Here is a 72,089-nt window from a genome sequence, read left to right on the forward strand (position 1 = left end):
ACACTTAACTTTGTAGAGGAGAGGAGAACCAGATGGGCATGCACACATACTCCAGGAAGAAATATAAGCCGCCCAGAAAAGCCTTCTGGGGAAGAATTTAAAGGGAAGCAATTAGTCCAACACATGACAGCTGAGAGAGGCTAAGGAGAGGAGGAGCTGAATACCACAACACAGAAACTCAAAGAGGAGGTTCTGAAAGGCCTCTGTCAGAGCTTCTCAGCTGTCTGGTTGTGACACCACCAATGACATTAAAACTGGGGAGGGAGGGGGGTCTTCCCCTGCTGCCTGGCAGCCCCTGATCTCTTACAGGGGGCTATGATACGCACAATTAACCCCTCAGGTGCGGCACCTGAGGGGTTAATTGTGCGGATCACAGCCCCCTGTAAGAGAACGGGTGCTGCCAGGCAGCAGGGGGCAGTCATGTACACAGTTCTTAGTATATTCTAACTTGAAGCGTCCCCATCACCATGAGAACGCCTCTGTGTTAGAATATACTGTCGGATCTGAGTTTTCACGATGTAACTCAAATCCGATGGTATATTCTAACATAGAGGCGTTCCCATGGTGATGGGGACGCTTCAAGTTAAAATATACCATCGGATTGGAGAAAACTCCGATCCGATGGTATAATAGGGACTCCTGACTTTACATTGAAAGTCAATGGGGGACGGATCCGTTTGCAATTGCACCATATTGTGTCAACGTCAAACGGATCCGTCCCCATTGACTTGCATTGTAAGTCAGGACGGATCCGTTTGGCTCCGCATGGCCAGGCGGACACCAAAACGACTTTTTCCTTCATGTCCGTGGATCCTCCAAAAATCAAGGAAGACCCACGGAAGAAAAAACTGGACACGGATCACATAACTACGGCTACATGCACACGGCCGTATTTTGTTTCAGTGTCTGATCCATTTTTTTGCGGATAGGATGCGGACCCATTTATTTCAATGGGTCCGCAAAAAACACGGACAGCACACCGTGTGCTGTCCGCATCAGTATGTCCGTTCCCTTGCTCCGCTAAAAAAATAGTGCATGTCCTATTTTTTTCTAGTTTGCGGACAAGGATAGGCATTATTACAATGGATCCGCATTATTACAATGGATACGGTCGTGTGCATGTAGCCTAAGGCCTCATGCACACGACAGTATTTTTTCACGGTCCGCAAAAACGGGGTCCGTAGGTCCGTGATCCGTGACTGTTTTTTCGTCCGTGTGTCTTCCTTGATTTTTGGAGGATCCACGGACATGAAAAAAAAGTCGTTTTGGTGTCCGCCTGGCCGTGCGGAGCCAAACGGATCCGTCCTGAATTACAATGCAAGTCAATGGGGACGGATCCGTTTGACGTTGACACAATATGGTGCAATTGCAAACGGATCCGTCTCCCATTGACTTTGAATGTAAAGTCTGGAGTCCCTTTTATACCATCGGATCTGAGTTTTCTCCAATCCGATGGTATATTTTAACTTGAAGTGTCCCCATCACCATGGGAACGTCTCTATGTTAGAATATACTGTCGGATATGAGTTAGATCGTGAAACTCAGATCCGACAGTATATTCTAACACAGAGGCGTTCCCATGGTGATGGGGACGCTTCAGGTTAGAATATACTAAAAAACTGTGTACATGACTGCCCCCTGCTGCCTGGCAGGTGCTGCCAGGCAGCAGGGGGCAGACCCCCCCCTGTTTTTAACTCATTGGTGGCCAGTGCGGCCGGCCCCCCTCCCTCCCCTGTAGTTAACTCATTGGTGGCCAGTGGGCCCCCCTCCCTCCCCTGTAGTTAACTCTTTGTTGTCCAGTGCGGCCGGCACCCCCCCTCCCTCCCCTGTAGTTAACTCGTTGGTGGCCAGTGGGCCCTCACCCCTCCCTCCCCCTCCTAATTAAAATCTCCCCCCTATCATTGGTGGCAGTGGAGAGTACCGATCGGAGTCCTACTGGTAAGTGACAGATCATTAGGCAATGCACCGCACAGACCTGTCACTTACCAGTAGGAGGAGCTCCCGGCCAGGTCACAGACATCGCAGCTCGCAGGTAAGTATAATGCTTCTACAAATTGCTAAGTAACCATGGCAACCGGGACTGCAGTAGCGTCCTGGTTGCCATGGTTACCGATCGGAGCCCCAGCGATTAAACTGGGACTCCGATCGGTACTCTCCACTGCCACCAATGATAGGGGGGGAGATTTTAATTAGGAGGGGGAGGGAGGGGAGAGGACCCACTGGCCACCAACGAGTTAACTACAGGGGAGGGAGGGGGGGCCCACTGGCTACCAACGAGTTAACTACAGGGGAGGGAGGGGGGGGGGGCCCACTGGCTACCAACGAATTAACTACAGGAGAGGGAGGGGGGGGGGCCCACTGGCTACCAATGAGTTAACTACAGGGGAGGGGGGGGGGGCAGTCATGTACACAGTTCTTTTAGTATATTCTAACCTGAAGCGTCCCCATCACTATGGGAACGCCTCTGTGTTAGAATATACTGTCGGATCTGAGTTTTCACAAAGTGAAAACTCAGCTCTGAAAAAGCTTTTATGCAGACGGATCTTCGGATCCGTCTGTATGAAAGTAACCTACGGCCACGGATCACGGACACGGATGCCAATCTTGTGTGCATCCGTGTTCTTTCACGGACCCATTGACTTGAATGGGTCCGTGAACCATTGTCCGTCAAAAAAATAGGACAGGTCATATTTTTTTGACGGACAGGATACACGGATCACGGTCTTGGCTGCAAAACGGTGCATTTTCCGATTTTTCCACGGACCCATTGAAAGTCAATGGGTCCGCGGAAAAAAAAAGGGAAAACGGCACAACGGCCACGGATGCACACAACGGTCGTGTGCATGAGGCCATATGCATAGCTTGCTGGAGATGGCTTGTTTAAGGCCTATTGCACACGACCGTATGACTTTTTCAGTGTTTTTCGGTCCGTTTTTCACTGATCCGTTGTTCCGTTTTTTGTCTCCGTTTCTGTTCCGTTATACCGTTCCGTTTTTCCGTATGGCATATACAGTCTACAGTAATTACATAGATAAAATTGGGCTGGGCATAACATTTTCAATAGATGGTTCAGCAAAAAAACTGAACGGAAACGGAAGACATACGGAGGCATTTTCGTATGTGTTCCGTTTTTTTGCGGACCCATTGACTTGAATGGTGATTTGCGGGCAATAATAGGACATGTTCTATGTTTAAACATAACGGAAATACGGAAACGTAATGCATATGGAGTACATTCCGTTTTTTTGCGGAACCATTGAAATGAATGGTTCCGTATACGGAACGCAAAAAGCGGCCAGTAAACGGGGGAAAAAAACGGTCGTGTGCAGGAGGCCTAAGGCTAAGTTCACATGAGCGTGTGTGATCCGTGGCCGTATTGCGGGCCGCAATACACGGCCACAGTTCTGTGTGCATTCCGCTTTACGGATGCGGACCCATTCACTTCAATGGGTCCGCCAATCCTGAATTGCGGAACGGCCGCACGGAACGGGACCCCTCGGAAGCACTACGGAGTGCTTCCGTGGGGTAGCGTCCCGTACTTCCGTTCCGCAAAAAGATAGAACATGTCCTATCTTTTTGCGGAATGGGCGGATCACGGACCTATTAAAGTGAATGGGTCCGCTATCCGATGCAGCTGACCTACGGCCGGCGATCGTGCATTGCGGCCCGCAGCGCGGGCATGGGTCACATACGTTTGTGTGAACTCTGCCTAAGGCCGAATGCACACGGCTGTGAGCGGTCCGTGGAACCACGGGCTAGATTCCTGCTAAGAGCAGGCGCGCACAGCGTCATTGGTTGCTATGACGCCGTGCGCTTCCTGCTGCCGCAGCAATACTGTAATGCACTGGTATGATCTATACCAGTGTCACACTGTATTGCGGCGGCAGCAGGAAGCGCGCAGCGTCATAGCAACCAATGACGCTGTGCGCGCCTGCTCTTAGCAGGAATCCAGCCCGTGGTTCCACGGACCGCTCACAGCCGTGTGCATTCGGCCTTATTAGTTCTATGGTCTGGATTTCTTTGGACTGGGAGAGAGGTTGGTAATGAGAGTCTCCCAGTCCACACCCCTCGTCCACTACAGGTGTTCACCTTGCCTGAGGTGAGGCCAGCTGGGATTAATCACTGAGGGATAAAGCAACCATCAGTGTTTTGGGTGGGAATTGACTCTGAGAGGAGCTGCATTTGGAGAGAAGGAAGCCTGAGAGGTGCAATGCTCTGCCGGTCACAGACGGGGGGCTGTTGGGCCATATTGCTGTGTGAGAAGAGTGATCCCTGCAGTTGGTGGAGGATGCTGGCACTCGGGATATTGGGGTCCTTATCTTCCTCTTCTGGCATTCCCTACAGACTGTTTCCCAGGACATTGTTCACCATTTGCACAAGCTCCAGGAGAGTCTTCCCATAATAGTAGAAGGTGTCTGGACACTGGTCGGTCGTCTCTTCACATTTCTTCCTCAGAAGGCTGCTGGCTTCCTGGAAGGTGCTGACGGTGGAGCAAGATGTCTTTCATGGCCAGGTCTCTGCTACTCGCTGCTATGAGCCTCTTGGCTTCTGGAACCACATCAGCCCCATCAACTTGTTCCACAGAAACGACTTCCATCTTCTTTGCTTCGGCTGGCACCGCAGCGTCACAGTTTCCAGACCCATTCAGGCTCTGGCTTGGACTTCTTGCCATCTTTCAGAGGACTGTCCTCCTATTGACTCCTCTGAAGCTTTCTCCAACTGTTCTGTGAGGACCGTTGGTGTCCTCTCTAGCGTATCTGTGTGTGACATGAGAGAAGGTGTCCTCATGTTTGAGGCTGTACTGATCTGCCAGGCCCAGCTGGTAGTGCGTCACAGCCAGCGATGGTTCGTGCTCTTCTAGATCTTCAGACATGCCAAGAAGTCTTCTACTGCCTGGGTATAGTTCTTGTACTCTATGCTGACATCTCCCAGCTTGATCAGGCTCATGTCCTGAACCCGCTCACTCTCCTTCATGTGCCTGGTTCACAGTCTATGTCACGTCACCTTTGTCAACACTGCACATGGGCTCACAAAGCATAGAACACTGTGGAGACTGCTTCTCTGCATCTGGTATTGTGGTGACCATGAATAACGAGGATGCCTGGGACTGTGGGGGGGCGGGAGGTAGCCCTGAGAAACCATACAGCGGTCGGCAGGAGTTTGTCTCCTCGGAGAACAGGGAAGTTGGTTGCGCTCAATGAGGGGTTTTTCGGGGCTCACATTGTGAAATGTGGTTAAATAAAGCCGTGGCCTCCCCACAATTTGCACAAAAAAAGTGTGATGGTTTTATTGACCAGTTTTGGTTGAGCCTATATGGTTAATTCTAGGGATGAGCGAATCGACTTCGGCTGAAACTTCGTTCTAATACTGTACGGAGCAGAAGCATGTACAATATTAGGACTCATTCCCATGGCCGTTGCCGTATTGCGGCCCTGCAATACACTGGGCACCGTCTGTGTGCATTCCGCATCACGTATGAAGACCCGTTAACTTGAATGGGTCCGGAGATAACGGAAGCACTACAGAATGCTTCCATGGGGTTCTGTGCCTCCGCACCGCAAAAAGATAGCACTTGCTCTCTTTTTGTGGAACGGACAGATCGCGGACTTCATTCAAGTGAATGGGTACGCGATCCTCATGCGGCTGGCCCACGGTCGATACCCGTGTATTGCGGTCCACAGCACGCGCATGGAGCCATTACATTCGTGTGAACAAGGCCTTAGAATGTATTGGCTCCGATGAGCTGACTGGTATTGCTTCACGAAGGCTCGCGAGCCTTCTCTCAACAACTTCATAAATTATTTGTACTGTAAAAAACCATTTCCCGAACTCGGGTTCTGTTCGTAGGAACCACTTGGAACTGAACCTGAGTTCGGGAAATGGTTTTTTTTTACAGTACAAGTTAATATATGAAGTTATTGCGCGAAGTCTCGCGAGACTCATCGGAGCCAATACATTCTAATACTGTACGGAGTTCCTGCTCCGTACAGTGTTAGAACGAAGTTTTATGCGAATCTACTTTGGATGTTTCATCCCTAGTTAATTCTAAGGCCTCTTGCAAATTGCAGGATCTGCACAAAACATAGATGCTGCCCGTGTGCCTTCTGCAATTTACGGAACGGAACAGCCGGCCCATTATAGAAATGCCTATTGTCCGCAAAAACGGACGAGAATACGACATGATCTATCATTTTTGCAGGGCATCGGATATGGACAGCACACGGAGTGCTGTCCGCATCTTTTGCAGCCCCATTGAAGTGAATGGGTCCTGCACCCGAGCCGCAAAAAATGCGGCTCTGATGCGGAACCAAACCACGGTTGTGTGCAAGAGGCCTAAGGTGGTGGGCCACGCTTCCGGACCATTTACCTCAGTTGGTTCCCTCAGCTTTGTGCTCCCAACGTTATCAATCAGCATTTCCAAATCACATACATTTATCATAACCTGTCAAGGAAAGGGGGCGTCATCATCACCACATACTTCACATGACCCCACATTTTCACTAGGCATTTCAGTTAGCTTGACATGTTCACTCTGCACCATTGTTTTCAATGGTTGCCTCCCTTACACCTTCATTTAAAGGGAGAGGTACAGGTTCTGCAGGAGTTTCGTCACTTACTGCAGAAGTGTCTTCTCTTCCCCACAACTCCCAGAACAAGGGGAAATCACAGTCCAACATTACGTCATGATGTGAAGTGGATCGAGTCCTGGAAGGACTGGGAATCATCGATGGCCGCACATAGTGAGATTGAGAATGTGTCCTAGGCTGTTCACGGCCTTAAGTCTGCTCCTGGTGAGGCACCTGAACATAAGGCCGACTCCCATCGAGAAGCGGTACACGGTCACAGGAGTCGGTATGTTTGGCCATTGAGGGGGCGGTGGAATCCATATAATACTGCTTGTGGGGTACAAAACTGATTTTTGTGACAAATCGAGCAAAAGTGTGACACTGGCCACATCTTCTGGGGGACACGGTGCAATGTGGTCAAGTGCTTGGTGTGTGTGTGTGTGTGTGGGGGGGGGGGGGTGTATCTCATCCAGTTTAGTTGGGTGAGGAAACGGAAATCCAGAGATGTTTTTGCTTCAGTACGGCACAGCTTGCTGGAGATGGTTTGTTTAAGTCCTATGGTCTGGATTTCTGTGGACTGGAAGCAGGGGCGTAGCTAGAAATGCATGGGCCCCATAGCAAAAATAATTTTATCCCCCCCCCCAGTGCCATCCACAGATCCCCCTCCCCTAAATAGTGGCATCAACAGATCCCCCTCCCCTAAATAGTGCCATCCACAGATCCCCCTCCCCTAAATAGTGCCATCCACCACAGATCCCCCTCCCCTAAATAGAGCCATCCACCACAGATCCCCCTCCCCTAAATAGAGCCATCCACAGATCCCCCTCCCCTAAATAGTGCCATCTACAGATCCCCCTACCCTAAATAGTGGCATCAACAGATCCCCCTCCCCTAAATAGTGCCATCCACAGATCCCCCTCCCCTAAATAGTGCCATCCACAGATCCCCCTCCCCTAAATAGTGGCATCAACAGATCCCCCCTCCCCTAAATAGTGCCATCCACCACAGATCCCCCTCCTCACAGGAGTTCATTTATAAACTAATCAGTAACTTTAATAATGTAATCATTGACATCGCTGATGATGATCTCTTTACTTGGATTGGATTTGGATATCTTACTCTGTCTTAGCTCCGGCAACGGTAACAGCAGGCAGTGCGGGCGGCGCTCACTCACTGACGTCACGCGCCTGCGCCGCCTAGTGGGAGGAGCAAGTGCAACACGCCAGACCTGCAGGGTATGACGAAGTGAGGTCACAGTTATGGGCAATCGAGGGTACTCACTATATTTGCAGAACCCTGGGCAGGCGCGTGGCAGTGAAGGAGAGGTAGACACAGTTCCTCTGGGGCACGCTCTGTAGATAGGGACCAGGCCTGATGGTAGTTGAGGTGCCCTGGATGTTACAGGTATTTTGTGTGCCTGGGGCAAGGTCCCTGTGGTATTCGTGACGCCAGTGCCTTTGGCCGGTGGCACGCCGGTTGGTGGTTGGAATGATGAAGGTACACAAGTATATAGTGAACCAAAACGTAAACTTTACTGGACAATCCAACTTTGTACAGCAGGTGTAGCACAGTCTTTAGATTATTACAGTTCCACAAAAAGGGGTTTATTCACAATATGGCAGGCAATAGTCATGCAAGTTACACTGAGGGTAAATTCGACAAGCACTCAGCAGCAGGTTGTAGTTTTACACTGTCCTTTCTAGAACTCCTACTCTGGCTTGATAACTTCCCAAGGCCCGGATGCCTAAAAGGGTGGCTTATATCCTTGGTTACCTCCTTCCTCAGGTAATATACTACTTGCTATGGTTCCTAAGTTCCTCTGCCCATCAGGGTCACTTTGCTTACCCTGGGACGCCTCCTCCTATCAGGTGGGTAACTGTTGGTTTCTCCCAGGAGGTTGAATCCTACAACTGGGGTATCTCTTCAGAGCTAACTTAGGCTCTCTTGTTCTTCAGGCAAGCTGGAGCTTCTCAACAGCCTCCTGGACATCACTAGCAGCCAGGGCTATCCAGCTGCATGTCAGGAGCAGGCTTCTTAACCTGTGTCTTCTCAGACTCCTGGCTCTGCACTCCCTCCCCCTGTCTGGGCCTGGACATTTATACTAGGGGCTCCCTATCTCCCTCTAGTGTCTGGGATGTCTAACTACACCCAACTAGGCCTGCTGCTGCATTAGACAGGGGTACATTGCATATAACAACACATTAAAACATACATTAAATGCAGAATTAAATATGACATTTCTGTTCCTTGTGAGTAAGAGTAACGCGCACACCAATTGACCCTTGTGTAGTGCCCACCCATACCTAGTGGGACACTACATACCCCCACGCTATAACGTTGCCCGTCCTCGGCGCAACATGGAGGGTCCCTGCACAGCTGGATACTGCACCTGTAATGAGGACAATAAAGCAAAGCAGGAAAACACATCTACATTTGCAAAATATACATTATATGTATACATATATTAGGCAGTTCCACTGGAATAGGAGCAAGTAATGGTGAAAAGGGGCGTCGTTCTCTTCTCTCAGAATAAAACAATGGGAACAGGGGCGCTGACCTGGCACAGCGTAACAATAAATACCAGGGTAGTCCATATAATACTTTTTAAGTGTAAATTGTCCATGTTAGAACAGTTGTAGTCCATGGAAAATGTAAAAAAATTAAATAACAATTCTTGGAGGCTCAAAGCATATAAAATGAGTCCGTACCCAGGTTTTTTTCTTTTTGTATAATCCACAGTTAAGCAAGGATATGGAACCTTTAGACAGTATAGCAAGAATCACAGAGGCTCGCACGAGGTGGAGTCCATCTCTGGGCACAATACTTTAAAATAGTAGCAAAATCTCAGAGGCTCATGTGCATTTGAGTCTATCCCTGGGCCCAATTCTTGAAATTCCAGTTGCATAATAAAATAGCAGCACATAAAATAGTCCACATTATTCAAATGGCATAAATATAGAAATAAGTGCTGTAATACCCTTAATCAACCTGAAAAGGGGGTTAAAGGGTTAAGAGTGCAACTTATGAAAACAGGCACAACTGGGTTTTCACTCTGAGAAAGCAGGCAGGAGGTCCTGTAAAACAAGGTGGTCTTGCTGCACGTGGTATTTCAGTGGCTCACCGCCTCCACTGAGCCGTGGGTAACTGGCAGCAGCAACAGAGGGCCAAAACAAACGAAGGACTCCTGTCCTGAAAGGGTTAAATCTTCTTTAGGATCCCTTGGTAAACAAAGCAAAACATCAAGGGCCTAGCAGGCCAAATCACAGGGGCATATCATATTCACTTTGCATCTCAGTGGTGCTCCCTGGCTCCATTTGTATATTGGGCCTGTATTGCGATTCAACAGATGGATGTGCCCACAACACAGTATTGGGGGGCAACTGTAACATAAACGGACCCCTAATAGGTATAGGCCCCATAGGCCTAGGGGTAATCAAAGTCGCTGACCTCACCGGAGCAGGCATAACAAACGTGGGCTGCTGCACTGGCCTGGGTACCGCTGCTGCAAGCGGTCCGGTGGGTTCTGGAACAACTGGCTCTGTGCGCCGGTGCACAGCGTAAGAAGGCCTCACCGCAGGTGCCGATACAAAGGAGGGACGGCTGGAAGGTACAGGTACTCTCACCTTAGACCCGGAGACGTCCTAGTCCTTACGTCCTCTTTCTTGTAGGTCAGGTGGAGTCCGGATCCTGGCGGAGGCAGTCTGGCGTAGCTCCCGAAGTTTCAGCTCCAGCCGCACGATCTGGTCGTCCAGGCTTTCGGAGTCGGGATCGCTGGTCTCCGCTGTCACCGTCGGCACTTGGAAGGTGGGTGATTCGTCCTGCGCAGCCGCTGCAGGCTCAGGCGAGGCGTCCGCTTTCCTCCCTCTGCGGATATTCTCCAGGGCAGCTCTGAATCTCTCTGCATCCTGAAGTTCACGTACGGTTTTCTCCCTGCGAGGCAACTCAGGTGAGGGCCATGGGCTAACCCTCTTCTCTACCACTGTCGGCTGCCAGAACACATTTGGGCCAATGAAAGAGCCCCGTTCTTGGAAGGCGTGATGGGCCGGTCCTGGAGAGCATTCAGACTCACGCTCACAGCCAGAGTAGTCCTCATCAAAGTCCCAGTCCTCCGATTTCTTTTTCGGACGGGACACGGCAGTGGCGTAGGGGCCTCGCAGGCCCTCAGCAGGGGTAAATTCAACCTCCTCTCCCTCGCGGAGGTTGTGTAGACGTTCTGGGAGGTAACTCCGCTTGACGGACCTCCTGTTGACATATAAGTCTCGTCCAGTCAGGTAGTCTTTTATAAAACCGAAGCCTCGGTCCTTGTCAAAGGCCACAACCAACCCCCTTCTCCTTTCCAGGCGGGGTTGTGTGTCAGTGTGGCACTCGTGAACGGTCTTTGCCAGTTCTTCGTAGTAAATTTTGGTTTTAGTCGTTTTCTTAATTGCGGCCTCCCGGATCTCTGCCATCAATGCGGACCACTTGAACGAGGGCTGGAAGAAGTCTCTCCAGGAGCCATAATAGGTCTCCGGTTGCGTCCTCGGTGGCGGGCAGGCGGGTCTCTCCGGTCCCGGAGAGTAGGCCGGTGGAGCATCCTCTTGCTCTACACCAGTCACATTCATGTTTAATAAATCAGGCGCGGACATATCAGCAGGAAAGTCCTCACTCCTCAACATGCTCGATCCTTCTCTGGAGAGCGACAGGGTGGCGCCAACAAGTTCAGACAGATCCTCCCATTGCACTGGGAGGCCGCCCCCCAGGTACTCCAGTATAGGGGAGGCGGAGTCCATCACAGCAGACATGCAAATGTCCAGACAAGGCGGTGGCGCCAGCATACAGCCTTCCCGCACTTTTAGCAGAAGGCGCCAATTTTTACCGCCAATTTAAGATGAAGATGACGCAGCAAACAATTTCAATCAAGCTCAGCGGCCATCTTTGAGCAAAATAGCTGTCTATTCATTGACAGCAAGCGGTGGCTTAAATAAGTAGAAAACAGTCCACACAATGCTATTTTCACACCGCAATCAGTACAGTTCACTTTGGCCCAGCAATTTTCAATAAAACAATTGGGGCATGTCACTTTAAGACAATTTTCAGCACACAGTTTTTAAATCCGCAATGGCGCAGGAATATTCGTATCCTGTTCGTGACGCCAATTTATGCAACACGCCAGACCTGCAGGGTATGACGAAGTGAGGTCACAGTTATGGGCAATCGAGGGTACTCACTATATTTGAAGAACCCTGGGCAGGCGCGTGGCAGTGAAGGAGAGGTAGACACGGTTCCTCTGGGGCACGCTCTGTAGATAGGGACCAGGCCTGATGGTAGTTGAGGTGCCCTGGATGTTACAGGTATTTTGTGTGCCTGGGGCAAGGTCCCTGTGGTATTCGTGACGCCAGTGCCTTTGGCCGGTGGCACGCCGGTTGGTGGTTGGAATGATGAAGGTACACAAGTATATAGTGAACCAAAACGTAAACTTTACTGGACAATCCAACTTTGTACAGCAGGTAGTAGTACAGTCTTTAGATTATTACAGTTCCACAAAAAGGGGTTTATTCACAAGTATGGCAGGCAATAGTCATGCAAGTTACACTGAGGGTAAATTCGACAAGCACTCAGCAGCAGGTTGTAGTTTTACACTGTCCTTTCTAGAACTCCTACTCTGGCTTGATATCTCCCAAGGCCCGGATGCCTAAAAGGGTGGCTTATATCCTTGGTTACCTCCTTCCTCAGGTAATATACTACTTGCTATGGTTCCTAAGTTCCTCTGCCCATCAGGGTCACTTTGCTTACCCTGGGACGCCTCCTCCTATCAGGTGGGTAACTGTTGGTTTCTCCCAGGAGGTTGAATCCTACAACTGGGGTATCTCTTCAGAGCTAACTTAGGCTCTCTTGTTCTTCAGGCAAGCTGGAGCTTCTCAACAGCCTCCTGGACATCACTAGCAGCCAGGGCTATCCAGCTGCATGTCAGGAGCAGGCTTCTTAACCTGTGTCTTCTCAGACTCCTGACTCTGCACTCCCTCTCCCTGTCTGGGCCTGGACATTTATACTAGGGGCTCCCTATCTCCCTCTAGTGTCTGGGATGTCTAACTACACCCAACTAGGCCTGCTGCTGCATTAGACAGGGGTACATTGCATATAACAACACATTAAAACATACATTAAATGCAGAATTAAATATGACATTTCTGTTCCTTGTGAGTAAGAGTAACGCGCACACCAATTGACCCTTGTGTAGTGCCCACCCATACCTAGTGGGACACTACACAAGCGCGTGACGTCAGTGAGTGAGCGCCGCCCGCACTGCCTGCTGTTACCGTTGCCGGAGCTAAGACAGAGTAAGGTATCTAAATCCAATCCAAGTAAAGAGATCATCAATGTCAATGATTAAATTGAAGTTACTGATTAGTTTATAAATGTGCCCCTGTGAGCGGCGTGGCCCTGTATATTCTAACCCCCAGGCAAGCGTCCCTGTCACCATGGGAATGCCAGGGGGTTAGAATATACCATCGGATTTGAGTTTTCACGCTCTGAGAGCGTGAAAACTCAGATCCGATGGTATATTCTAACCCCCAGGCAAGCGTCCCCGTCACTCAGTGGCCTGGCTGGAGCCTCCCCAGCCTCTGTGTTGGCCCGGCCCTGCGTGCGCCCTGCTCCAGTCCTGACTCCTTCTCCCCGAGCTAGTGTAGTGGGCGGTCCGCGGCTCGGGCCTGGCTGCCTGTGTGTGTGTGTAAATAAAAAATAAATAGTGGCGTAGGGCCCCATAGCCACTGCTATGGTTGCTATGGCGATCCCTACGCCACTGACTGGGAGGCAGGTTGGTAGTGGGGGCCTCTCGGTCCACTACAGGTTCCCTGGCCCCAGGTGAGGCCAGCTGGGAATAATCCCTGAGGGACAAAGCAACCATCAGGGTGTCTGTTCTGGGGAGAAGGAAGCCTGACAGGCTTGGTGTGGTCACGGCCAGGAGTCTGTACGAAGCTGGATCTCTCCCCTGGTGTGAACAGTGACGTAGAGGTGAGTCAGGAACCGCCTATTGTATTAGAGCCCAGACGGGCGGCTTTGTAGCTTCACCTCATCAAGTGATGCCAAAGTGACCAAATAATGTGTTCAGTGGTGGAGTACCGCACACTAGGTCGTCCCGGGCCAGCAAAGACTGGACAGTGATGAGTAGTAGGAACATGCGGCACTCAGGATAGTCTTTTGCAATTTAAGGTAATTTACTAATTATTTTCACACCAAAGGATCAGGATCCAGTTACAGAAAATAAATGAATAAACGACTACTTGTCATGTTTAAAAAAAACGTTTCGGGCAACACGGACCTTCCTCCGTGGCTTTACATTCTGTGGTCTCACATGCGGGCAAGATGGAGGCTGGATCCTGTGTGACCAAATAAAGCACGGTTTGGACATTAACCCCCGCTGTCTGTGGAAATCTGTCATTGCTGAGCCCCTTGTAAGAGAGCGATCCCTACAGTAACACTTCTGTCCTGTGTGTATATATATATATATATATATATATATATATATACTCTGCACAGTACCACTTCTCCTATATACTGGGTGTAATCCTCAGTATCTGCACACATATATATATATATATATATATATATATACACTGCACAGTACCGCTACTTCTGTCCTGTATACTGGGTGTAATCATCAGTATCTGCTCTTATTCTGTATATATATATACACACTGCACAGTGCCCCTTCTCTATCTGTGTACTAACAGTTCCGTCGGTCTTGTTGTCAGGTGACCAGCTGTTGTAGAACTCTTCTGGTCACATGATCCGGATCACATGACCTCCCCCCTGACTGCAGTGAGCTGGAGGCTGGTTCTTCCTCCTCTGCTGGATGTCATGGAGTTCCTGCCCAGCGGTATGAGCTGTGAAATATTATATAGCGTGTAATGTGTCTGGTGTTTCATGCTTATAGTATCTATTCTTCTTCATCATGGGATATGTCTCCATGTATATCAGTTACCATCTCCTGCACTGTTACATAGGACTGCAGGTATCATCTACTACATTATCTGCACTCACAGAAATATCACTGTGTTATCTGTGGTGTTACATAGGACTGCAGGTGACATCTACTACATTATCTGCACTCACAGAAATATCACTGTGTTATCTGTGGTGTTACATAGGACTGCTGATTGTATATTTACATATTCCCTGTAGAGCACCAGCACATCCGGTACAATCCCCTCCATGATGACTGGGTTCTGGTTTCTGCACATCGTATGGGGCGTCCATGGCAGGGTCAGGTGGAGAAATCTCCGCAGAAAGATATTCCAAGACATGATGCAAATAATCCGCTGTGTCCCGGAGCCCGTAGAGCCAGCGGGCAGGTAACGTGTGTAAACAGGGACTGGTGGGTGCAGGCAGGGAACGTGTGTGTGAACAGGGACTGGCGGGTGCAGGTGGGCATGTAACGTGTATGAACAGGGACTGGTGGGTGCAGGAGGGCATGTAACATGTGTGAACAGGGACTGGTGGGTGCGGGCGGGCAGGTAACGTGTATGAACAGGGACTGATGGGTGCGGGCAGGCAGGTAACATGTGTGAACAGGGACTGGTGGGGCGAGCAGGTAACATGTGTGAACAGGGATCGGTGGGTGCGGGCGCATGTAACGTGTATGAAGAGGGACTGGTGGGTGCAGGAGGGCATGTAACGTGTGTGAACAGTTACTGATGGGTGCGGGCAGGCAGGTAACATGTGTGAACAGGGACTGGTGGGGCGAGCAGGTAACATGTGTGAACAGGGATCGGTGGGTGCGGGCGCATGTAACGTGTATGAAGAGGGACTGGTGGGTGCGGGCAGGCAGGTTAACGCGTGTAAACAGTGTCTGATGGTTGCGGGCATGTAACATGTATGAACAGGGACCTGTGGGTGTGGGCGGGCGGGCATGTAACATGTATGAACAGGGAGTGGTGGGTGCGGGCGGGCATGTAACATGTGTTAACAGAGACCGGTGGGTGTGGGAGGGCAGGTAACGTGTATGAACAGTGACTGGTGGGTGCGGGTGGGCATGTAACATGTGTGAACAGAGAACGGTGGGTGCGGGCATGTAACATGTATGAACAGTGACTGAAGGGTGCGGGTGGGCATGTACCGTGTAGGAACAGTGACTGATGGGTGCGGGTGAGCATGTAATGTGTATGAACAGGGACTGGTGGGTGCGGGCGAGCATGTAATGTGTATGAACAGGGACTGGTGGGTGCGGGCGGGCATGTAATGTGTATGAACAGGGACTGGTGGGTGCGGGCGAGCATGTAATGTGTATGAACAGGGACTGGTGGGTGTGGGCGAGCATGTAATGTGTATGAACAGTGACTGGTGGGTGCGGGCAGGTAACGTGTATGAACAGTGACTGGTGGGTGCGGGTGGGCATGTAACATGTGTGAACAGAGAACGGTGGGTGCGGGCATGTAACATGTATGAACAGTGACTGAAGGGTGCGGGTGGGCATGTACCGTGTATGAACAGTGACTGATGGGTGCGGGCGAGCATGTAATGTGTATGAACAGGGACTGGTGGGTGCGGGCGAGCATGTAATGTGTATGAACAGGGACTGGTGGGTGCGGGCGAGCATGTAATGTGTATGAACAGGGACTGATTCACCTTTTACCAGTAAACGAATCGCAAACGAATTTCATAACCGGAAATTCGCTCCTCCCTAGTCATTATCTAATCATTAATAATGCTCTCATTCATTTTTGTCCTCCTTAAGGTAAATCCTGACTATACGGGAACGTTTCTGTTTGAGAATGACTTCCCAGCCCTGCAGCCAGACTCTCCGAATCCAGGTGAGGAACAGCCGAGTCTAATCGGGGCTTCTAAGTGATATATGTGAGAACAGATCAGAGTGGAGGAGGTCTGCAGGCTGATAAGACTGGAAGCCAGGACCTTGGTGAGTGTAGGAGAGGTGGCTGCCGGGTCATGGGTGGGTCTAAAGGAGGATATGGCTACCTCAGGGGTGAGTCTAGAGGAGGGTAGGGCCAGCTCAAGCGTGAGTCTAAAGGAGGCGGTTGTACCATGGGTCAATGTACAAATGAGATCAGCTGGGTCATGGATGAGCTTAGTGGAAGGAGTGGCTGGCTCATGGATGAGCCTAGAGGAGGAGGCGGCTGGCTCATGGGTGAGCCTAGAGGAGGTAGAGGTTGGACCGTGGGTGAATGTACAGATGAGATCAACTGGCTCATGGATGAGCTTAGAGGAGGGGGCGGCTGGCTCATGGGTGAGCCTAGAGGAGGTGGTTGGACAATGGGTGAATGCAGAGATGAGGCGAGCTGGCTCCTGGGTGAGCATAGAGGAGGAGGCTCCTGGCTCATGGATGAGCCTAGAATAGGGGGCAGCTGATTCACAGTTGAGCCTAGAGGAGGAGGTGGTTGGACCATGGGTGAATGTACAGATGAGATCAGCTGGGTCTTGGATGAGCTTAGAGGAGGAGGCTGCTAGCTCATGGGTGAGCCTAGAGGAGAAGGGCTGGCTCCTGGGTGAGTCTAGAAAAAGTGGTTGGACAGTGGGTGAATGTACAGATGAGATCAGCTGGCTCATGGGTGAGCCTAGAGAAGGAGGCGGCTGGCTCATGGGTGAGCCTAGATGAGAAGGGCTGGCTCATGGGTGAGTCTAGAGGAGAAAAGGCTGGCTCACGAGTGAGCCTAGACGAGAAGGGCTGGCTCATGAGTGAGCCTAGAGGAGAAGGGCTGGCTCATGGGTGAGTCTAGAACAGGCGTTTGGACCTTGGGGGAATGTACAGATGAGATCAGCTGGATCATGGGTGAGCCTGGAGGTGGAGGTGGTTGGACCATGGGTGATTGTAGAAATGAGGTTAGCTGGCTCATGGATTAGCATAGAGGATGAGGTGGTTGGATCATGTTTAGCGTGGGTGAGGCGGCTGGGTCTTTTTCTTATGGGGGTATCTCAGGGTTCCTCTGTTCTGTCCTCTAGGTCCCAGTGATCATCCGTTGCTCCAGACAAGTTCTGCACGTGGAGTCTGGTACTTATATCTTCTTGATCTAATATACATTGGGTGTGAGAAATAAAAGCTTTGGGTGTGTAGTTGGTTTGTATTTGTAATTTGCGTGGACCCATAAGGTGGCCGGGCGTCCTCTATGTTACAATCTTGGCCGCCACTATTTATGCTCTTCCTGACGCCTTGTGTATGTCCTCAGCCAGGTCATGTGCTTCCATCCCTGGTCAGATATCACCCTTCCTCTAATGTCCTCGAAGGAGGTCCGGGCAGTGATTGACAAGTGGGCGGATATAAACACGGACTTGGGCGCCACTTACCCTTGGGTTCAGGTGAGAAAAAATTATAAAGCTTTCCCACTGCTCAGTGACGATGACATCATGGATGTGGAGATGTAGGACCTCACCTAAAATGCCTCAATCGGGGCCGGTCCAGTCTCCTCATTTTTATTTCCATAAGTTCTGGAACTTTCTAATGTTTCTGTTTTAATTCCTCACTATTTCCAAGATATCTGCTTGCTGACAGTGAATGGGAACATGTTTGTTTACATGTAGAGTCTGAATAAAGCCTACAGACAGAATACATCTAATGGAAGGGTTGCCTGTGCAAAAAACGGTCTGCGTTTTCCCCATTCACAGCGCCCCTCTCTGTTATGGTTGTGTCTGGTATTGCAGCTCAACCCCTTCCTCCTTAATTCCAGCCAGTTCGACAATGTTTTTTGGGGAAAATTGGACACACGAAGACCGACCAATCCTCTGCGAGCTACCCCCATCACCAGCACGAACCCCTCTCCTGCCCTGATGGTTTGTTGCAATGTATCAGTTTGCAGTACAGGCTGTTTAGCTCCCTGGGGATTTTCTACATTGGATACAAATGTAACAAGCCCTGAGCTTTGAGAAATATTTGGTCAGGATGGATTTTTTTTTTTGTAAACAAGAGGTTCTCATTCACTGACAGCAAGCAGGGAGCTAAAAAGAAACATTTCCCCTCGTGTGTGTGCTCCACCTTATACTGAACTATTGAGGGGGCTGTGTTACCCCCGTTTTAGTGTACCCTAAAGTGTACCCTCTTGTCTTATTTCCAGATTTTTGAGAATAAAGGAGACATGATGGGGTGCTCGAATCCTCACCCCCACTGCCAGGTAATGTAAGGTCCTGTTACTGCCACCTAGTGGAGAGACGACGCTCTGCAGCCTCTTGTATATAATGCGGACCCCAGTATATAATGGATTTCCTTTGCTGACCCCAGCTGAGCATCACGTCACGGGCACAGTCTGACCACTCGGGTTCAGTCACATTTCTAGTACTTTGGACCCCATTTGCGTCTTTCGAATATTTTTGACCTTTGCTCGGTTTCTTGTGCAGAGTATTAGAATTGTTTTTAACCCTCCAGTCTCAAAAATTTTCAGCAGCTTTTAGTGAGGAGCATTGACAGGTCCAGCATAATGACAGGGGATGGTTAGAGAGCGGCTCTGTTGCATACTTTACACTGCAGCGCTTCTTCCTTAGTTAGGATGCTGCACATAAGCACGAGATCAGCAGGACGCCCCCACATGAAGAGATTGTTTCTATTGCAGTAATATCTGCATATTGTTCATTACGTCCTTCCCCTTAAGGTCTGGGCGAGCAATTTCCTTCCAAACGAGGCTCGGACTGAGGACAGGACGCAGAGGGATTACCTGAAGAAACATGGCGTCCCTATGTTACTAGAGTATGGGAGGCTGGAGGAGGAGAGGAAGGTGGGTGGCCTGTGTACAGACCAAATGCCAGGGGTGAGGAGTCGACTACAGGGTTAACAGGTCTCTGTGTCTCCAGGAGCGTCTGGTGCTGAGTAATGAACACTGGCTGGTGCTGGTCCCATACTGGGCCGTTTGGCCATTTCAGACTCTCCTCCTGCCGCGCCGCCATGTCACCCGTCTGCAGGACCTCAGCCCCGAGGAAAGAGACAGTAGGTATTTCCAATTGACATTTATGTCCTGTCTACCTCCATTGACGTCTGTGCTCCTCTCACTAATGCCCACCTGCCTAGTGATTGTCTTCCATTCTCATGTCCTGGTGCCCGGGCCCCTTTCATATCTGGGTGCTAGTTACACCTCTACCATCTGGATGCCCGGTTACTGCTCTCCTGTGTCTCTGCTTACCCCTCGCCTATCTGGGACTCCTGTCTGGCTCCCTACTTATTCTTGTCCTATCTGGGTACCTGTGCAGTCATCTATGAGAGTCCTACCTGGGTCCCTACCTACCCCTCTCCTATTTAGGTGCCCAGCTACTCCTCTCTTATCTAGGTCCTTACCTACCCCTCTCTTATTTAGGTGCCCAGGTAATCCTCTTATCTGGGTCCCTATCTGCCGCTCTCCTATTTACCTGCACATATCTATCTTCTATCTGGGTGTGCAGTATTTTTCCTCTATCTAGGTGACCATATCTGGGTGTTTGCTTATAAAGAAAGAAATGGATGTCAGTCAGCACGTCCCAGTGCGGAGGTGCACGTCGCGATGGCTGAAAGCGCAAAAGCAAACACAATGCACCAGCACTCTGCAAACACAAATAATACAGTAAATACAATAGTGCCATACTCACTATAGAAATTTACTAATGCTACGTTATAAATGTGAGATTCTTGTCTAATACATTTTGTACAAAATTACTTGTGCCTGTCCACCAACGGCAAGGCGATCTCTTTAGGACAGGAACCTACACTAAATACTTCCTCCGCTGGTGCCATACTGGCCTCTATTAAATTCAGGGAATGCAGGTTTTACATGCATGCTGAGTCCACTCTGTATTATACCTCTTATGGTGCCAAATGGCCTCCAATAAATTCAGGGAGGCACCATAAGAGGTATAATACAGAGTGGGCTCAGCATGCATGTGGCACCTGCATTCCCTGAATTTAATAGAGGCCAGTATGGCACCGGAGGAGGAAGTATTTAGTGTAGGTTCCTCTCCTAAAGAGATCGCCTTGCCGTTGGTGGACAGGCACAAGTAATTTTGTACAAAATGTATTTGGCATGAATCTCACATTTATAACGTAGCATTAGTACATTTCTATAGTGAGTATGGCACTATTGTATTTACTGTATTATTTGTGTTTGCAGAGTGCTGGTGCATTGTGTTTGTTTTTGCTTGTCTGCTTCTACACCTCTACTACTATCTGGGTCCCCACCTACCCCTTTTCATATTTAGATGCCCATATCTGGGTGCCTCCTCTTCTGTCGGGGTGTACAGTATTTTTCCTATATTTGGGTTTATGCTTCTACACCTCTACTACAATCTGGGTCCCTACCTACCTCTTTCCTATTTAGGCTCCCATATCTGGGACCCGTTATTCCTCTCCTATCAGGATGCCTGGTTACTCCTCTTACCCTTCTCCTAGATGGTATTCCTCTCCTATCTAGGTGCCCAAATCTTGGTGCACGCTTACACCTATCCTATCTGAGCACCTGTTTACCCCTTTCTTATACAAATCTCCAGATACACCCCTCACATGTGAGTTCCCAGTTACCTTCTAATGTGTGGGATATTAGTTACCCCACCACTGCCTCAGTAACCCGCTGTGCCACCCTGCCCTCATACATTTCTTGTTTTGGGTGGGCCATAGCTCCTTGGCGTCCTGTGATGTTGGTTTTGTCTTCCGTTTTCAGGTTTGGCTTCCATCATGAAGCGGCTGCTCTGCAAGTATGACAACTTGTTTGAGATCTCCTTCCCGTACTCCATGGGATGGCATGGTGGGTGAAATCACAAGTGACCACCACATGTGAATTATTGCAATCATCCCTGGTGGCCTAGAGTAGAGAAAGGGACAAATGCAATCATCCATGGTGGTCTGAAGTATTGAAGGAGAGTAATGCAGCCATTCCTGGTTTTCTAGAGTAGTGAATGGGAGTAATGCAACCATCACTGATGCCCTAGAGTAGTAAAGGGGATTAATGCAGTCGTCCCTGGTGGTCTGGAGTATTAAAGGAAAGGAATGCAGTCATCCCTGGTGGTCTAGAGTAGTGAAGGGGAATAATGCAACCATCCCTGATGGCCTAGAGCATGGATGCTCAACCTGCGGCCCTCCAGCTGTTGCAAAACTACAACTCCCAGCATGCATGGACAGCATACAGCTATTAGGGCATGCTGGGAGTTGTAGTTTTGCAACAGCTGTAGGGCTGCAGGTTGGGCATCCCTGCCCTAGAGTAGTGAAGGGGAATAATGCAATTGTCAGTGGTGGTCTATAGTAGTGAAGGGGATTAATGCAGTCGTCCCTGGTGGTCTAGAGTAGTGAAGGGGATTAATGCAATTGTCAGTGGTGGTCTATAGTAGTGAAGGGGATTAATGCAACCATTCTTGGTAGTCTAAAGTTGTAAAGGGGTTTAATGCAACAGTCTCTGGTGGTCTAGAATAGTGAAGGGGATAATACCATTAGTAACTAGCATTGGCAGTGGATGCAAGTACCCGTACAATCACAAATGAAGTGTCTAGGGGGCCTGTTGCCATTAGGGCCTCTTCTCTTCTGGTCCCTGTGATGTCAGTGCACCCTGCCCCCTCTTTTTGGGTGGCCCTGTTTGGGGGCTCTGTTGTATACAGTGGGCAATAGCTGACCCTGTTTTGAGTGCACTTGCTGGTAATTTTATGGGGCCCTGAAGGGCAGCACGACTCCTCCTCTGATGCACATGCTCATCTATGTTCTTAATCCACCGCTGAGGTTCTGATGAGCTGATATTGCTGCCCCCGTCTCCGCAGGGGCCCCGACCGGTTGTCACCTCAGTGAGGACTGCCGTCACTGGCAGCTGCACGCTCATTACTATCCCCCGCTCCTGCGCTCTGCCTCAATACGGAAGTTCATGGTGGGGTACGAGATGCTGGCCCAAGCACAGAGGGACCTGACAGCGGAGCAGGTGAGCTGACAATCTAAACCATAGCTCAGTGGGTTTATGGAGCCAACATATCCCAGCATGCTCCTTACCACTGTGTTGAGGCTTCTCCAGCAGGACCACTTATCCCACTGGTGGTATGGGCCATGCGGGGTTATCCTCCCACCACCTTGTCTATACTGTGTCCACTGGGGTTGCATTGTCCGACTGGTCCACCAATAAGGAATATTTTTGTGTTTTCTTCTCACTCACAGGCAGCAGAGCGTTTGAGAAATCTTCCAGAAGAACATTATAAGCTCAGGAAATCAGAGGAGCCCCCCAGTGGTGGAGGCAAGTAGTGACCTGTGACCAGGGGGACTCTCCTTGACCAGCTGGGAGACACTGACTCTGCAGGAACACGTTTGAGTCCATCAGACCATGAATCTGTGATCCCAGCAGTGTATGGATATACAGAGGAATCTGTACGAGAACTTAATATCACACTGACGTTCATATGTATTTCTACACGTGTCACTTATCTACATGTGGAAGATTAGTGATGTCACCTCCGGCATAATATAACTTCTATCTGGAGAGTGGTGATGTCACCTCCTGTATAACATGCCTTATATCTGTAGAGCGGTGATGTCATCTCCTGTATAATATAACTGGTGTATAATATAACATATCTGGAGAGCGGCGATGTCCTCTGCCTTATGTCTGGATTGCAGTGATGTCACTGGTATAAAATATATCTGCAGAGCGATGATGTCACTGGTATATAACATATGTTGGCCTTTTTTGAGATGACCACACAAAATTGCAGTGAAAAGTGTTTGTGGGGGCCAATCAGCTCCAATAATGGAGTCTGGGAGGGGTGTGTCTGCGGGGGCGCTGCCTCATGTGGTTTGTAGGATTGGAGATTTGATGAGCGGCTGATGAATGAGGCCGGGGCTCTTGGTGCTCGGTGCATCTACTGATTACAGATGGGGCTGAGAGGCGTCAAGAGCACCCCCCCTATCGTGAGCAGCGGAACCCTGCACGAGTGAGGTGGGCGTCATGTGGTGCCTCCTCACTGCAGGACACTCTCATAAACATCAATGTCTCTGCACAACAAGCAGAAACGCTTTCTGGAACTTTCCTTAAAGGGATTGTCCAGTTTTCACATAGGTCATCGATATCAGATCGGTGGGGATCCGACTCCCTCCACCCCTGCTGATCAGCTGTTTGAAGAGGCCGTGGTAATCTTCACCTGCTCCCCGCACAGATCCCGACGCTGATGATATTGGAAAACTAGACAACTCCTTTAACCCCTTAGTGATCACCCATATGCCTTTTTACGGCGGTCACTAAGGGGACGCGGGGACCCGGCTCTCGCATGAGAGCCGTGGTCCTGCTCCAACAGCCCGGACAGGAGTGCCGATCCGGGCTGTTTAACGCTTATCACGCTGTGGGCAATGGTGCCCGATGCATGTAAAGCACTGACAGAGGGAGTGGACTCCCTCTGTCTCGCATTGGCACCCCGCAAATGCGATCCCAGGGTGCCGATGTGTGTTAAGGATGGCTGGGGTCTGATGTGGGCCCCAAACCAGCCTTGAGCTCCAGAGAGACGCAGCCTGCTGGTCAGTGTTAGTAAAGCACTGACATGCAATGCACTGTAGGGATAAAATCAATCGGAATGTCCCTTGTGGGACTATTAAGTGGTAAAGAAAACACATTTATCAAATTTATAAATAAAAAATTCCAGTAAAAATATGCGCTTTTTCCATTGAAAATACGCTTTTCAATGAAAAAAAAAATCTCCCCCATATGTTTGGTATCGCCGTGTCCGTAATGACCCACACTACATGAATATAATGTAAATTATCCCCTGCGGTGAATGCAGTAAAAAAATGAAAATTAAAAAATGACAGAATTGCTAATTTATACTTAGTTGCCACAAAAAAAACATAATAACAAGCGATCAAAAAGCATAGTTTACTCCAAAATGATACCAATGAAAACTACAAAAATCAAGCCCTCGCACAACTCCATAGGAAGAAAAATAAAAAAGTTATGGCTCTTGGGAAGCGGCAATGCGCAAAGATTATATTCCTTTTAAAAAAGGGGGTTTTATTGAACAAAAGTAGTAAAACAAAAAAAAACTATATATATTTGGTATCGCTGTAATCGTACTGACCCAGAGAATAAAGACAGTATGTTATTTATACAGAAAAATGACCGCCGTCAAATTTATAACTTTTATATTATAACATATTTTCCTATCTCCCTTCCAGAAAGAGTTAATAAAAGTTTATCAGAAAGTTATGTCTACCCCAAAATGGCGCCATTAAAAACTACAACTTGTCCCGCAAAAAAAAAAAGAAAAAAAGCTATATAGACAGAAAAATATAAAAGTTATAGCTCTTGGAACGCGACGATGAAAAAACGCTTGGTCAGTAAGGCCCAAAACAGGCTGCTCACTAACGGGTTAAGGATGCAGCAATTTTTATTTTATTTTTTTATTTTATTTTTTTATTTTATTTTTTTATCTCTGCGTCTCAAAAGCCATAGCTTTTTTAAAATTTTCTGTTCACCATATGAGGCTTGTTTATATTTGCAGGACGGGTGATCTTCTGGGATTGGCATCAGGCACTGTTCTTATAAATGATGCCGCACTGGCTCCAGTCCTACAAGATCCGGCCGCCATGTAAAGATATCTGATAAAATGAATCTGAAAGAAAGCGCACCTTCCCCATTGATACAATGTTGCAAAGCTCTTGCACTGCCATTTCCCGTGGCGTCCAGGAGGTGGCGCTGCAGGACAGCAGATGACTGATCCATTGCGCCAAGTCTCCTTCACTGTAATTGCAAAGTGAAAACTCCCAGCAAAGCCACTTCTGAGGAGCGGGAGACAAGCATGGCTTCTTCTTATCCGTACAAGGCTTCTTTGTAGCTATTCTTGGTTCCTCGGCGGTGGCGGATAATTGGCTGCTCTCGGGATCCTCCACTTGTCGCCGCGGCGGAGAGGTCAGGACGGAATGTTAATGAGTGGCGATGTGACAGGTTCATCCCCTGATCCCTCATTACAGGACAAAGTCACGGATCTCATTTACAAAGATAAAGCCCCCGTCACCTGATCTTACCCCGCTGGGCGAAGGACGGCGACCGCAAACACCGTGACAGACCCTCCGATAATGGGGGCAAGAATGCAGGGCGTGAGAACGGAAATATCCCCGATCCACTACCTACTGCACATATTAATAGCCAACCATATACAACTACATACATAATACACATACTGTGCCCGAAAACCTGTAAAAGGTAATAAATAACTGCAAGGTTACATCCTCCTACCAGTAGGGGGCAGTATTATAGTACTTACACTGAGCAAAAATATAAACGCAACACTTTCGGTTTTGCTCCCATTTTGCATGAGCTGAACTCAAAGATCTGAAACATTTCCTACAGACACAAAAGACCCATTACTGTCATATTATTCACAAATCTGTCTAAGGGCGAGTTCACACGGGCGAGATTTCCGCGCGGGTGCAATGCGGGAGGTGAACGCATTGCACCCGCACTGAATCTGGACCCATTTATCTCTATGGGGCTGTGCACATGAGCGGTGATTTTCACGCGTCACTTGTACGTTGCGTGAAAATAGCAGCATGCTCTATATTGTGCGTTTATAACGCAACGCAGGCCCCATAGAAGTGAATGGGGCTGAGTGAAAATCAAAAGCATCCGCAAGCAAGTGCGGATGCGTGCGATTTTCACGCATGGTTGCTAGGAGACAGTCTATTTACTGTATTATTTTATATATAGCATTCTGAATACAGAATGCTTAGTAGGTGGTCAATTGAGGGTTAAAAAAATAAAATAAAATAACTCACCTTCTCCTCTTGATCGCGAAGTTCCCGGTCTCTTCTTTAATGATGAATTACCGGCTAGGACCTGTGGTGACGTCAGATCACATGCTCCAATCACATGGTCCATCACTGAACATCGGAACACAATCGCAGTCAAAACTGACTGCAATTGCGTTCCTACTCGCGTGGGTTTGCCACAATACACCGGGACGCATCCGGACTTAATCCGGACACGCCCGTGTGAACCCAGCCTAAATCTGTGTTAGTGAGCACTTCTCCTTTGCCGAGATAATCCATCCCACCTCACAGGTGTGGCATATCAAGGTGCTGATCAGACAGCATGAATATTGCACAGGTGTGCCTTACACTTCCCACAATAAAATGGCACTCTGAAATGTGCACCGTTTTGCCTAACTGGGGGGTCAGAAAACCAGTCAGTATCTGGTGTGGCCATCATTTGTACATAGGAGGCAGTATTATAGTAGGTATATTCTTGTACATAGGAGCAGTATTATAGTAGTTATATTCTTGTACATAGGAGGCAGTATTATAGTAGTTATATTCTTGTACATAGGAGCAGTATTATAGTAGTTATATTCTTGTACATAGGAGCAGTATTATAGTAGTTATATTCTTGTACATAGGAGGCAGTATTATAGCAGTTATATTCTTGTACATAGGAGCAGTATTATAGTAGTTATATTATTGTACATAGGAGCAGTATTATAGTAGTTATATTCTTGTACATAGGAGCAGTGTTATAGTAGTTATATTCTTGTAAATAGGAGCAGTATTATAGTAGTTATATTCTTGTACATAGGAGCAGTATTATAGTAGTTATATTCTTGTACATTGGAGCAGTATTATAGTAGTTATATTCTTGTACATAGGAGCAGTATTATAGTAGTTATATTCTTGTAAATAGGAGCAGTATTATAGTAGTTATATTCTTGTACATAGGGGCAGTATTATAGTAGTTATATTCTTGTACATAGGGAGCAGTATTATAGTAGTTATATTCTTGTACATAGGAGCAGTATTATAGTAGTTATATTCTTGTACATAGGAGCAGTATTATAGTAGTTATATTCTTGTACATAGGAGCAGTATTATAGTAGTTATATTCTTGTACATAGGAGCAGTATTATAGTAGTTATAGTCTTGTACATAGGAGGCAGTATTATAGTAGATATATTCCTGTACATAGGAGCAGTATTATAGTAGTTATATTCTTGTACATAGGAGGCAGTATTATAGTAGTTATATACTTGTACATAGGAGACAGTATTATATTAGATATATTCTTGTACATAGGAGCAGTATTATAGTAGTTATATTCTTGTACATAGGAGGCAGTATTATAGTAGTTATATTCTTGTACATAGGGGCAGTATTATAGTAGTTATATTCTTGTACATAGGGAGCAGTATTATAGTAGTTATATTCTTGTACATAGGAGCAGTATTATAGTAGTTATATTCTTGTACATAGGAGCAGTATTATAGTAGTTATATTCTTGTACATAGGAGCAGTATTATAGTAGTTATATTCTTGTACATAGGAGGCAGTATTATAGCAGTTATATTCTTGTACATAGGAGCAGTATTATAGTAGTTATATTATTGTACATAGGAGCAGTATTATAGTAGTTATATTCTTGTACATAGGAGCAGTGTTATAGTAGTTATATTCTTGTAAATAGGAGCAGTATTATAGTAGTTATATTCTTGTACATAGGAGCAGTATTATAGTAGTTATATTCTTGTACATTGGAGCAGTATTATAGTAGTTATATTCTTGTACATAGGAGCAGTATTATAGTAGTTATATTCTTGTAAATAGGAGCAGTATTATAGTAGATATATTCCTGTACATAGGAGCAGTATTATAGTAGTTATATTCTTGTACATAGGAGCAGTATTATAGTAGTTATATTCTTGTAAATAGGAGCAGTATTATAGTAGTTATATTCTTGTACATAGGGGCAGTATTATAGTAGTTATATTCTTGTACATAGGGAGCAGTATTATAGTAGTTATATTCTTGTACATAGGAGCAGTATTATAGTAGTTATATTCTTGTACATAGGAGGCAGTATTATAGTAGTTATATTCTTGTACATAGGAGCAGTATTATAGTAGTTATAGTCTTGTACATAGGGGCAGTATTATAGTAGTTATATTCCTGTACATAGGAGCAGTATTATAGTAGTTATATTACTGTACATAGGAGGCAGTATTATAGTAGTTATATTACTGTACATAGGAGGCAGTATTATAGTAGTTATATTACTGTACATAGGAGGCAGTATTATAGTAGTTATATTACTGTACATAGGAGGTGTATTATAGTAGTTATATTCTTGTACATAGGGGCAGTATTATAGTAGTTATATTACTGTACATAGGAGCAGTATTATAGTAGTTATATTCTTGTACATAGGAGGCGGTATTATAGTAGTAATATTACTGTACATAGGAGTGGTATAGGTGTGTAAACCTTATGACATCATCCCTAAATGGACTGGAGGCTGTAATCACTGCCAAAGGGGCATCAACTAAGTCCTGAGTAAAGGGTGTGAATATTTGTCATTTCAAAATTTTTGTTTTTCAATAAATAATGATTTCTTACATTCTGTTCTCACTTTCTCATTATGGAGGATCAGGACAAGGCACAAGATAACAAAATGCGAGGAAAGTGAGGTTGTGAGGACTTTCTGAAAGAGTTAACACTTTTTATTTAACCCCTTGAGTTCTGGCCTCTGATTTACCTTAGTACAAGCATGCTCAACCTGCGGGCCTTCCAGCTGTTGCAAAACTACAACTACCAGCATGCCCAAACAGCTTACAGCGACCAGCCTACAGCGGGGCATGGTGGGAGTTGTAGTTTTACAACAGCTGGCGGGCCGCAGGTTGATCATCCCTGCCTTAGAACATTGTGTTGTCGGCGGGAAATGTTTCCTTGTCTTTGATCCTATGAAGGATGTGGATAATTTGTTGTAGGGGAGTCTATGCGGCCATGTTTACCAGTCATTACACCGTAAACCTCCGCAGTACAGTGTGTCTCATCCATCTCAATCCTCTCCGTGACACCTTCCAGACTCCTCGCCCACAGACTGGCGGATTTTATGAGAAAGGCTCCTGTCATTTAATGAGAAATTGTAATTGATGGGAGCGCCGTGCCCCCCAGGGCAGCCATTACACCCCCTGTACTTAGTGCCTTGTAATGTGCAAGAGAAATGTTTATCCACTTAGGCATTATGGCTGCCAGAGGGGGAAGGAGTGATATACATCATCATCAGTGTTCAGCCTGTCCAACACTGGAGCCTCCGTGCCTTGTGTCTGGGCCCCTTCCCTTGGCTCCTCGCTCATTGCGTTAAACTTTCGACATCACCCTCGAAGTCCAGCGGTCACTTACCTACAGTATATAGTCTGTCTGTCTTCGGGTTGGGGTGGGGATCCCACGAAGAAGCAGTTGCTGGAATGAAGCCTTCTCTGTGTGATTGAAATGATTAGTGTTGAGCGAATCAAATTGACTTCGATTCGAAATTCAGGAAAGATTTGATTCGCAGCATAGCCGAATTTCCTCACGCTTCGTGGTAAAGGATCATTTATTTTTTTCGAAAATGGCGGCTACACGTGCTGAATCCTGGGAACGTGATATGACCCATAATGCCGTGCAGCCGGCCAATCAGCAGATCCCCTGTGAACTGAGCATAGGGAGACTGCAGGGACAGCGCGCGCTGAGTGTGATTGTCCTGGACGTCTTGTTCGTCTGCTGCGCCATTCACTCTTAATCTGTTCGGTTATACTTAGACGTACGGTGCATCCGACTCAGTGTCAACAGGCGGTCTAATATATAGGCGCCTTTATCTAGTCCACCTGCTGCGCCATTTATACTTAATCTGTTCGGTTATAGATGGACACATTGATTAATAGATAAGCAGTTCTATTAGGCCCTGATTAACAGACTGGGGTGATGCACCCGTCTCATTCTACTGTTTGTGGCGCGTTCACATTGATATTTAACCGCTTCTCTTAGCCAAACAGTTACTGGGATTCAATATTACAGAGCGGTTTTATTTAACACCCTGTGGGCAGTGCAAATAAATCGATTCTTCGCACGGGGGAGTTGTCCACAAGTTGATCATCTTTTCTTTTTTTTTGTCGAACAAATTATTCTTTTATCTGAAAAATTATTAATTGAGTGAAAACTTTAGTCTTTTACCAGATAAATGAGTCTCTGCTCCAGTATTATAATCCCCGATCCCTATGATGAACGATGTTCAGCAACAGGTGGACACACAGCGATCCCTTCTGCGCAGTGTGTACGGCCCCGGACGCGTGAGAACATCGCAGAACACTTAGCGCTCAACACCACTTGGCCCTCGAAGATGCTGAATGCTGACCACCTGGGGTCAAATAAGTCCTTGCTTTTGGGTTAAAACCAGATGTGCCGAACTTGGTGGATGGATAAAACCTGGATTATCGCCATACGGGAGGAGAGTCGTTGGTTATGGGAATGAATCGCACAAAACGCTCCACCAACTGGATCCGAATCCATTGTAGCTAATACTTTCTTTTAGTTCTTTTAGCCAAAAGCAGGAGTGGGTCCAAAACACAGAAGACATGCAAATAATTTCAGTACATTTTATCTCTGTTTTGGACCCATTGCTGTTTTTGGCTTACAAATACTGATGCAAAACCCTATCCAAATACTGTCGCGTTGCAGCATGTCGCAGTGCAACACCATAGACTATCATTATAAAAATTGCCGCGCTACATTGGTGCGTTACATGTTGCAGTGTAGTTGTGCCCTACGTGTCGCACGACTTATTGTTGCTCGACACATGTCATCGTGTAGCCCTAGCCTAATTCCACAGCTAACAGAAGAGATTAGTTATGAATCTTGGTGCCTTGCAAAGTGATGTAGAGGGCGATATATTATATCTGCCTGTAATACTGACGGCACAGTACAGTACCTACAGAATGGATTATACTTTGAATGTGGGTGCACTGGAATCTAATGTACACGGCGATAGATACCCTCTCCCTGCACTGCCCCTGCAGTCTCCCTACACTCTCCCTGAACTGCCCCTGCAGTCTCCCTACACTGCCTCTGCAGTCTCCCTACACTCTCCCTGAACTGCCCCTGCAGTCTCCCTACACTGCCTCTGCAGTCTCCCTACACTCTCCCTACACTCTCCCTGGACTGCCCCTGCAGTCTCCCTACACTCTCCCTGCACTGCCACTGCAGTCTCCCTACACTCTCCCTGCACTGCCTCTGCAGTCTCCCTACACTCTCCCTGCACTGCCCCTGCAGTCTCCCTACACTCTCCCTGCACTGCCCCTGAAGTCTCCCTACACTCTCCCTGCACTGCCCCTGCAGTCTCCCTACACTCTCCCTGCAGTCTCCCTACACTCTCACTGCACTGCCCCCGCAATTTCCCTACACTCTCCCTGCAGTCTCCCTACACTCTCCCTGCACTGCCCCTGCAGTCTCCCTACACTCTCCCTGCAGTCTCCCTACACTCTCCCTGCACTGCCCCTGCAGTCTCTCTACACTCTCCCTGCACTGCCCCTGCAGTCTCCCTCCAATCTCCCTGCACTGCCCCTGCAGTCTCCCTACAATCTCCCTACACTCTCCCTGCAGTCTCCCTACACTCTCACTGCACTGCCCCTGCAATTTCCCTACACTCTCCCTGCAGTCTCCCTACACTCTCACTGCACTGCCCCTGCAGTCTCCCTACACTCTCACTGCACTGCCCCTGAAATTTCCCTACACTCTCCCTGCACTGCCCCTGCAGTCTCCCTACACTCTCCCTGCAGTCTCCCTACACTCTCCCTGCACTGCCCCTGCAGTCTCCCTACACTCTCTCTGCACTGCCCCTGCAGTCTCCCTGCACATTGAGATTGGGCCACCAAGTGGGATGCATATGATTAGGCAGAGCGGCCGGGTTATACCTGATTTATAGCGATTGGTGACAAATGAATTCGGAACGAATCATAACTGCAGGACGGGTTTTGCAGTAATCCGACATTTGTCTCTCAGTGCGGTAATTTTTTTTGTCAATTACTGTATAAATAATTTTTGGAGTCTGCGTCGGTGCAATTTGTGCCAAATTTATCAGACATTGCACCTTGGGGACAGGATTTGTATTTTTTTGTGTATTTCAGGTCTCTGGTTTGGAGTCTGTCAGTAAGCTGGAGTGTCATTGGAATACATGTCTGACTGCATCCATTCATTGACAATCTGCAGACTTGGTGTGGGGTGGGATGTACCGTAAAATGAATGTGTCCCCCACTTACTGCAGGTCGCCGGATCAACTGCAGTGTAAAGCATGGTGGAGAGGCAGAGCAGCGGAGCATATTGAGCTATGTATCATTACACTCATACACACATTATATATATTCATGGACAGGTGTGTCAGTGCCTGTTCCCATCATTCAGACTCGGCATGAACATCAGTGGGGGCCGGGAAATAAGGGTCTGTCATTAAGATGCAGAGTGCGCCGGGAAGGGGGGGGGGGGGGAGCTCTTATTACATGCCGCGCTTTATGTACTGGAGCTTACGATCTGTTCAGCTGCACTTTCCTGCAATTTATCTATTGACTCAGGTGTAAAGAGCGTTTTATAGCGGTAATATATGGCGGCCACAGCGGCGGTGCAGCGAGCTCCTTACCGGATTATTAATAGCCGAGCAGAGCGCTGATATAATCGCCAGATTCACCGCACCGGGGGCGGGCGCTCATCAATGTCCACAGGCTCCATGCAATGCGCAGAGCAGCCCAGGAAGTAGGGGGTTAATATCTGCTGCAGAGAAATACACAGAGCGCTGCTGAGCTGTGTATCTAATCCTATCCTGTGTGATACTCCCTGCTGAGCTGTGTATCTAATCCTATCCTGTGTGATACTCCCTGCTGAGCTGTGTATCTAATCCTATCCTGTGTGATACTGTCTGCTGAGCTGTGTATCTAATCCTATCCTGTGTGATACTGTCTGCTGAGCTGTGTATCTAATCCTATCCTGTGTGATACTGTCTGCTGAGCTGTGTATCTAATCCTATCCTGTGTGATACTGTCTGCTGAGCTGTGTATCTAATCCTATCCTGTGTGATACTGCCTGCTGAGCTGTGTATCTAATCCTATCCTGTGTGATACTGTCTGCTGAGCTGTGTATCTAATCCTATCCTGTGTGATACTGTCTGCTGAGCTGTGTATCTAATCCTATCCTGTGTGATACAGTCTGCTGAGCTGTGTATCTAATCCTATCCTGTGCGATACTGTCTGCTGAGCTGTGTATCTAATCCTATCCTGTGTGATACTGTCTGCTGAGCTGTGTATCTAATCCTACCCTGTGTGATACTGTCTGCTGAGCTGTGTATCTAATCCTATCCTGTGTGATACTATCTGCTGAGCTATGTATCTAATCCTATCCTGTGTGATACTGTCTGCTGAGCTGTGTATCTAATCCTATCCTGTGTGATACTGTCTGCTGAGCTGTGTATCTAATCCTCTCCTGTGTGATACTATCTGCTGAGCTATGTATCTAATCCTATCCTGTGTGATACTGTCTGCTGAGCTGTGTATCTAATCCTATCCTGTGTGATACTGTCTGCTGAGCTGTGTATCTAATCCTATCCTGTGTGATACTGCCTGCTGAGCTGTGTATCTAATCCTATCCTGTGTGATACTGTCTGCTGAGCTGTGTATCTAATCCTATCCTGTGTGATACTGTCTGCTGAGCTGTGTATCTAATCCTATCCTGTGTGATACTGTCTGCTGAGCTGTGTATCTAATCCTATCCTGTGTGATATTGTCTGCTGAGCTGTGTATCTAATCCTGTCCTGTGTGATACTGTCTGCTGAGCTGCGTATCTAATCCTGTATAATGTGTGATACTGTCTGCTGAGCTGTGTATCTAATCCTGTATAATGTGTGATACTGTCTGCTGAGCTGTGTATCTAATCCTATCCTGTGTGATGCTGCCTGCTGAGCTGTGTATCTAATCCTCTCCTGTGTGATACTTCCTGCTGAGCTGTGTATCTAATCCTATCCTGTGTGATACTGTCTGCTGAGCTGTGTATCTAATCCTATCCTGTGTGATACTGTCTGCTGAGCTGTGTATCTAATCCTATCCTGTGTGATACTGTCTGCTGAGCTGTGTATCTAATCCTATCCTGTGTGATACTGTCTGCTGAGCTGTGTATCTAATCCTATCCTGTGTGATACTGTCTGCTGAGCTGTGTATCTAATCCTATCCTGTGTGATACTGTCTGCTGAGCTGTGTATCTAATCCTATCCTGTGTGATACTGTCTGCTGAGCTGTGTATCTAATCCTATCCTGTGTGATACTGTCTGCTGAGCTGTGTATCTAATCCTATCCTGTGTGATACTGTCTGCTGAGCTGTGTATCTAATCCTATCCTGTGTGATACTGTCTGCTGAGCTGTGTATCTAATCCTATCCTGTGTGATACTGTCTGCTGAGCTGTGTATCTAATCCTATCCTGTGTGATACTGTCTGCTGAGCTGTGTATCTAATCCTATCCTGTGTGATACTGTCTGCTGAGCTGTGTATCTAATCCTATCCTGTGTGATACTGTCTGCTGAGCTGTGTATCTAATCCTATCCTGTGTGATACTGTCTGCTGAGCTGTGTATCTAATCCTATACTGTGTGATACTGTCTGCTGAGCTGTGTATCTAATCCTGTATAATGTGTGATACTGTCTGCTGAGCTGTGTATCTAATCCTATCCTGTGTGATGCTGCCTGCTGAGCTGTGTATCTAATCCTCTCCTGTGTGATACTTCCTGCTGAGCTGTGTATCTAATCCTATCCTGTGTGATACTGTCTGCTGAGCTGTGTATCTAATCCTATCCTGTGTGATACTGTCTGCTGAGCTGTGTATCTAATCCTATCCTGTGTGATACTGTCTGCTGAGCTGTGTATCTAATCCTGTATAATGTGTGATACTGTCTGCTGAGCTGTGTATCTCATCCTATCCTGTGTAATACTGTCTGCTGAGCTGTGTATCTAATCCTATCCTGTGTGATACTGTCTGCTGAGCTGCGTATCTAATCCTGTATAATGTGTGATACTGTCTGCTGAGCTGTGTATCTAATCCTGTATAATGTGATACTGTCTGCTGAGCTGTGTATCTAATCCTGTATAATGTGTGATACTGTCTGCAGAGCTGTGTATCTAATCCTATCCTGTGTGATACTGTCTGCAGAGCTGTGTATCTAATCCTCTCCTGTGTGATACTGTCTGCTGAGCTGTGTATCTAATCCTATCCTGTGTGATACTGTCTGCTGAGCTGTGTATCTAATCCTATCCTGTGTGATACTGTCTGCTGAGCTGTGTATCTAATCCTATCCTGTGTGATACTGTCTGCTGAGCTGTGTATCTAATCCTATCCTGTGTGATACTGTCTGCTGAGCTGTGTATCTAATCCTATCCTGTGTGATACTGTCTGCTGAGCTGTGTATCTAATCCTATCATGTGTGAATTAACCCATAGCATATAATCCCTTGTAGCAAGTGACCAGCTCCTCGTGGTTTGTCTCCTGCTGCACCCCCTCCACGCAGAGTATCTAAAGGCTCTCCTGCCAAATTCCTGCACTTCTCCACTTCGTACTTAATGATTTAATGTATGTACACAGTGACTCCACCAGCAGAATAGTGAGTGCAGCTCTGGAGTATAATACAGGATGTAACTCAGGATCAGTACAGGATAAGTAATGTATGTACACAGTGACTGCACCAGCAGAATAGTGAGTGCAGCTCTGGAGTATAATATAGGATGTAACTCAGGATCAGTACAGAATAAGTAATGTATGTACACAGTGACTGCACCAGCAGAATAGTGAGTGCAGCTCTGGAGTATAATACAGGATGTAAATCAGGATCAGTACAGTATAAGTAATGTAATGTATGTACACAGTGACTTCACCAGCAGAATAGTGAGTGCAGCTCTGGAGTATAATACAGGATGTAACTCAGGATCAGTACAGGATAAGCAATGTCATGTATGTACACAGTGACTCCACCAGCAGAATAGTGAGTGCAGCTCTGGAGTATAATACAGGATGTAAATCAGGATCAGTACAGTATAAGTAATGTAATGTATGTACACAGTGACTTCACCAGCAGAATAGTGAGTGCAGCTCTGGAGTATAATACAGGATGTAACTCAGGATCAGTACAGGATGAGTAATGTAATGTATGTACACAGTGACTGCACCAGCAGAATAGTGAGTGCAGCTCTGGAGTATAATACAGGATGTAATCAGGATCAGTACAGGATAAGTAATGTATGTACACAGTGACTGCACCAGCAGAATAGTGAGTGCAGCTCTGGAGTATAATATAATATAATGCTGTGTATTATGTGGCTATAATGGTTCCTCGCTTCTTACTGGGACTGATGTTGTGCATCCTGGAATCTTTCCTGGGGTGTTAGATTTGGGTGGGTCCTGTGTCTGCAGCCATCTCTAGATCCTGAGCTCTGGTAGGGTGGGATATAAATGTGGCAGACCGCCGGCTGGTAACCGGAGTGTTTATGTCGGGGATTAGCAGATGATCATGGTTTCCGTACAACTCATTAGCGCTGATTTGCTCAATGACGACTCTCGGAGATCTGCCACGTTCTGGAGTCTGGAAGTGTTTGCGTGGAGATTTTGGGACTGGGATGTTCCTCGAAGGCTTGTGGCAGAAGGTGACCTCGGCAAAGACTCAGGGGCTATCCAGTCTGGACTCCAGACTGATACATGTCACCTGCACTGATACACTGTAACAGAGCTGTGCTGCTTTCTTGTCTATTATTTGGAGGCTGATCCACCATTCCGTGGCCCATTCTCTTGCCCATTGCCAGTTGACTTTACCCCCACACTATGCACAGGGAGATGCTATGTACCGGTTACCTCCTGAAAAGTTCATAGTCTGACCTGACAGCACAGGGGGGCGCTGTGGCACATCCGTGTCATTGCCATGTAGTCATAATATTTCAATGTACTTTCCCTTTAAATGTTGGGTGCTCTCAGTGAGGTTTGTGGCACAGAACCTCTTGGAGGTAATCTTTATAAAATCATAGCTTCTTAGAAATCCTCTGTGCTGCTGTCCACCCCCTGCGCCCCACAGTCCTCATAGTTATCCCCTGCTACTTATCGACACATGTGATTGCGTCAAGGTCCGTTTCCGCTAATCAGGGCGACATCCCGTCCAAAATTTCCACCGGTATTATATTTATAGGGGAATGATTTCTAATAGTCGAGGAGAAGCCCTGAGGCGGGTGACAACCTGAGAAGTGGGTTTTATGTTTCCAGATAAATAATGGGAGTTGTAGTGTCAGGGGGGATTCACGTTTGTTGGTGATGATGAGATCATTGCGCTGAGTTACTTTATATCGTATAATGTATGCAGGTATGCCGTACGGTGCACGCTGGCGACCACGTGCGGGTCACATGATCGGGATGATTTCCTGACAGGAACAGTTCTGATACAATGTATCGATTCAGGGATACAGCGAGTGTATGGATACATTACATAGGAGAGTCAGAGTCCTCAGCCTGCCACTAGGGGCCGCTCTCTTATTAATTTGGGGCCATTATTGAGACTTGGCCCAGTGGAGGACCCTCTGCTACTCTGGGGGGCCCAGGACCTGCTGGTCACTATATAATACCTGCTGGAGCATAGAATTTTTTTTATTTAGGCCACGGGAGTACAGACCCCAAAAATTAGGCATTCACCTGACAGAAAACATCAAGTAATGATGTGGCTGGAGGTATATTAGACGGTCATTGGATATCAATTTAACTGCAGGCCAGTACAAATAGATGTCAAATGCATATGTTTAAAAGAACTAAAAATATAAAATTGGATTAAAAACATGGCTAACGAAATCCCCCCTCTTGAATAAACCCCAAATGATAATAGGTGAAATTTGATAACACGTGGTCGTCACAGATGTTGAATTCCTCCGAGGCCACAACAATTATGCATTCACCGTATAGAAAAAATCAAGTGATTATGTGGCCGGAGGAATATTAGACGGTCATTGGATATCAATTTTTATGCAGGCCAGTACAAATAAATGTCAAATACATATATTTAAAAGAACAAAAATGATAAAATTGGATTAAAGACATGGCTAATGAAATCCCCCCTCTTTAAAAAAAAACAAATGATAATAGTTAAAATTCGATAACACGTGGTCGTCACTGGTGTTGAATTCCTCCGAGGTCCCAAACATTAGGCATTCACCGGACAGAAAAGGCCTTTTATGCCGCTGTATTTACCGAAGACAGGGACCATTATTTGTTCTTGGTGGTGGCGGATATGTGTGGGCTGGCATGAGGAAATTCAATTAAACGTGGACGTGTTGAATTCCTCCGAGATCCATGCCTCATTCATTTGTAGAAATGTGAGGTAGTCCACACTGTAGTGAGCTAGGCGAGTGCGCTTATCGGTCACGATACCCCCTGCTGCGCTGAACGTCCTTTTGGACAGGACACTGTACGAAGGACAAGGCAAGAGTTCCATGGCAAATTGTGCCAGCTCTGGCCACAGGTCAAGCCTGCACACCCAGTAGTCTAGGGGTTCCTCAATTCTCAGAGTGTCCACATTGGCCGTTACCCGTTGAAGTCGGACACCTGTCGGTCTAGGCGTTTCCTGAGGCTGGATCTGGAGGGCGGCTGTCGATGGGGTGGCTGCAAGAATGATCTCATATCCGAAGTGACCGACACATCTTCAAACCGCCCTCTTCTTGCAGGCGCGGTAGGATTGGTACCCGCACCTGTATCGCTGTGGGTGGAAATTCCTCTGCCAGTGCCCGCAACAGCAGAATGCAGCATCTCTCACAGCAAGGGCTGGAAATGCTGCATTCTGCCAGCCCTCTGTGATGGTGGTAACATGTCCGCCATTTCGTGTTTGTACCGGGGGTCTAAGTGCGTTGCCACCCAGTACTGGTCCTTGACCTTTATGCTTTTTATATGGGGGTCCCTCTTCAAATACTAGAGCAATAAGGCCCCCATTTGCACTAAATTGGAAGTGGTGGAGCGGCCTGGCTCCTGCTCATCGCCCAGGAGAATGTCGTCCTCGGTCTCCTCCCCCCATCCACGGACAACACCAGGGACAGTGATGGCCAGTTCGTAGTGTTCGCCAGCGAACACATGCGATCTGCCATCTTAACTGACAAGACTGGCGAGGCACAGGTGAGTCCTTAATGAAATGCGGTCTCCGGGAGCAGGCAGTTCTGAGAACGATACCCCTCTGTGTATCACACCTATCGATAGCACACCTATACTAGTGCTTAAAGGGACTTTTGTGGCCCTATTAGCTAGCGTTTGGTGTCCCTAACAGCCTGTCCCTGCTCCGCACAGCAACCTCTCCCTACACTGGCAAAAGACTGAATGTAAAATGGCGGCCAGATCGGGTTCTGTTATAGGGTGGGGGTGTGTCCATGTGCTGAAACGTCTCAAGTGGCTGTCCTGTACCACCTGATGGATGTGTCATGGGTCAAAGTTCGGCACAATGCAAAAGAATATGGCGCCGGTGTACATCGCCATATGTTCGCCTGTTCGGTGAACCGCGAACGAGCAAAGTTTGCTGCGAAACGACCGCTGGGCGAACCGCAAGGCCATCTATAATATGGAGCATGCTGATATAACCTGGGCATCTCCTGTATATAATTATATATGTACAGCTGGTATAACCTGGGCATCTCCTGTATATAATTATATATGTACAGCTGGTATAAGTTATACATCTTCTTGTATATAGTGATATGGAACATGCTGGTATAACCTGGGCATCTCCTGTATATAATTATACATGTACAGCTGGTATAACCCGGGCATCTCCTGTATATAATTATACATGTACAGCTGGTATAACCCGGGCATCTCCTGTATATAATTATACATGTACAGCTGGTATAACCCGGGCATCTCCTGTATATAATTATACATGTACAGCTGGTATAAGTTATACATCTTCTTGTATATAGTGATATGGAGCATGCTGGTATAACCTGGGCATCTCCTGTATATAATTATATAGGTACAGCTGGTATAACCTGGGCATCTCCTGTATATAATTATATATGTACAGCTGGTATAAGTTATATATCTTCTTGTATATAGTGATATGGAGCATGCTGGTATAACCTGGGCATCTAGTATGTAGTAGTATTTAACTATTGTTTGCCTCTGTCCCGTATGATGTCCTCCTTTTTGGGGCTCTGCAAGTGGCCACCCTAGTGAAGTAGTGCAATCAGGACTTTTATTTAGTTAATTCTGCTCCTTCTGATAGGAAACAGTCAGCAAGCATGTGACCAAAACCCGTCCTAGCAGTCTAGCTGAGCAACGAGACTACAGGGTGGGGGCAGTTATCTGCAGTAGCTTGGCTGCAGTGGTCACCGGGCCCTAAACCAGGTGGCCTATAGGCCCCTCTTACCACACTCACACTGATCGCTCCTGAATCGCTCTGCCCTATCATAGAGAGAACTGTGCAGTTCTTTCTGTCCTCTCTATGGCAGGGGACTACAGCCAACAACATGGACCCTGGAGGGCGAATCACCACTAAACCCCGGATATTGAGCCCTACCATAGAGATGAAAGCAGGGAGAGGACAGAGCAGCTGTACGGCTGTGCAGTTCTCTCTATGATCAGGGGCCTGTGGGGCAACTGGTTTAGGACCCGGTGACCGCTGCAGCTACATAACTGCGGATACCCTCCACCCACCCTGTATTCTAGAAGCTCGGTAAGATGCTCGGAGGGTTTTTGGCCAGAAGTTTGCTGACTGTTTCGAAAAACAAGCAGCAGAACTGCCAAAATAAAGCCTCTTTCATCCGACCGCGTGTCCCCCGTGGACGTATTGTGGCCCGCATACGGTGGGTCTGCAATGCAAAGGGCACCGGCCGTGTGCATCCTGCATCACGTATTCGGACACATTCACTTTAATAGGTCCGCGAATCCGGAGATGCGGTGCGGAATGGAACGGAACCACGGAAAGGAAGCACTACTTAACGCTTATGTGGGGTTCTGTTCTATCAAGTTCTATCTTTTTGATGGAACGGAGGGATCGCGGAACCCATTCAAGTGGATGGGTTCGCGATCAGCATGCGGCTGGCCCACGGTCGTTGCCCGTGCATTGCGGACTGCAGTATGGCCACGGGGCACACGCGTTCGCGTGAAAGAGGCCTAACTGAGCATTAACCCTTCCACTTCCCCACCTTACGTTAATCAGGAAAAGTGAGAGCATGGTTGAACTCCCTAACCAAACATGTTGGACCATGGGGATACTCTTGGAAGTCCTCCATGGGGTTGTGGACTCCCTGCACCCTGTCCTAGCCCGTGGGCACCATTCTAGATGCAGGTGACTAACAGCCCCCATGACAGGGGCAAGGCCGAAATTGGCGCTTGCCCCTCATGGTGTCATTGAGACACGTTTTTTATGGTATGGCCATGTTTCTCCCCCCCCCCCCCCCTTTCTGTTTTCTCTCCTTGTTTTTCTCCTCAGGTGAAGCTGGCAACTGGACGGCAGGTGATTGGCTCAGGAGGGTTGCTGTCCGGTTGCTGGGCTTAGGCTATTTTTAGCCTGAAGCAGGGATTGGCCAGGAGGTTCTGTGGCGGGAACTGGACCACTATTTAAGGTCGGTCACTCACCTGGGTCTTGGCTGTTGGAATCTTCAAGCAAGAAGGAAGCATCCCCCGCCCGCCCTCCCAGTTTATGTCGCGGTCTTGTTGAATATGGGGGGGGGGGGGTTAGTCGCCCAGTCTTTTGGGTGGACGGATATTAACTTAAGGGATTGTTAGGTATTTATTTAATTTAAACTCAGTATGAATTATTTATTGTGGTAATATTTATTGGTTAACCCCCAGATTTAATAAAGACCGCGGCCTTATTTATCCACAATTGGTTGTCTGTCGTTATTATAGGAATTAGTTATAAGGGGTTTGTTAGTTGTCGATTGTGACACCATGGTTAGTGAGTGCAGCTCTGGAGCACAATACATGCTGCTTAGACTATACCCAGTAACACCAGTGCAGCTGCCTCCCCCTCCTCCTCCTCCGCCATTAATGGAACCGTTTCCCTCTTCTTATATAATGGGTTTAGACACTTTATCACTTCATTCCGCCCATAAATCTCCTCTTAAACCGTCTTTATGGCGCTGGGCGCAGAACGCGATGTCTGGCGGGCTCATATGAAACGCATTACGACTCAGAGGAACTCACAGATAAAACATGAGAAATATGAAGGGATCCCTCCTGGAGGTGGGGGTGATCTGCCGGCCGGTGCTGGGTGGATCCAGTCTCCCGGAGTTGGCACCATGACAGTGGCCATAGACGGACCAATGTGGTTCAGTGGATTCTGGCTGGCCGCCCACTTGGATCCGACCCTCCCGACATCTTTGAATAATTCAGTACTGGTGAACATCGAGGCAAAGATTAAACAAATTTCTTCTTAATGGGATCCTGGCGGCGCAGGACACGCAACAAAGAGGGAGGCGAAGACCCGACAGAAGGCCGAGCAATGATGAGCTGCGAGGAGCTGGAAGGAGGCACGGTGCCTCCATAATTGGGACCCCCCCCCCCTTCCCCAACAATGAGGCACGATTGGCAGCAGATTACACATAAAACTCCCTGTAATTTCCAAAAACAACAGAAATATCCTGGCAGAGAAGGCATGGCATGGCAGCTGGGCAGGGGGGGACTCTGCAGGGCGGGTAATGCCATGAATTATATCCTGGGGTATAATTGGGGCGATGTGGGTTATAACAAGGCACTGTTCTCTATTAGATGTAACTTAGTCGTTTTGTGCTGATGATGGGTGTAATCACTGGATAATGGATGTTTGGACGGCTTTTTAACAGATTTTTGGATGAATGCCTCATCATAATAAAGATCTCTACTTGCTGTCAGTGAATGGAAGCATTCAGAGCTTTACATTCAGAGGCTGGAATCCTGTAGACCGGTCTCAGTGTTCAGTACTATTGTATCCAGTCTGCACTATCCTCTGTGTGGTAAACACAGCAGCACAAACCGCTCCTTGGTTTGCTGATAGTCTGCTACAGTGTATCGGTGCAGGTAACGTGTCAGTCTACAATGCGTGTTGTTGGTATGAGGTTGAGGACATGTTGTTGCCCTCTCCTTGTGCCACAGACGAAACTGTCTACTAATAAAGATCACGGTCTTTTCCCAACTGTGGTTGTGATACATGAAGCTCTTAATTTAGTTTTTTTATTCCATATGTCTGTGTTTTCTTCACAACTGTATGAATCTGCATGTAGTGAGCTCCCTCTAGTGGTGGCTGAATAATCCGTATATTGTAAGCTCCCCCTTGTGGGTGGCTGAATAATCTGTATGTAGTGAGCTCCCTCTAGTGGTGACTGTATAGTCTGTATGTACTGAGCTCCCTCTAGTGGAGGCTGTATATTCTGGATGTATTGAGCTTCGCCTAGTGGTGGCAGTATAATCTGTATGTAGTGAGCTCCCTCTAGTGGTGGCTGTATAATCTGTATGTAGTGAGCTCCCTCTAGTGATGACTGTATATATCTGTATGTAGTGAGCTCCCAATAGTGGTGACTATAATCTGTATGTAGTGATCTCTCTCTAGTGGTGACTGTATAATCTGTATGCAATGAGCACCTCCTAGTGGTGGCTGTATAATCTGTATCTAGTGAGCTCCGTCTAGTGGTGGGCTAAAAAATCTGTTTGTAGTAAACTCCCTGTAGTGGTGGCAGTATAGTCTGTATGTAGTGAGCTCCCTCTACTAGTGGCTGTATAATCTGTATGTAGTGAGCTCCCTCTAGTGGTGGCTGTATAATCTGTATATAGTGACCCCCCCCCCTAGTGGTGACTGTATAATCTGTATGTAGTGAGCTCCCTCTAGTGGTGGTTGTATAGTCTGTATGTAGTGAGCTCCCTCTAGTGGTGGTTGTATAGTCTGTATGTAGTGAGCTCCCTCTAGTGGTGGCTGTATAATCTGTATCTAGTGAGCGCCCCTAATGGAGGTTGTATAATCTGTATGTAGTGAGCTTCCTCTTTTGGTGACTGTATAATATGTATGTAGAGCTCCCTCTAGTGGTGGCTGTATTATCTGTATGTAGTGAGCTTCCCCTAGTGGTGGCTGTATAATCTGTATGTAGTTTGCTCCCCCTAGTGGTGACTGTATATCTATATGTAGTAAACTCACTCTAGTGGTGGCTGTATATCTATATGTAGTAAACTCACTCTAGTGGTGGCTGTATAGTCTGTATGTAGTGAGCGCCCACTAGTGGTGACTGTATAATCTGTATGTAGTGAACTCTCTCTAGTGCACGGGTGTCAAACACAAGGCCCGCGGGCCGAATCCGGCCCGCCAGACCTCGTCATGTGGCCCGCGTAGCCGCCGCCAGCCTTCACCTTTTATTATCACTTCCTGCAGGCGGCCCCTGCAGGAAGTGATAATAAATCGCATAATGAGCGGCAGGGCTTTTTTTCTGACGGAACGCACCGGAACGACGTTCCGCCACCTTTTGACATCGCAGCCTGCCATGCTCCAGCATGGCAGGCTGCGATGTATCAGCGGGGAAGGACTGGGAGGAGGAGCTGGGGGCCGGTGCGTTCACTGTGCTCCGGCCCCCAGCTCCAGTAGTTATAAAATGTGTACAATTAATAAGGATTCTATTCATGAGGCCCCCTCTGCAGTAGAACATTCAATACAGCCACATCCTACTCACAGGGCTGTTATCTTAATGCTGGCCGCCCGGGCAGAGGAGCGGCAGCGTCACGACTGACGTCATGTGCCCGGCCTACTTTCTGAATGAAGGAGGCGGCGCAGGCATGTGACGTCAGTCGTGACGCTGCCGCTCGTCTGCCCGGCCGGCCAGCATTAAGGTAACAGCCCTGTGAGTAGGATGTGGCTATACTGAATGTTCTACTGCAAAGGGGGCCTCATGAATAGAATCCTTATTAATTGTACACATTTTATAACTAGTCTGTACTGGAGCAGCAATGGGGGGGGGGGGGGGGTCTGTGGATGGCACTGTTATGGGGTGGGGGGGTCTGTGGATGGCACTGTTATGGGGTGGGGGGTCTGTGGATGGCACTGTTATGAGGTGGGGTGGGGGGTCTGTGGATGGCACTGTTATGGGGTGGGGGGTCTGTGGATGGCACTGTTATGAGGTGGGGGGGTCTGTGGATGGCACTGTTATGGGGTGGGGGGGTCTGTGGATGGCACTGTTATGGGGTGGGGGGTCTGTGGATGGCACTGTTATGGGGTGGGGGGTCTGTGGATGGCACTGTTATGGGGTGGGAGGGTCTGTGGATGGCACTGTTATGGGGTGGGGGGGTCTGTGGATGGCACTGTTATGGGGTGGGGGAGGGGGGGGGGTCTGTGGATGGCACTGTTATAGGATGGGGGGGGTCTGTGGATGGCACTGTTATAGGATGGGGGATCTGTAGATGCCATCCCCAGATCCCCCATTAACAGTGCCATCCCCATCTGGGGGGTTTCTTTGCTGGGCTGGACTTTTATAGCCCCCCCAAATTTTACTTGCATCCCTGTTCTCTAAAGGGGCGGTTTTAGGGGGCGGTCCTAGGGGTGGGCAGATCCCCCATAAGTGTCACCCACAGATCCCCCATAAGTGTCACCCACAGATCCCCCATAAGTCCGATACAACCGGCCCTTTGAGGATGACCAAACTGCTGATGCGGCCCCCGATGAATTTGAGTTTGACACCCCTGCTCTAGTGGTTGCTGTATAATCTGTATGTATTGAGCGCTCTCTAGTGGTGACTGTATAATCTGTATACAGTGAGCTACCTCTAGTGGTGGCTGTATAATCTGCAAGTAGAAAGCTCCCTATAGTGGTGGCTTTATCGTCTGCATGTAATGAGCTCCCTCTAGTAGTAGCTATATAATCTGTATGTAGTGAGCTCCCTCTAGTGGTGGCTGTATAATCTGTATGTAGTGAGCTCCCTCTAGTGGTGGCTGTATAATCTGTATGTAGTGAGCTTCCTCTAGTGGTTGTTTTATAATATGTATATAGTGAGTTCCCCCTAGTGGTGGCTGTATAATCTGTATGTAGCGAGCTTCTTCTAGTGGTGGCTGTATAATCTGTATGTAGTGAGCTTCCTCTAGTGGTTGTTTTATAATATGTATATAGTGAGTTCCCCCTAGTAGTGGCTGTATAATCTGTATGTAGCAAGCTTCTTCTAGTGGTGGCTGTATAATCTGTATGTAGTGAGCTCGTTCTAGTGGTGGCTGTATAATCTGTATGTAGTGAGCTCCCTCTAGTGGTGGCTGTATAATCTGTATGTAGTGAGCTCCTTCTAGTAGTGGCTGTATAATCTGTATGTAGTGAGCTCCCTCTAGTGGTGGCTGTGTAATCTGTATGTAGTGAGCTCCCTCTAGTGGTGGCTGTATAATCTGTATGTAGTGAGCTCCCTCTAGTGGTGGCTGTATATTCTGTATGTAGTGAGCTCCCTCTAGTGGTGGCTGTATAATCTGCATACATCTTCCAAATAATACTACCACACAGTTTTCCCAAAGAACAAAGCTATACAGCGCCGTCACCACTGTAAACTGCACTGCAGTGCCAAAGTGACAATAGAGTCCTGAAGTAATACCACAATACATAGCGCCATATGTAATCTAATAACATCACCACACAATCTGTATACAGTTGTGTTCAAAATTATTCAACCCCCAATGCTGTAAAGGGTTTTAGGGAATTTAGTGTACATTTGTAATTGTGTTCAGAATGAAATCTTACAAGGACTTTTTAAAGAACCAAATGCAACTAAAATGACATCAATTGTTTTTGTAATACAGTATTAAATGTTTTTTTTTTGTGATTTCTTCATTGACACAATTATTCAACCCCTTAAAGACTACCACTCTTAAGAACAGAGGTTCATTCAAGTGTTTTCGATCAGGTATTGAAAACACCTGTGGATGTCAAGGAGCAGCAATCAAGCATAATAAGCGCCAATTAGGCAGATTTAAAAGGACTGTGATACTCAGCTCCTTCTAGACATTTACTGGGGGGTTTACAAACATGGTGAAGTCAAGAGAATGGTCCAGGAAGACAAGAGAAGAGGTGATTTCTCTTCACAGGAAGGGCAATGGCTATAAGAAGATTGCAAAGATGTTAAACATACCAGGAGACACCATAGGAAGCATCATTCGCAAATTCAAGGCAAAGGGCACTGTTGAAACGCTACCTGGTCGTGGCAGAAAGAAGATGCTGACTTCGACTGCTGTGCGCTACCTGAAGCGCAACGTGGAGAAAAGTCACCGTGTGACTGCTGAGGAACTGAAAAAAGATTTGTCAGATGTGGGTACTGAAGTTTCAGCTCAGACAATAAGGCGCACACTGCGTAATGAAGGCCTCCATGCCAGAACTCCCAGGCGCGGGTGCGGGGTATCCAAAGAGTCGACTGCAGTATGCCAAAAGTCATGTGGACAAACCACAAAAGTTTGGGGATAGTGTTCTGTGGACTGATGAAACAAAATTAGAACTGTTTGGGCCCATGGATCAACGCTATGTTTGGAGGAGGAAGAACAAGGCCTATGAAGAAAAGAACACCTTGCCTACTGTGAAGCATGGCGGGGGGTCAATCATGCTTTGGGGCTGTTTTGCTTCTACAGGTACAGGGAAGCTTCAGCGTGTGCAAGGTACCATGAATTCTCTTCAGTACCAGGAGATATTGGATGAAAATGTGATGCAGTCCGTCACAAACCTGAGGCTTGGGAGATGTTGGACCTTTCAGCAGGACAATGATCCCAAGCACCACCTCCAAGTCCACTAGAGCATGGTTGCAGATTAAAGGCTGGAACATTTTGAAGTGGCCATCGCAGTCACCAGACTTAAATCCGATTGAGAACCTCGGGTGGGACTTAAAGAAAGCAGTTGCAGCGCGCAAGCCTAAGAATGTGACTGAACTGGAGGCTTTTGCCCATGAAGAATGGGCGAAGATACCCGTAGATCATTGCAAGACACTCGTGCCAAGCTATGCTTCACGTTTAACAGCTGTTATAACTGGAAAAGGATGTTGTACTAAGTACTAAGATTGAATGTCACTTGGGGGTTGAATAAAACTGATAATGATGTGAGCACAGAAAAGACATTTGTGGTTATTTCATTATAAATGTTATGTTATATTTGTCTGACTTACAAGATGACTGAAATGCTCAAAATCAGTGTCAAACTGCCCAAAACACTCAATTTCAGTGGGGGTTGAATAATTTTGAACACAACTGTATAGTACTGATATACCACCATATAGTACTGATATACCACCATATAGTACTGAAAAAATTCCACAAGACAGAATTACATCTCGATATATATAGTATAGTAATAACAGTGCTGCACAAATCCTACCATACAGTTCTCATATAATTCTGCAATATAGTGCTGAAATAATACCGCAAGGTGTCCAAATAACACATCTATGCATAGTGTAATAACTGTTCTATAAGGCATTTAAATAATACCGTCATACGGTGCTCAAACTGCATCTCCTTATCTATAACATTGTAATAACAGTGCTACACAATGTCTGAGCGGATTTTACCATACGGGCCCCCCAGTGCTGCCCACATTCCCTGCGCCCCCTTCCTGTTTCTCTGTATTTCAGGGTAGTTCCCTCGGTTGATAGAAATCGTTACATTGTTTCGGGGTGAGGGTTTTGTCATCATCCCGTGTGATGCCCCATGAGGGGCACATGTCCCCGACTCCGGAATGTGCACAAAGCGCTCCATGTGTCTGATAATCATCAGCAGAGACGGACGGGGAGTAATTCAGTCCAGAAACTCGGCGGAGTCCGGCGGAGAGCGCAGCTGGGGAGGATTAATGCAGCTATGTGATTACATTCAGTTGTGCAGCCCCTTATCCCCCATTAACGCGGTGACTCACTGCGTGCATAGGAGACGCCGCTGCTCACTGCCGTATAATAGACGCGGCGATGACGGGAGCAATTTACAAACAATGTGGTCCCCGGAGGGGTTAGAAACGCGGCGGCCGCTGCCAAGATCTTGGAGGAGGTGGAAAATAAGAAAGCAATTACCCCCTTATTGTAAAATAAGACTAAGTGGTTTATACCTGGAGATGGAACGTGTGACGTCCGGCGAGGGCCGCACTGACTGTGACGCCAAAGTGGTGGTAGGCTGGGAGAGCTCGGAGGGTGCTGGTCAGTTTCTCCTGGCAGTGGCCCAATCCAGGCCATTGGCTGTAACTCCTGGAAGGGGGGGGGGGGGCGGTGTGTGTAGCAGAGCACTGTGGCGGTAGAGTGCCATAGTAGACCTATTCCCAAGCGCCAACGTCTAGCGTGACCGGACCGACGGATCGTCCTCGTATGACCTGGGGCAGTAAAAGGCGCTGAGGAACGGTAGCGTCAACAGGGGGACCTGTGGTGGGGTCATCACCCGATGTTCACCTACAGGACACTGCCTGCAAGGGGTTAACGCTGTGTGTCAACTTTGCGAGAACGACCACCTAAACTGTTCTTCTAGTCCTGCTCACACAGCGGGAGGTTTGTTACAGTGTATCAGTGCAGAGCCTGGAGTCCAGGGGCAGAATTATTCAGCTGCTGTGTCTGCGCTGATACATTGTAACGAATCACAATAAAGTAGGGTCAGATCCTACTACTCGCAGGTCGCTTACCCTTACCGCCAACTGGCGCATCCTTGATATTTCCCTAGAGTAATAGAGTTTAGTCGCAGGATTCTCTTGTCGCTGCTGTCGTCCTGGTCATGCCGTGATTTTACCGCCGCGCGTTGGCAACCCTGAGCCTATTCTGCCCTTCAGCGTGGCATTCCTACTGTAATGTACATTGTAACAGTCTCAGCACCTGCAATGATACATTGTAACAAGCCCATCAGTCACATGATCACCGATCTGGGACCTCTGGTGGCTAAAGGGTAATTACCGCAGAAAACGGGTGCGAGTTCGCAGCAGATGACTCCAGAGGTCACGGCGGGAAGGGGCATCCCACCGCTGCATCCCCCGCCAGTGTCTGTGAAAGCTTCCCGATTCTCACGGCTGCTGCACCTCATCTGGGTCTAGTTTACTGCTCGCAGCTGCTGTGTGATGGGATGCGTCTCTGTGTGTCAACGGATCGTTACCCACCACTAAGAGGAAAATGGAAAAGATCCTCAATTGTCCTGGTCACCGCGGGGGTCCTCACTCATTCCATGTCCCTGGGTACAGAAGACCCTCACCGCCCTGTATTGTTCCAACAGAATAGTCACCGACCGACTGGTGAGGATTGCCCCCTGCATGAAAGCGGTGAGGGGCTCCATTGCTGCGCATCCTCTGATCGAGCAAGTGGCAAAAGGCCCGAGTCACAATTAGGATCTCAAGGAGCCTGAGAGTGCGGCACAAACCCTTACTTCAGGGCGTAGATTTTCTCGCCGCTTCCACCATGTTGCTCTGGATTTGGGTGCCCCCCCCCCCCCCCCCCGATACAGTGCGGATAACGGAGTTCTGTGCGTTTCTTCTGCTCCTCTTTAAGTTTTCTCTTAATTTCTTCCCAGTCGCTTTGCTTCTAATTAAGTGTCTTGTGGAGTCGCCGCGTTCTGTACAAGCGCCATAAAGAGGCGGCGGATTCGTCGGAATCAGCGGGTACATTAACTCCACAATAACCTGGTTACGTCTCTGCTTTATGGGGACGATTCAAAACAAAAACTGGATACAATGTAATTAAGAGCGAGGAACAAGGATTAACAAAGAAATATCGCCGGCAGCCCCGAGAGCGCCAGCAGACACGTGCCTATGATAACACCGAGTGGCAGGAAGAGCTGTCATAGGGACATCGACTCAAGGAGACATGCCGCAATTTCCTGTGCACTGGTTCCGCCCCATCTCTAGCACAGAGACCCCGGGACTGCGGCTGTGGGATGTCACTGTCCATGGTCCTGGACATCGAGGTCTGATACACGGGGTCACTCTCAGCTCCCTCCACACACTTGCTGCAAGACACCTTTCCTGATGACATGGGGGACAGGGGACCCCGAGACTCCCAATAGGTGAACCCTAGGAATAATCCTCATTATCCGTCTATTGCACAGATGATTATTACCACTATCTGCAATCTGTTACATTCCTACTCCTGCTGCCACCAGCAGAATAGTGAGTGCAGCTCTGGAGTATAATACAGGATGTAACTCAGGATCAGTACAGGATAAGTAATGTAATGTATGTACACAGTGACTGCACCAGCAGAATAGTGAGTGCAGCTCTGGAGTATAATACAGGATGTAACTCAGGATCAGTACAGGATAAGTAATGTAATGTACACAGTGACTCCACCAGCAGAATAGTGAGTGCAGCTCTGGAGTGTAATACAGGATGTAACTCAGGATCAGTACAGGATAAGTAATGTATGTACACAGTGACTGCACCAGCAGAATAGTGAGTGCAGCTCTGGAGTATAATACAGGATGTAACTCAGGATCAGTACAGGATAAGTAATGTATGTACACAGTGACTGCACCAGCAGAATAGTGAGTGCAGCTCTGGAGTATAATACAGGATGTAACTCAGGATCAGTACAGGATAAGTAATGTATGTACACAGTGACTGCACCAGCAGAATAGTGAGTGCAGCTCTGGAGTATAATACAGGATGTAACTCAGGATCAGTACAGGATAAGTAATGTATGAACACAGTGACTGCACCAGCAGAATAGTGAGTGCAGCTCTGGAGTATAATACAGGATGTAACTCAGGATCAGTACAGGATAAGTCATGTATGTACACAGTGACTGCACCAGCAGAATAGTGAGTGCAGCTCTGGAGTATAATACAGGATGTAACTCAGGATCAGTACAGGATAAGTACTGTATGTACACAGTGACTCCACCAGCAGAATAGAGAGTGCAGCTCTAGAGTATAATACAGGATGTAACTCAGGATCCGTACAGGATAAGTAATGTATGTACACAGTGACTGCACCAGCAGAATAGTGAGTGCAGCTCTGGAGTATAATACAGGATGTAACTCAGGATGAGTACAGGATAAGTAATGTATGTACACAGTGACTGCACCAGCAGAATAGTGAGTGCAGCTCTAGAGTATAATACAGGATGTAACTCAGGATCCGTACAGGATAAGTAATGTATGTACACAGTGACTGCACCAGCAGAATAGTGAGTGCAGCTCTGGAGTATAATACAGGATGTAACTCAGGATGAGTACAGGATAAGTAATGTATGTACACAGTGACTGCACCAGCAGAATAGTGAGTGCAGCTCTGGAGTATAATACAGGATGTAACTCAGGATCAGTACAGGATAAGTAATGTATGTACACAGTGACTGCACCAGCAGAATAGTGAGTGCAGCTCTGGAGTATAATACAGGATGTAACTCCGGATCAGTACAGGATAAGTAATGTATGTACACAGTGACTGCACCAGCAGAATAGTGAGTGCAGCTCTGAAGTATATTACAGGATGTAACTCAGGATCAGTACAGGATAAGTAATGTATGTACACAGTGACTGCACCAGCAGAATAGTGACTGCAGCTCTGGAGTATAATACAGGATGTAACTCAGGATCAGTACAGGATAAGTAATGTATGTACACAGTGACTGCACCAGCAGAATAGTGAGTGCAGCTCTGGAGTATAATACAGGATGTAACTCCGGATCAGTACAGGATAAGTAATGTATGTACACAGTGACTGCACCAGCAGAATAGTGAGTGCAGCTCTGGAGTATAATACAGGATGTAACTCAGGATCAGTACAGGATAAGTAATGTATGTACACAGTGACTCCACCAGCAGAATAGTGAGTGCAGCTCTGGAGTATAATACAGGATGTAACTCAGGATCAGTACAGGATAAGTAATGTAATGTATGTACACAGTGACTCCACCAGCAGAATAGCGAGTGCAGCTCTGGAGTATAATACAGGATGTAACTCAGGATCAGTACAGGATAAGTAATGTATGTACACAGTGACTCCACCAGCAGAATAGTGAGTGCAGCTCTGGGGTATAATACAGGATGTAACTCAGGATCAGTACAGGATAAGTAATGTATGTACACAGTGACTGCACTAGCAGAATAGTGAGTGCAGCTCTGGAGTATAATACAGGATGTAACTCAGGATCAGTACAGGATAAGTAATGTATGTACACAGTGACTCCGCCAGCAGAATAGAGAGTGCAGCTCTAGAGTATAATACAGGATGTAACTCAGGATCAGTACAGGATAAGTAATGTATGTACACAGTGACTGCACCAGCAGAATAGTGAGTGCAGCTCTGGAGTATAATACTGGATGTAACTCAGGATCAGTACAGGATAAGTAATGTAATGTACACAGTGACTGCACCAGCAGAATAGTGAGTGCAGCTCTGGAGTATAATACAGGATGTAACTCAGGATCAGGTCAATATAAGCAAGTTTTGTATCTCTTTAATATACTTGTATATTTCAGTGCTTCACCATTTTAAGATCTCTGCTTGTTGTCAGTGAATGGGGACATTATTTTAAGATGTACAGGGTCGGCTATTTTATCCCACTGGTTGTTTCAGTGCAGAAATGTCAGAAGTGGATCCTTATCTGGAAACGTGAAAGCACTTGTGAGAAATGTACAACAATTCTCATAACTTTTATTATTCGTGTATCCCACATACACTGAGCAAAAATATAAACGCAACACTTGGTTTTGCTCCCATTTTGCATGAGCTGAACTCAAAGATCTGAAACATTTTGTAAATACACAAAAGACCCATTACTGTCAAATATTGTTCACAAATCTGTCTAAATCTGTGTCTCGCTCTGTGTTAGTGAGCGCTTCTCTTTTGCTGAGATAATCAGGTGATTTTCCTATTTCATGACGTAAAGTCATGATTTTATTAAAGACCCGGAGGCGAGTATTGCTATTCTCCTTCTTTACTCTGACCAATAGCAGCAAAGAAAACATAAAAATATTGAAACATGTGATCAGCCCCTCCCCATAGTCCCCCTATAACAGGCCACACCGCCTGCAAAACCTCCTCTTTCTTTGTAAGTCCAAACCGAAAAGTCCAACTGAACGGCCAACCAGGAACCGGAACCGCCTGGGAACAAAACGCCATCCATCCGGAAGCGAACTGGAACAACAGGAACAACGCTGAAGAACCTCCTGAAGCGGTCCACATCACATGATCGGCTGGAACCAAACTGCCGACCCTCCGAACCAGGACGTAGACCAAAGGATCCCACCGAATAGGCCGATCTCAACCTGAAAAAAGGCGAAAAACAGAGCCATGATAGAAGCAAATTGGTGCATCGTATTCACAAACAATTGGTTGCGACAAAACCTACTCAGGAAAAAACTCATAGAGTTAAAGCAATATGCAAATGACACACAATCAAAATCATTCCTATTTTAAAACCCACATAGGGAGGGAAAACATAAGGGTGGGCAATACTCGCCTCCGTGTCTTTAATAAAATCATGACTTTACGTCATGAAATAGGAAAATCACCTGATTTTATTACAAGACCCGGAGGCTCATATTGCAAGTTCAAAGTTAAGATAAATTCTCAATAATTGACGAGAAAACGTGAGGACCTGGACGGAAGTAAAATTCCCTGAACATGGAGACTCTGGACCAGTCCGCCAACTTTAAGATGTCCTCGAGTCTGGCGCCAGAAACTGCCTAAGAGGTAGCAGCTGCCCCCCTAGCGGAATGCGCCGAAAATACAGAAGTGTCTTCTCCCGCAAGTTCCATGATCCACTTCATCCACCTAGCCAGCGTGGGAGTGGTCACTGGGGCAAAGGGACGAATTGTCGAAAGGAAAAGATGCGGGAACTCACGCGACCGATGCAGAGAAGTGCGAGCCTCATACTCCTTGAGGCAGGCCACTGGGCAAAGTGACGGTGAAGCCGGGAAAGCAGGATAAACGACCGAAAGTATGTGGGTCTTAGTCCTCCTAGAGATGTCAAAAGAGACCCCCTCCGGGGTGTACGAGCGTGCATCAAAGTCCAAAGCCCGGACGTCTGAAACTCGCTTGCAGGAAATCAGACAAAAGAGAGTGACGAGCTTCGCCGACAGTTGCCGAAGGGAAAGGTCTGCATTCTGAGGCCAAGAAGATAAAAAGGAAAGGACACAAGACACATCCCAAGTGGCAGAAAATCTAGGCCTAGGAGGACGAGACATCCGAGAACCGCGCAGGAGACGACATACAAAAGGATGTTGTCCCGCAGGAGTACCATCAAACCCTTGGTGAGAGGCAGAAATAGCCGATCTGAACAGGCTGATTGTGCGGTAAGCCTTGCCCTGGTCAAACAAAGAAGATAGGAAATGTAAGATCTCCGTCACAGGTGCCGATACGGGATCCAAGTCCCTAGCCACGCACCAGCGAGCCCAAGATCCCCAGGCTGATCTGTAAGATCTTCTGGTGCCTGGGGCCCATGCATTTTCCAAAAGGACTCTAGCTGTTCCCGAAACTCCAGGGACCTCCCAGGGTCCCCTGAAATCCGACATGCCAGCAGGCGCAGGGATCCGTCTAGGAGAAGAGGATGTAGTTGGTGATTCGGTCCTCGGAGGAGAGTCTGAGATGTCGGGAGCAGGTACGGGATCTCTATCAACATCTCCAGAAGGTGATGAAACCAAGACTGGGAGTTCCAAAATGGGACCAGCAGTACCAGATCCGCCGCATAACGCCTCACATGAATCAGGGTCCTGGGGATCAGCTGGAATGGAGGAAACGCGTAAAGCAGATCTCTGGACCAATCCTGCAGAAACGCGTCCACCGCTTCGGCTTCCGGGTCCGGGCGCCAACTGTAAAAACGTTGTAGTTGCGAGTTGAGACGGGAAGCAAACAGGTCGATGCAGCAAGGACCCCAAACTGACATTAAGGAACGGAACACCGTTGGATCTAACTGCCAGTCGCTGGAATCGGAAAGATACCGAGAACTCCAATCTGCATGAATGTTCTGGACGCCAGGGAGATATTCCGCCAAAACAATCAACTCCTTGTCTAGACAGTAGTCCCAGAAATCCTTTGCCAAACGAGACAAGATGGTGGAGCGGGTTCCGCCCATGCCGTTGATATACCTCACCGCTGACACATTGTCCATGCGTAGTTGTATGCAGGATCTGGCCGTGTCTCTCGTGAAGCTCTTGATCGCAAAAGATCCAGCCAACAGTTCCAGCGCATTGATATGGAATCCTGCCTCGGCCTCTGACCAACCGCCTCCAGTCGTGATCCCCTCGCAGTGAGCTCCCCAGCCCGACAGGCTGGCATCCGAATCCACCACGAAATCCGGACGATGGCCGAAGATCGCCTTGCCGTTCCAAGCTTGCAGATTGTGGATCCACCAGGATAGTTCCTCCTTGGTCTCCTCGTCCAGCGAGATCCAATCCGCATAGGAAGCTCTCGCCCGTAGGTGGGAGATCTTCAGGCGCTGCAGAGCCCGGTAGTGGAGCGGGGCCGGGAAAACCGCCTGGATAGATGAGGCCAGCAGACCTATGATCCTGGCTAGTTGGCGTAAAGGGATCTGGGAAGACGACCTGGCTTTGCACAACTCCTTCCGTATGGACCGAACCTTGGCCGGAGGTAGGCTGAGCGTCCCTGCCGTGGCATCCACCAGAAACCCCAAGAACTCCATCGCGTGAGACGGGGTGAGGCAAGATTTCTCCTGATTGAGGAGGAAACCTATATCCGACAGAAGATCCATGGTCCAGTGAAGATGATCCAGCAACACTGACCGATTCTGGGCCATGACCAGAATATCATCCAGATATACGATGAGACGAACTCCACGACTGCGTAGCCACGCCATAGCCGGACACATCAGCTTGGTGAAACACCAGGGAGCCGAAGATAGGCCGAATGGGAGGCACGTGAACCGCCAAATCCTGTCCTGCCAAGAGAAACAGAGAAGGTTCCTGGACGCGTCCTCTACTGGGACAGTAAGATAAGCGTCCTTCAAGTCCAGCTTGACCATCCAATCGCCCACCTGTAGGAGGTCCCGAAGGAGATGGATGCCCTCCATTTTGAAATGGCGGTATCTGACAAACGCGTTGAGGGCGCGTAAATTGATAACAGGCCGAAGTTGGCCCCCCTTTTTTGCCACTAGAAAAATATTGCTGATTATCAGGCCAGGGGACATTGGAGCCGGTTCTATGGCTCCTTTGCGGACAAGATCCGACAGTTCTGAGTCGACCAGTATGCGGTTTTCCGCTGAGAGTATTGCCGGGTGCGGAGGTGGGATGGATAGTGGGGAGGACGTCAGCTCGATATGGAAACCCCTGACCGTGGACAGGACCTATTGGTCTGAGGTGATGCGGGACCAAGCTGGAGAAAAAAGACGTAGTCTGCCCCCTACACAAGCCTTTAAAGAATTGAAACGAGTTGGTAGACTCACCGTATGGACGTCTAGAAGACGGATTTCCTCGATATCCTCTTGGACGCCAGGAGCTTCCTCGAGAAGGGAAGAACGATGACTGTTCTCGTCTGTGCTCCTGGAAGGAAGACCTCTGGGAGAAGGAGCCTCGGCCCGAACCACGGGACTGAAACTGGGCACGGCCGGACAGGCGGCCCCTGAAGCTGCCGGCCCTGGTAGAGACCCTACAGTGAAAAACTCTCTTCATAGAGGTCTGGGCCTTGTCTAGGGCCGTGAAAGCCGCCACAAACCTCACTAGGTCCTTAATGAAAGGTTCTCCAAATAAAAGGCCCTGGGCCTCCTTTCCAGCCTCCGTAAGAGCTAGGTTTGACAATTTTGGCTCAATTTTGAAGAGGATGGCCTTTCGCCCCTCTATAGCTAAGGACGTATTCACGTTCCCCGCTATGCAAATGGCCCTTTGTACCCATTCGCGTAACTCTAGCGGATCAACTTGCTTGTTCTCGGCTTTTGCCACCTCCGCCAGGTCAAATAGTTTAGCTAGCGGGCCAAATATGTCCAGGAGTTTATCCTGGCAGGACCTTAGCGCTGACTCCAGACCCCTACGCGGATTCCAACCGGATTTGGCGAGGAACTGCGTCATTTTGGGGTCGACCGCCGGAGTCTCGCATACCCTGTTAGGGATGACGGGTCTGGGGCATTCCGCCCTAAGCTTTTTGCGAGCCTCTTTGGAAAGAGGACATCGCACTCTAGCCTCCAAATACTTGGAGACGTGCTCCAGCGGTAACCACTCAGCCGAGCGGGGGTGGTGGAGCGAATCGGGGTCGAATAATGGTTCCCCAGAGGGATCCGTCAAAGATGCAGGCATACCTTCTGCAGCAGACATTAGAGAGCTACACCCGGGTAGGGGGTTATCATCCATGACCCCTGATGGGTCCTCCTCTGCCTCCTCAAAGGCGTCATCTAAAGCCTCCTCCTCGGAACCGATCTCAGAGTCGGAATCCAATTCCTGTAGTGCTCTAGCACTTTTCCAGTTGCGTGTGCGTTCTGCCCGACGCGTACAGGCTCTCTTGCGCGGACCAGGTGCGCCAACATTGGTGGAAACATCATCACCTTTATGAATTCTTTTTCTGGATGCAGACGGCCCTGGCCCGGTGGGTGAGGACACCATGACGGGCTGTGGGGTTTGAGAGGTAGCCGGATGGGCAGCAAGGGCCTGAGCGATAGTCTGGGAAATGACCGAAGTCATTGATCCCATGGCTGCAGCTATGGCGCTGGATAGCGACGCCTGGAAATCAGTGGTTTGATCCCCAGGGATCGAGATATGGCCATCCTCCCCCGAAGGGGTTAAATCCACCAGAGGGAGGTCCTCTGCTGCAGGGCCCTGGCCACTATGCACATTATTAGGCATGATGACCTGTGCAACTGTGTACTTATAAATGGTACTGCTTTATTTTAATACAAAAGGGGCGATCTAGTAGGTTATTCTATGAGGGAAGACACAGGGTTAAAAACCCCAGTCTCAACACACAGTAAGACACTAGCAATGGCCGCTCAATCTATCAAGCAACAGCCACAGGAGCGTCTGGGGAGAAGGAACTGGTGATGGGTATTTGCCCCAGGCCAGTAAGAATGAGATCGCTGCAAGAAAAGAAACCTAACCGGAGACCCAGGGACGGACCGAGGCAGCCGAGCTCCAGGCCGAGAAGACGCCAAAAGCGGAAGCGGAAGTGCCCGAGATCTCGCGAGATCTCGGGCGCACTTGCCGGGAAGAAAAGAGAGCGCAGCCGCGGCCATACAGAGGTAAGCGGCGGCGGGAAAAAGAGCCGCCCGATTAAGAGGGGGGACAGAAGAGGGCACAGTGAGGAAAGAGTGAGAACAAGATGTCCGTCCTGGGATCTGAACCACTAATAGGAAGCCCAAAAGAGACCAATAAGATAGGGGGAAAAAGAACAAATTAACGGGCACAGTATAAAAATACCTATATACACCCCCAAATAGCCCCACAAGGGGAAAAACAAGCAAAGACAAAAATCCCAACAAATATAAATGCATCAGTAAGTCATAATGACAAAACCAGTAACAAGGCACTACTTATCTCTGCGGTCAGCAGCAAAGAAAGAGGAGGTTTTGCAGGCGGTGTGGCCTGTTATAGGGGGACTATGGGGAGGGCCTGATCACATGTTTCAATATTTTTATGTTTTCTTTGCTGCTATTGGTCAGAGTAAAGAAGGAGAATAGCAATACTCGCCTCCGGGTCTTGTAATAAAATCCATCCCACCTCACAGGTGTGGCATATCAAGGTGCTGATCAGACAGCATGAATATTGCACAGGTGTGCCTTACACTGCCCACAATAAAAGGCCACTCTGAAATGTGCACCGTTTTGCCTTACTTTGGGGGGGGGGGGGGAACAAATCCGTCCCCATTGACTTACATTATGTGCCAGAACCGTTCCGTTTGGCTCAGTTTCATCAAGCGGACAGCAAAACGCTGCAGGCAGAGCGGAATGGAGACTGATCGGAGGCAAAGGCCTTTTGCACAGGACTGTATGGCTTTTTCAGTGTTTTGCGTTCCGTTTTTCACGGATCCGTTGTTCTGTTTTTTGTTTCCGTTGTGTTTCCGTTTCTGTTCCGTTTTTCCGTTTCGCATATACAGTATACAGTAATTACATAGAAAAAATTGGGCGGCGCATAAAATTTTCAATAGATGGTTCCGCAAAAACGGAACGGATACGGAAGAGAGACGGATCTGGCATTTCAATGCATTTGTCATACAGATCAGTCTTACAAATGCCATCAGTTTGCGTACGTTTTGACGGATCCGGCAGGCAGTTCCGGCGACAGACCTGCCTGCCGGAATCCTCTGCCGCAAGTGTGAAAGTATCCGAAGAACCTTTCTGCTTTTTATCCTTTTATTTTTATACTGTTTTGTGCACGTTTATGTGCGTCTTATTTCTTGTCGCTTTATGTAGCTCAGTACTGTACCTTTTTAGTACATTGAAGCACATCTTTAATGGTTTTGCGTTGTGCCCTGAAGGAGTCCAGTAACCTCCATTTTTTTAAGTGTATGAGCGCGGTTTGCGTTACCGTGTATTTGCTATACGCGTGGCCTGTGCCACTGTCAGCCTGCTTGCGAGCGGGGCGCTGTGGGGTCTTCTATGAGCCCTTAATTAATCGGTGTATTGATTTCAATGTCGTAGAAGGTGGCAGCGTGTTGGGGTGTGATCGAGGCTCAATCTGAGGCCTGTGTGTAGGGGCGCGAGAGATTGAGTGCGTGAAATAAATCGACCCTTGGCAGTCGCACCCGGGTCACGTAACAGGAAACAGGTATCAGCCTGCAGTACAATCTGTCAACTCCGCCGAGGATTGTGTAGGCTGAATACAGAGTAACAAACCCTCAGAATGGGGAGAAATAAGTCACGCTGGGGAGTTTTAACCTTTAGAATAATGTCCCATTCACTGACAGCAAGCAGAGATCTTAAAAACTGGCGGGGGAAATGAAATAATTTTTTAAAGTTGGACATCTTTTCAGTTTTACACCTCATGTCGTGCAGGTTATTTTTATATATATTTTTTGTGTCTGTTGTAGAATATTTCACCTTCATCGTTCCCTGCACGTTAGAACCGCGACACCACAATGACGCGCGCTCCAGACTAATCGGCCATTTTCAGTTTTTTTCCTTCTGTCTGATTGAAGCTGGATGGCGGGGTAATGGGAGCGCCATCAGTGTAATGTGAAGTCTTAGCAGATGGCAGCGAGGATATGAAGAGCGCGCCTCCACGTGCGGCCGGCCTATTCGAAGCAGGTAATGCCGCGCAGCAGCTGCTGAGAGAGACTACAGCGAGCGCCGTCCGACCGTCTGTCCTCGTGTGGATGGGTTTTATTGAGGTCTTTGTCCGGTGCTATCCTCTGGAGCGAGAGTGATGAATAACGTTAAAGAGGGTGCTCCAGAAGGACAATACCGCACGCCGCGGCGTGAAAACACGTCATATACGAGAAAAGACCAGAGCAAATGCTGATCCCTGTGCGGTTTACACTGTGCATTGGAGGGTCCTGAGATAACGAGCCGGTTCCCCAGTACCTTGCAGCTCCCTGCAGTCCCTGCTGCTTCAGTGTCTGCGCAGAGAATGCTTTGCTGCACTGCATTGTGGGAGACGCATCATGCGCGGCGCAATATTGTAATATTATATTTAGTGTTGAGCGTTCCGAAGTTCATGAAGTGGACTTTAATCCGAATTTCAGGGAAAATTCAAATTCACCACGAAGCCGAATTTAATTGTGCTTCGTGGTAATTAATCAATTTTCCCTTAAAATGGAGGCAAAACCCAAAAAATTCATACTCCTCTCCTCCGTGGCCATCTTGAAAATCCCGTGCACGTTGACAGAGGACGTCATCACACGCCACACGAGATTTCAGGCTGGATCTTCAAGCAAGATGGCCGCTGTGGGCTCTTCGCGATCAAATGGATAAGGTGAGTATTTTTAGTTTTTTTAACAGAATAACCCCTGAATTGTCATCCCCGAGTCCACGATCAGCGATGAACATCTGAGGGGTACAACGACAGGGGGCGGCGCTATCGCTGTTCCGCGTCATTGCGCCCGCTACTCACGAATGACTTTGATATTTCTTTGTGAAATTAGTTGAAGCACCGAATTGAAGTTTTGAGGACTTTGCTCATCTCTAATTATATTGATTGTATTTTACATTCTAATCACATCCAGAGCTGTATTCACAATTCTGCTACCTTCTTCTCACTGCTGGTTCTGTGTCTGCACAGTATGTTGTGGGAGAAACGTGTTTAAAGGGGTCTTCCTATTTCAGGATGTACCATCGGTGTCAGATTTCCTAAATGGGACCCCCAAAGTAAAGGGAGAGCAGCAGAGCAAATGCGGCCACCCTTCATTCATCGCTATGGGAGTTCCGAAAATAGACGAGCTATTACTGGCAGTCCCATAGGAATGGAGAGGTGGCTGTGCATGTGCGGAGCGCTCTCCATTCATCACTATGGGACGTTGGAGAATAGCTGCGTGCGTTTGCTCGGCTACTTTCGAAACTCCCAAATGGAAATGTCAGCGTGAATGCACGACCACCTCTCCATTCATATTGCTATAGGAGAAAGTCCCAGAGGTGGTCCCACACCTGATGGCATATCCTAACAATCAGTGTCTGAGATGGGAACGCCCCTTTAAGGAACGCCCCTTTATTTTACGCGTAGTGGAGAATTTATTATGCAACTTCTGCCAGTTTTCTGGTGTAAAAAGGCACAAATATTGGTCCAGTTTTGCTCAAAACAATTTTTGCAACTTTTTACAATTTATGCTGCTCTTGTCAACATACAAAAAAAGTAGACAGGTCTTATTGGGAGGGGGAGGGGTCCCCCATGTGACCAAATAACTATAATTTAGGCCAGAAATGTATGTAAATTATGGCGCCAAACTGTGCCAGCTCGTATATACATGTAGTTTTTGCTTTTCTGACGCGTGGTAATTTGTTTCCCTCCGGTTCAGTAGAATTCATGCGTTTTGAATAATTTCATTTTAAATACCTAGGTCATGTGATTCAAACTGTGACTACCAGTCGAGAGCTTGCTCTCCTGTGTGGACAGGTTGTCAGTCTCTCCTGTGTAGACAGGTTGTCAGTCTCTCCTGTGTGGACAGGTTGTCAGTCTCTCCTGTGTAGACAGGTTGTCAGTCTCTCCTGTGTAGACAGGTTGTCAGTCTCTCCTGTGTAGACAGGTTGTCAGTCTCTCCTGTGTGGCTGACTTCCTGTGAACTACAGCAGCAGCTACCAAATCCCTCCCGGTTGCTCTCAGACCGCTCCACAGCAAGTTCTGACCTTCTTTCTCACCTGTGTGTATCCAAAATATAGAGTGCTGGGGAAAATATAATTTCTGTCCTGTATAAGGGATCAGGGTAGCAGCTATATAGTGGGTGAGTCCATTCACTGATAAGCTGCAGAGTTATAAATCTCTTCTAAATCATACTGTCAACAGGATGACTTCAGTGGTCAGAATATCCTGTGTATGTCTATGACATGCAGCTTCACACTGCTCCCCTGTGCCTCACACTGCCTGCTTATACTACCTGTGCCCGCTGTGTGTAGCGTATTCTGTGTATTCCTCTGAGATGCACATTCACAGAGATGCTCTCCCCTGGTTTACACTGCTTTGTGCTGTGTGCAGAATTTCCAGTGTATTCTACAGGATGCAGCTTCACACTACTCACCCCTGACTCACACTGCCTGTCTATAGTATCTGTGTGTGCTGTGTGCAGAATGTCCAGCGTATTCTACGGGATGCAGATTCATACTACTGTCCCATGACTCACATTACCTGTCTGTACTATGTGTGTGTTCTGTGTGCAGAGTCTCAAGTGTATTCTACAGGATGTAGCTTCACACTACTCACCACTGACTCACACTGCCTGTCTGTACTATGTGTGTGTGCTGTGTGCATAATGTCCAGTGTATTCTACAGGATGTAGCTTCACACTACTCACCACTGACTCACATTACCTGTCTGTACTATGTGTGTGTGCTGTGTGCATAATGTCCAGTGTATTCTACAGGATGCAGCTTCATACTACTCACCCCTGACTCACACTGCCTGTCTGTACTATGTGTGTGTGCTGTGTGCATAATGTCCAGTGTATTCTACAGGATGTAGCTTCACACTACTCACCACTGACTCACACTGCCTGTCTGTACTATGTGTGTGTGTGCTGTGTGCATAATGTCCAGTGTATTCTACAGGATGCAGCTTCATACTACTCACCCCTGACTCACACTGCCTGTCTGTACTATGTGTGTGTGCTGTGTGCAGAGTCTCAAGTGTATTCTACAGGATGCAGCTTCACACTACTCACCACTGACTCACACTGCCTGTCTGTACTATGTGTGTGTGCTGTGTGCAGAATGTCCAGTGTATTCTACAGGATGCAGCTTCATACTACTCACCCCTGACTCACACTGCTTGTCTGTACTATGTGTGTGTGCTGTGTGCAGAGTCTCAAGTGTATTCTACAGGATGCAGCTTCACACTATTCACCCCTGACTCACATTGCCTGTCTATAGTATCTGCGTGTGCTGTGTGCAGAATGTCCAGTGTATTCTACAGGATGCAGCTTCACACTACTCACCACTTAATGCATACTGCCTGTCTATATTATCTGTGTGTGTCCCGCCTTGTATGTGCTGTGTGCAGAATATCCTTTGTATTCTAAGAGATGTAGCTTCAAACTGCTCTCCCCTGTCTTCTGCTTGTAAGAGTTGAAAAGGGAAACCTATAACAATCAGGAGGCAGGAAAGACAGGGTAAAGCTTAGACTCTGCATTTTGAGTCATCAAGCACGCGTTCGGTGCCATTGATTTATCACTTGCTGCCCTTAGATATAGCTTAGAGCAGAACAAGTGAAGCTTCCCTCTAAATCTATCTGCTGTGTCTGGGCAGAGCATACATTGCCATGATGCATTGGTAGCCTTATACAGAAAAAAAAATCTCCCACAATGCATTGCAATCTTCTCTTACTCTGAGTACTCCAGTCACCTTCAGAGCTGCAGTCAGTATTCTGCTGGTTTCATGTTACCTCTAAGAATTCATACTGATTTTGTGGTTGCAAAGAGCCTGCTCTGCTGCTCTATATTTCAGGAGACAAGTTAAAGGGGCATGCCCCTTTAAAAACCCTTGAAATATGGAGGACTCACAGTCAGTGTATGGCACTAGGACGGAGCGGGGAAGTTGTTCACTATCTTCCCTTGTACTGAAGTCACTGCGCAGCGCTCAATCTCCAGTATATAAAAGACACTACCGAGTCGTTTGTCTTCGGCTGGGATGTGATCATTGATGTCTGGTAACTTTTGTTCTTTCTTCTGACGGCAGGAGATTTATTGCATTATGGAAACAACATTTTTTTCCTGAACAGAAAGAGCGTTGAGGGAGCGGCGAGCGCCAGCTGGATATTGTTGTTATAAATTGCTGCTGGGACCTGGCCGTCCCCACCGGCTCATTCAGTAAATGTGAGTAAATAGTCCGCACTTCATCCCCCCTTCAGCAAACCAGTAAATGATGGTGAATGATATAACTTTATGAGAACTTAAACTGGGACTAAGCCCCCGAGACCCTCCTCACCATGGAAGCCGACGACCCCCAGGCGCTGAAATTCAGGGATCGGGATCTTTATTTTACACAATTAGATTTTAACAGAGAGCATCATGTACGTGAGTGTGCAGAGAAAGTGATGGGATGAGCGAGAGGCAATTTATCTCCATAGGACACAGACGGAAATGTTTATTAAAGGGCAACACCACTCATTCATGATATTAACACGACTGGTGCAATACTCAATCCTGATCTGCCACAAGCAGACACTTTAAAAGATAATGTGTACAATCATGCCTCACTGAACAGTCTAGCCTTCACATCCAATCCAGACAATGTGATACTGCCCTCCATGTGCAAGAACATATCTACAATATTTATCATTACAAACACTAAATAAATCCAACAATACTCTAAGGCCTCATGCACACGACCGTTGTGTGCATCCGTGGCCGTTGTGCCGTTTTCCGTTTTTTTTTTCGCGGACCCGTTGACTTTCAATGGGTCCGTGGAAAATTCGGAAAATGCACCGTTTTGCAGCCGAGACCGTGATCCGTGTATCCTGTCCGTCAAAAAAATAGGATCTGTCCTATTTTTTTGACGGACAACGGTTCACGGACCCATTCAAGTCAATGGGTCCGTGAAAGAACACGGATGCACACAAGATTGGCATCCGTGTCCATGATCCGTGGCCGTAGGTTACTTTCATACAGACGGATCCGAAGATCCGTCTGCATAAATGCTTTTTCAGAGCTGAGTTTTCACTTTGTGAAAACTCAGATCCGACAGTATATTCTAACACAGAGGCGTTCCCATAGTGATGGGGACACTTCAGGTTAGAATATACTAAAATAACTGTGTACATGACTGCCCCCCCCCCTCCCTCCCCTGTAGTTAACTCTTTGTTGTCCAGTGCGGCCGGCCCCCCCTCCCTCCCCTGTAGTTAACTCTTTGTTGTCCAGTGCGGCCGGCCCCCCCCCTCCCTCTCCTGTAGTTAACTCTTTGTTGTCCAGTGCGGCCGCCCCCCCCCCCTCCCTCCCCTGTAGTTAACTCGTTGGTGGCCAGTGGGCCCCCCCTCCCTCCCCTGTAGTTAACTCTTTGTTGTCCAGTGCGGCTGGCACCCCCCCTCCCTCCCCTGTAGTTAACTCGTTGGTGGCCAGTGGGCCCTCACCCCTCCCTCCCCCTCCTAATTAAAATCTCCCCCCTATCATTGGTGGCAGTGGAGAGTACCGATCGGAGTCCCAGTTTAATCGCTGGGGCTCCGATCGGTAACCATGGCAACCAGGACTCTACTGCAGTCCCGGTTGCCATGATTACTTAGCAATTTGTAGAAGCATTATACTTACCTGCGAGCTGCGATGTCTGTGTCCGGCCGGGAGCTCCTCCTACTGGTAAGTGACAGTTCTTTAGCAATGCGCCGCACAGACCTGTCACTTACCAGTAGGAGGAGCTCCCGGCCAGTCACAGACATCGCAGCTCGCAGGTAAGTATAATGCTTCTACAAATTGCTAAGTAACCATGGCAACCGGGACTGCAGTAGCGTCCTGGTTGCCATGGTTACCGATCGGAGCCCCAGCGATTAAGCTGGGACTCCGATCGGTACTCTCCACTGCCACCAATGATAGGGGGGGAGATTTAGGAGGGGGAGGGAGGGGTGAGGGCCCACTGGCCACCAACGAGTTAACTACAGGGGAGGGAGGGGGGGGGGGGGGCCGGCCGCACTGGACAACAAAGAGTTAAAAACAGGGGGGGGGGGGTCTGCCCCCTGCTGCCTGGCAGCACCTGCCAGGCAGCAGGGGGCAGTCATGTACACAGTTCTTTTAGTATATTCTAACCTGAAGCGTCCCCATCACCATGGGAACGCCTCTGTGTTAGAATATACTGTCGGATTTAAGTTTCACGATCTAACTCATATCCGACAGTATATTCTAACATAGAGGCGTTCCCGTGGTGACAGGGACGCTTCAAGTTAAAATATACCATCGGATTGGAGAAAACTCAGATGGTATAAAAGGGACTCCTGACTTTACATTGAAAGTCAATGGGGGACGGATCCGTTTGCAATTGCACCATATTGTGTCAACGTCAAACGGATCCGTCCCCATTGACTTGCATTGTAATTCAGGACGGATCCGTTTGGCTCCGCACGGCCTGGCGGACACCAAAACGACTATTTTTTCATGTCCGTGGATCCTCCAAAAATCAAGGAAGACCCACGGACGAAAAAACGGTCACGGATCACGGACCTACGGACCCCGTTTTTGCGGACCGTAAAAAAAACGGTCGTGTGCATGAGGCCTAATACTGCTCCTGTGTACAAGAATATAACTACTATAATACTGCTCCTATGTACAAGAATATAACTACTATAATACTGCTCCTATGTACAAGAATATAACTACTATAATACTGCTCCTATGTACAAGAATATAACTACTATAATACTGCTCCTATGTACAAGAATATAACTACTATAATACTGCTCCTATGTACAAGAATATAACTACTATAATACTGCTCCTATGTACAAGAATATAACTACTATAATACTGCTCCTATGTACAGGAATATAACTACTATAATACTGCTCCTATGTACAAGAATATAACTACTATAATACTGCTCCTATGTACAAGAATATAACTACTATAATACTGCCTCCTATGTACAGGAATATAACTACTATAATACTGCCTCCTATGTACAAGAATATAACTACTATAATACTGCTCCTATGTACAAGAATATAACTACTATAATACTGCTCCTATGTACAAGAATATAACTACTATAATACTGCTCCTATGTACAGGAATATAACTACTATAATACTGCTCCTATGTACAAGAATATAACTACTATAATACTGCCTCCTGTGTACAAGAATATAACTACTATAATACTGCTCCTATGTACAAGAATATAACTACTATAATACTGCTCCTATGTACAAGAATATAACTACTATAATACTGCCTCCTATGTACAAGAATATAACTACTATAATACTGCTCCTATGTACAAGAATATAACTACTATAATACTGCCTCCTATGTACAAGAATATAACTACTATAATACTGCTCCTATGTACAAGAATATATCTACTATAATACTGCTCTTATGTGCAAGAATATATCTACTATAATACTGCTCCTATGTACAATAATATAACTACTATAATACTGCTCCTATGTACAAGAATATAACTACTATAATACTGCTCCTATGTACAAGAATATAACTACTATAATACTGCTCCTATGTACAAGAATATAACTACTATAATGCTGCCTCCTATGTACAGGAATATAACTACTATAATACTGCTCCTATGTACAAGAATATAACTACTATAATACTGCTCTTATGTGCAAGAATATAACTACTATAATACTGCTCCTATGTACAATAATATAACTACTATAATACTGCTCCTATGTACAAGAATATAACTACTATAATACTGCTCCTATGTACAAGAATATAACTACTATAATACTGCTCCTATGTACAAGAATATAACTACTATAATGCTGCCTCCTATGTACAGGAATATAACTACTATAATACTGCTCCTATGTACAAGAATATAACTACTATAATACTGCTCCTATGTACAAGAATATAACTACTATAATACTGCTCCTATGTACAAGGATATAACTACTATAATACTGCTGTAGTTTCACTTATGTGGTTTATTATGTTTATAATTCCTAAGCTGTGATTGGTTGTTTTTGTTATTTTTGGTTTATTATTGGTCAGGAGCACTTGCTGTAGATTTCTTGTAATATTCTTCACTGTGTTGCCTGAGCACCTGGAGCTGGACTCTTCCCTGTATCAGGAGGTGATATATTTTGCTGTTGTGGTTAGATGACGGTAGGTATAGTGCAGTCATGTGGCGGTTTGGGGGTACGGCCAGGCTTGCAGTCGGGTTCTCTTTTCGGGGTCACTGTAGCATTAACCAGAGCGGGAGAGCACTTCATTTCCCCCACATAGTAATCAGAGTACAACATTATAAAGACTACTCTCGTAGGCCAAGTAGTTGTATCCCTAGCCATATGCTTCACTACTGCTCTGTCTGCACAGTGCCTGCAATTCTGTTCACCCTCAGACTAATGATTTGTGAATATAATGCTAGATCTACAGTTAAGACTGACATCTTGGATGCATAGGACAGAGATATCAAGGCAGGAGGTAACTCTCTAGTAATATGATATGTAGAACATTTCACCGATTATACATCAGAGGTCTAACCTGGGACTCCCCGATCCCAATGCAAAGCTTGTAAAACTAGTCCCCCACTCCCCATGCCATTTATAATACCGATGTATATGGCAGTGGTCTTTGGGTTTTAGGGTGATTGCTGTCTTATTTGGAGACGCCTCCCAGCTGGGCACTAGCAGGCATTTGTGGTCGTCACCCTCATCTCACCCTTGTAGAAGTCAAGATGTCTCAGAAATGGTTGAGTAGAACATTCCTAAGACCTGGAGAGCCTAATATTTCCAAGTCTGTATATTCTGTATTTTTTGGGGGCAGGGGCCCTTTAACGCCCTTGTCATCTTTTGATACATGATACATTGTTTCATTGTATTTATTGACATTGTATCAAGTATGAGGAACATTCCGGGAATGTGATTGGGTGGTGAGAGGTGACGCCTTCTCTGATGATTGTATATTTATCCTGCAGGAGGCACAATGTGACCCTTGCACGATGAGACTCCGATTCCCACCCCGCCCTGTGACGGGGGATCTGCTCTGGTTTGGACATCAGTTGGTGGTAAATTGGTTCCTACAATATTGCGCTGATATCCCATTGACTTCACGCTGCGTCCGAGGGCGAGATTCGGGCTCATTCCTTCGTCAGGCGACATCTGATGGTCTTAGGCCCCCCAGAAGGAAATTTAAAGAGACCGTGTGCAAATATTCATCCACTAGAAAAATACACAGAATTCTGCTAAAGATCCACATTTCTGCATTCCTCCGCTAATTACCCCAGCCGGGGGTGTGATAAGTACAGTGTCAGGAACAGTCTTAAAGGGCCCTGCGCTCACGAATCTGACCATGGTGTGAAACTCATTCTACCCAAAAATTTCCGGATCTTATTAGAACCAGGTGTCCCGGCCTCGAAGGCTCAGGAGAAGATCACGTTGCTACATACATACGATTTATGCTCTGAAGTCTCCAGGGAGTTCAAGGCTTTACATAATGGATTTGAAACTTAAGTCTTAAGTAAATTCTCTGATTTTGAAAGAGCGCACACATCTGGGTCGAGTCGTCAGTTTTGTAGACCGTTTCCCATTAAGGAGTTTTGGAAGCTGCGCTCGATCATGGACCCGGAAAGCGTCTCGTGTGATCTCTACACTTTTTTTCAATTTCAGTGGGAGCAGATATACTAAAATGTAGAGTCTTTTGTTTAACTTTATACCGCCTAATGGTTGGCTTAATTTGTGCAATTCTGGCCCAGAAGGTCACATCTCAAGCCACACCCCTTTCTCATTAAGCCACACCCCTTCCCCAACAAACCACACACCCTTTTCCACCAAGCCATGCTTCATTGGCAAGCTGAGTGCAGTGAAAACTAAATGCATCAAATAGTGCCCAAAAAGTAGTGCCTAGAATCTATGAGCACGTTCCAGAAAACGGGGAGAACCTCCCAGACTAAATAATGAGCTGGTACATCTACTGGGTGCTCCTTGTCCCCCATTCCAGGGATGGTGTAAGGACGTTGTCTGTGGAAACACCCTGGAGTGCAGAGGAGAGCAGGCTTCAGGGAAAAGGAGACGTGAGGATCGGCAGAATTTGGTCTGTGGGCTGTACCTATTTAGAGGGTCTGGTCTGTGGACTTTACCTATTAAGAGGATCTGGTCTGTGGACTATATCTATTCAGATGGTCTGTTCTGTGGGCTCTACCTATTTAGAGGGTCTGGTCTGAGGACTGTATCTATTCACAGGGTCTGGTCTGTGGACTGTATCTATTCAGCGCGTCTGGTCTGTGGACTGTATCTATTCACAGGGTTTGGTCTGTGGACTGTATCTATTCAGAGGGTCTGGTCTGTGGACTGTATCTATTCAGAGGGTCTGGTCTGTGGACTGTATCTATTCAGCGGGTCTGGTCTGTGGACTGTACCTATTCAGAGGGTCTGGTCTGTGGACTGTGTCTATTCAGAGGGTCTGGTCTGTGGACTGTGTCTATTCAGAGGGTCTGGTCTGTGGACTGTATCTATTCACAGGGTCTGGTCTGTGGACTGTATCTATTCAGAGGGTCTGGTCTGTGGACTGTATCTATTCAGAGGGTCTGGTCTGTGGACTGTATCTATTCAGCGGGTCTGGTCTGTGGACTGTACCTATTCAGAGGGTCTGGTCTGTGGACTGTGTCTATTCAGAGGGTCTGGTCTGTGGACTGTATCTATTCACAGGGTCTGGTCTGTGGACTGTATTTATCAAG

General features: G+C 47.5%; 1 protein-coding gene across 1 annotated transcript; it reads left to right on the plus strand.

Moving 5' to 3' along the window:
- Positions 1-14,350: 14,350 nt before the first annotated feature.
- On the plus strand, positions 14,351-23,220 carry GALT (galactose-1-phosphate uridylyltransferase). Its single transcript, XM_044293682.1, has 11 exons — positions 14,351-14,424; positions 14,730-14,899; positions 16,282-16,357; positions 17,502-17,550; positions 17,726-17,855; positions 18,608-18,664; positions 19,139-19,261; positions 19,338-19,470; positions 21,167-21,250; positions 22,251-22,405; positions 22,636-23,220. Exons 1-11 carry the CDS (start codon positions 14,406-14,408, stop codon positions 22,717-22,719), a joined length of 1,080 nt encoding a protein of 359 aa, XP_044149617.1. The 5' UTR covers positions 14,351-14,405; the 3' UTR covers positions 22,720-23,220.
- The last annotated feature ends 48,869 nt before the right edge of the window (positions 23,221-72,089 follow it).

The sequence above is a fragment of the Bufo gargarizans genome, chromosome 1 (assembly GCF_014858855.1).
Source record: "Bufo gargarizans isolate SCDJY-AF-19 chromosome 1, ASM1485885v1, whole genome shotgun sequence".
In the NCBI taxonomy this organism is placed as follows: Eukaryota; Metazoa; Chordata; class Amphibia; order Anura; family Bufonidae; genus Bufo; species Bufo gargarizans.

What these genes read in the sequence shown, in the direction of transcription:
- GALT (XM_044293682.1), top strand. An exon ending in AGTTCTGCACGTGGAGTCTG is followed by an intron (nt 17,551 to 17,725) that starts GTACTTATATCT and finishes GTATGTCCTCAG; the next exon opens with CCAGGTCATGTGCTTCCATC. An exon ending in CAGCCCCGAGGAAAGAGACA is followed by an intron (nt 19,471 to 21,166) that starts GTAGGTATTTCC and finishes TTCCGTTTTCAG; the next exon opens with GTTTGGCTTCCATCATGAAG.